The sequence below is a fragment of the Chelonoidis abingdonii genome, chromosome 15, assembly GCF_003597395.2.
Source record: "Chelonoidis abingdonii isolate Lonesome George chromosome 15, CheloAbing_2.0, whole genome shotgun sequence".
Classification (NCBI taxonomy): Eukaryota; Metazoa; Chordata; order Testudines; family Testudinidae; genus Chelonoidis; species Chelonoidis abingdonii.
Window position 1 is genome coordinate 31657938 of NC_133783.1, and position 67137 is coordinate 31725074.

The 67137-nt window shown below is 42.7% G+C and overlaps 3 protein-coding genes across 4 annotated transcripts in view; 1 reads left to right on the forward strand and 2 right to left on the reverse strand.

Annotated features, from left to right (window-relative positions):
* Positions 1–26389: 26389 nt before the first annotated feature.
* CH25H (cholesterol 25-hydroxylase) lies at positions 26390–27931 on the reverse strand. Its single transcript, XM_032770300.2, has one exon. The coding sequence runs from the start codon at positions 27891–27893 to the stop codon at positions 27066–27068; it is 828 nt and encodes a 275-aa protein (XP_032626191.1). The 5' UTR covers positions 27894–27931; the 3' UTR covers positions 26390–27065.
* Positions 27932–33638: 5707 nt separating this feature from the next.
* LOC116818983 (putative lysosomal acid lipase/cholesteryl ester hydrolase) lies at positions 33639–57106 on the reverse strand. 2 transcript variants are annotated; one of them, XM_075072687.1, is made up of 11 exons: positions 55203–56863; positions 54758–54908; positions 53991–54105; positions 50999–51119; positions 48439–48637; positions 46528–46637; positions 45871–46007; positions 43426–43572; positions 40917–40988; positions 39476–39547; positions 33639–37826 (listed from the first exon to the last, which is right to left on the reverse strand). In XM_075072687.1, the coding sequence occupies exons 3-11, from the start codon at positions 54102–54104 to the stop codon at positions 37593–37595; spliced, it is 1206 nt and encodes a 401-aa protein (XP_074928788.1). In that variant the 5' UTR covers position 54105; positions 54758–54908; positions 55203–56863; the 3' UTR covers positions 33639–37592. The 2 variants fall into 2 exon arrangements, with proteins under 2 accessions (XP_074928788.1, XP_032626179.2); XM_032770288.2 differs by lacking the exon at positions 54758–54908 and having other exon boundaries at positions 56795–57106.
* A 6814-nt stretch (positions 57107–63920) lies between these two features.
* The window catches only part of IFIT5 (interferon induced protein with tetratricopeptide repeats 5), a 16463-nt gene continuing 13246 nt past the window's right edge, over positions 63921–67137 (forward strand). The window contains exon 1 of the mRNA XM_032770309.2: positions 63921–64051. Within this exon, the coding sequence (XP_032626200.1) occupies positions 64047–64051 (5 nt within the window). The 5' untranslated portion in view covers positions 63921–64046. The remainder of the gene's footprint in view (positions 64052–67137) is intronic.

Consider the following 67137-nt stretch of genomic DNA (forward strand, 5'->3'; position numbering starts at 1 on the left):
CCAAACAGGCTGATATATAAAATGTCTCTGTGGAAACAGCGAACTTGTTAATTCTGTGCCTGTCCAGTGACAGGGACTACATGCTACAAGGGAACACTCTTCAAGGAGGCCCAGGGAGTGGGGTGTACCTTCAATTAACCTGCAGGGCAAAGTAAAGGCTGGCAGAACTTCTAAGGAGATTGTTTGGGCGGCTAGCAAACTGGACTGACAGGGAGATGACAGCCAGTTTAGCACAAGAAGCTCTCTCTTACTGAGGTATGAGAGTAACAGGTAATTCACAGTCCTGTGAGGAAGCTTCACAACTACACTGCAGATTTCTGTACATACACAGTTCATAATTCCATTGTAGGAACTGTCAGGGAGGCAGGAGGGATTTGAACATGTGGGCAGCTGGATAAGGGACATTTGGACACCAGGAAAGGCATTGGCAACTGTTTTGGAGTCAGATACAAGCCCATTAGTGAACATTTATGTTACAAAGATTAGCAGTGAAATAGTGAATGTTGACATTTAAATTAATCTCAATACATTTCTGAGTTAGCAGCCCATTGATATTATAAGAGGAGTTCTCGTATTTCTTACAGCTGTAGTTTTAGGCTCTCTGCAGACTCAGGAAAAAACTGCAATGGTTTACACTTGGCTTGTATTTTGAAGGATTTTGTTTTGTTATTTGTATCTATAAGAGCTAGAAACATATTGTGTTTTAAATTAATCCTTAGATACAGGACTCAGTTATACAGAAAAATATAGAGTCCACTGCTATGGAATACATGGGGTCCTTATGACACCTAACTAAAGGCAGAACTATTACCTCTTTGGGGCAAGGACTATCTTTTTATTCCATCTTTGTACAGCACCTAACACAATGGCTTCCTGGTCCATGACTGGAACTCTTGGGCAATACATTAATATAAATAATAATATTAGTACCTTACCTTCATTAGCACTAATTACTGTGTCCACAATTATTAGTTTAACTATCATCTATTAATTACAACATGTGGCCTTCTTTTATTAAGAGATACTTAGGATTATTTCCTGAATGCGCTGCATTCCATTTTATTCCATCACATTTCAGAATGATGTTATTTTTCAGCAAACTTCCTGAAGGAATACAACTAAATTTAGTTACTTAAGAGTCCACCTCTGCACATTCTATTCTTGCCATTACCTGCCGATTTACTCAGTAAGGATTATTTTTGGACATGATCCTGATACTGGTTTAGGAGAACAAGAAAGTATCCATTAATGTAACCCCAAAAGTCTTTAAAACTAACATGTTTAGAAACATACCAGTGTCTGTTGCTCAATATGCGGAGAAATAAAATGGGAAGTACAGGTTAAATTTAGACTGGGTTTTACATGCTCTGCTCTTTTAGTTATGATGATAAACTGAATAAATACTTGCATAAACTGTTAAAGACAAATCTGCTTTTTGTACCAAGTGTGGGATGATTATGAAATACCCTTTAGTGAAAGGAGGGGAAGATTTCCTCTATGACAAGACAATGAAGTCTGAATCATAGAGGAAAGTCCAACGAGTGGGTACAGGAAACAGAAATTCAGGTGAAGTTCCATTAAACGAAAGAGATGCATGCAGAATATTAACTTTATTGCAGAAAACAAGAAACAGGATGGGAATAGGTGAATGTAGTTGCTGGCTTTAGATCACTGCCAGCATGTGGTAAGGTTAGAAACCTAATGTGTTACATAATATTAAACCTCAAGAGAAAACAGAGCCAGTACATCATAAACAAAAAAATTCCACCCCGGAAACCACAAGAAGGACAAAACAGTCTGGTGAAAACAGAACAAGTTACGTTGATGCTACTCCTGTCCAGGAAGATGAAGTACTTTGGGTCTGCTCCTGCACTCACTGAAATCAATAGCAACTAGCTATTAACAAGGCACTGTGTACCTGCTTGTTTGAAGTTTATAGTGTAGTCTGTTGGGGGGCTGTGCACCAAGCTAGGTAGGGCTGACAACTTTCTATCTGCAGAAAACTAAAAACCCCTGTCCTGTCCCCTTCCCCCTTCTCCAAAGCCACACCTCCGCTCACCCCATTCCTCCTTCCTTCCATCGCTGGCTCTCCCCGATCCTCACTCACTTTCACTGGGCTGGGGCAGGGTGCACGAGGGGGTGAGGGCTCTGGCTGCATGTTCTGGGGTGGGGCCAGGGATGATGAGTTTGGGGTGTAGGAGAGGGCTCTGGGATGGGGGTTGAGGTGTGGGAGGGGCTGAGGGTTCTGGCTAGGGATGTGGGCTCTGGGGTCGGGCCAGAAATGAGGGGTTCAGGGTGTGGAAGAGGGATCCAAGCTGGAGCAGGGGGAGGTGAGAGCTCTGGCTGTGGGCTCTAGGGTGGGTCAGGGGTTTGGTGTGCAGGAGGGGGCTCATGGGTGAGGCAGGGTATTTGGGCATGGGAGGGGGTGAGAGGTGCAAACTCCAGGCGGTGCTTACCTCAGGCAGCTCCTGGGAAGCAGTGACATCTCCCTCCAGTTCCTAGGCAGAGTTGCAACCACGTGGCTCTGCATGCTACCTGCGCCTGCAGGCACCATCCCCTCAGCTCCCATTGACTGCATTCCTGGCCAATGGAAGCTGCTGAGCTGGTGCTAGGGGTGGGAGCTGTGCATAGATCCCTCATAGTTGTCCCTCCACCCAGGAGCCAGAAGGAGATACTGGAAGCTTCCCAGGAGTCTCGCAGAACCAGGTAGGGAGCTTGCCTGTGCCGCAAACTGGACTTTTAACAAGTCCCTTTTCGACCAAGCATTCCGGTCGAAAACTGGACACCTGGCAACCCTACTGTTAGGAAAAGCTGAGAGTTTCCTAATGAGGCTCTAGCCTGCTATGCTTTGAGCCGTCTCCTTAGAATCCCTTAACAAGAAGGCAGGGCTACTCAGGAAGAACAGGGGGTTAAAAAAGCCAGCCACTAAGCAACCAGAGCAACTAGTGAATAGGAGCAGAAAACAGGGAGTTTAGAGAAGGAGCATGAGAGCCAGCTACACCTAACATTCTCTAAAGTTAGGTCAATAAACTCCATGTCCTCTCCAACCCCCTCGCCCCCACCCCCGCAAGAATAAAAACAATGCAGGCAGAAATCCAGGAGCAGAGTGGAGGCTAACCACTTTATTGCATTGACTGCAGCATGTTTGATATACATGCCTTGTAGGCAGGTGGCATGTGTGCCCATTCAGTGCAAGCAGAATCCAAGTGCGGGTTCTTGAGACTAAACGGGGTGAACTGGAGTTGCTAACGAGGCAGAGAAGTAGAGAGAACACTTTATGGGACATAGTAGGACGGTCTCATCCCCAGTTTGACGGCCTCTGTGCTTCTGAGGAGGATGAGTCTTAGGGAAGGAGAACATCTCAAACTGGAGCAGAGGGAAATAATCCCATAGTTGGGACCCACCTTCCAGATGTCGTCATGGTATACGCTTGCACTGAGGATACCCCTCCAGGGGAGGGGACCCCAGGTATTAAGAAGAGACCAGCAATAGTACTGGGGGATTTGATTATTAGAAATACAGATAGTTGGGTTTGTTAAAACCTCAAGAACCGCATAGTGAATTGCCTGCTGGGTGCGAATGTTTCAGATCTCCCAAGACATTTATACAGACTTATGTGCAGTGCTGGGGAGGAGCTGATGGTCATGGTATGTGTAGGAAATTTGACAAAGTCAGACCTGACAACTATAAGAGAATGGAGGAAGGTCAGTTTATCAGCCCTAGAATGGTAAAGGCCCTTTCCCCCCTGAGATGAACTAGAGATACCAATTAAAGACCTTTAAAACCCCCTTTTCTGGTGAGAGAAAGGGAGCAGGGATGAGAGACAAGCTGCAGCAGGATAGTGACAGTGGGGAGAAAAGGCACCTCCTGAGTGGAAAGCTGCTCTCCTCACTATAGAAATCCTCTGTCACAGGCAATAACACTTGTATTTCCCCTCCAGGGTCCACAAAGGGCACCTACTTTAGGCTTCCAGCTCTCAGCTATCATCTCTCTTGGGTGGAGACCCATGTCTCACTTCCTCCTGACTAGGAATTTTAAGGATACACAGTTCCTTGCCTTACACTATGATATTCCCTGCAAGCCAGACTGCCTAACAAGGCCAGCGCCTGTGTTTTGCTTTCTCTCTGAGAGCGATGGCCAGTGTATTGCCCATAGTTACAAGTTACCTCACAGCTCTTTCTAAGCAAGTACATTTATTCTTAAGGTAAACACATTATTGATTTTAATATGTTGTCTCTGTAAACATTCCTTTGCATATAGGTCTGATCCTTCTCTCATGAAATCAAAAGCAACTTAATACACTAAGGTCTCCCTAAGCATATTAATTCTTCTAGGCTGCAAAATACAACCACAGCAAATGTTTCAGACATCAGAAAGCAATTATCCTATTGCTCAGATATAAACAGTGCAGAAGTTGGCAAACTCATTCTTTGAGTTACAGCCAACTTTCTTTGGAGGAAGTTTTCAACAACAGCTGAAGGGTTTATTTAGGCTCAAAGAAACAAGAGTGTGCTGTGGGAGAGTTATATAAGAGAAGGGAGGAGAGCTGGACAAGATTTGTTCCATCAATAAGTTCAATTAAACAGACTACCCCGGAGCTTGCAAACTTTCTCAATTTCACAAATGGAGTGTGAGATGGTCAAAATAAAAACAGCTCCTTAGTGAACTGGAAAAACTTTTAACTACAGTGGGCCTTGGATCAGGCCCTACATTATTGGTTGGTTAACCTTCACAAGGAAAGGTGGTTTACTCCTGGAACTTCCCTAGCAGCATTACTTTCTTGAAAAGAGTTGGTTTACCTGTGCCAACAGCATAAGCGCCAACTCTGTGGGTGCTCTGGGGCTGGAGCACCCATGGAAAAAATTTGTGGTGCTCAGCACCTACTGGCAGCTCCCTACCCCCCCTGCTCCAGCTTACCTCTGCCTCCTCCATGAGTGTGCCACTGTGCCCTATTTCTCCCCGCTCCCTCCCAGAGCTTGCGCCAAGAAACAGCTGATTCGTGGGGCAGGGAGAGAGGCGGGAGGAGGGGGAATGTGGCACACTAGGGGGAAGAAGCGGGGCTGGAGCAGGGATTTGGGGAAGGGAACCATAGGGACAGGGAGGGAGTGGAGTTAGGGTGGGGACTTTTGGGGTGGGGTTGGAATGGGGATGGGGGCAGGGAAAGGGGTGGGGGGGCATGGGCACCCACTAGCCCTGAAGTAAGTTGGCACCTATGGTCAAGATCCTGGGGGAAAGTAGGCAGGACTAGTGGCAGCAGCTTGGCATCTGAGCCAGTGGTCAGAGCCAGTATCAGGGTCAAGAGCAGAGCTGAGGGTTAAGCCAGACTCAGAGTCAGGAGTGAAGCAGAGGGCCAAAGCCAGAGATAAAGTCAGGAATCAGCCGAGGATCAATACCAGGTATCAAGGTCTGTGTTGGGGTTGCAGAGGTCAATGGGGAGTCAGAATCCAAGTCAGAGTCTAGGTCAGTACCAGGAGTTCAGAAGCAGGGGAGTCATGACAGCTAATTAGGGATCCATATTGTTTCCTAGACACTTCCTACTATGCCCCATGGGCTTATTTAGGATCAAGGAGCCAATCAGGGATTGCTAAAACCGTTGTCAGGCAGATCACTCAAGACAGAACTTCCTGTGGTGTAAAACCTTTGTGGATTGCAGAGAGTAGTCAGGTTACAGCTGCAGACAGGTGGCACAGGGGGAATCATTGCCTTGTATTTCTGCAGGCCCAGGTTCAAATCCTTAAAATCTGCAACATTCATATTAGCTATGAATTTCTTTTTCTGAATTGATTCATTTTTCTATCCAGATATTTGGTTTGATTCTTCTCTATAAAACTATAATTCACAAAATCCACGATATTCATAACAGCTGTGACATAGCTAAATCTAAGGAGATTTTCATAAAATAAATTAAAAGATTTGACCTTATGAGCTGCTTTTACACAGATCCTCTATCACAGAAATCTTAGGCTCTGCCACTTCAAGTTTAAAGTCCATGAGAACATATGTAATCAATTTCAGAAATGTTAAAGCCTTTATATGATGTTTTAATACAGTTCTTGAACCTATGCCAAAAGAGTTGCTCATCTAGCAAGCATTGGATAAAAACAGTCTCTTTGTTACAGCTGGGAGTATTTGCAAAGCTTTAGTACTTAATTACTATCATACTGCGCAGACTCCAAAGTTGTTAAAGATTTGGGATAACATTTTTCAAAAGCACCTAAGTGACTTAGGAGCCTGTCTCATTGAAAGTCAGTGGAATTTAGGCCCTTATGGGTATGTTTACACTGCAATTAAAAACTCGCAGCTGGCCCATGCCAGCTGACTCAGATTCGTGGGGCTCAGGATAAGGGGCTGTTTAATTGCTGTGTAGATATTTGGGGTCAGACTGGAGCCTCGGCTATAGGACTCTGTGAGGTGAGAGGGTCCCAGAGCTCGAGCTGCAATCCAAACCCGAACACCTACACCACAATTAAATAGCCTGAGCCCTGTGAGCCCAAGTCAGCTGGCACAGGCCAGCCATGGGTGTATAACTGCAGTTTAGACATCCCTTAGTGACTAAGTCAGTTTTGAAAATGGGATTTAGGCTCCTAAGTTTCTAAGGCACTTTTTAAATTAGAACTTAGGCACATTTGAAAAATGTTAACCTTTGTCCATATCTGATTTTCTATCATAGCTTTATAAAAATTTCAAATTAAAATAAAATAATAATCCTCCCAAGAAATAGAAACAAAACAAGAAAACCCCTCAAGTGTAAAACCTTCAAAAAAGCAGGCTTTGAAATTTCAGTTGTAAATCTGAATGGGTATATATTTGTACATGCAGTTTTTGCAGTGCTAAGAATTTGCATATGCAAAAACTCAGTTGTGAATGTAAATCAGTAATGTAGCTATCTGACTAGCTGCTCTGTGGGAGCAAACGGTGTGCGTACACAAGTGAGATTTTGCATGTGCAAAGTTGAAAAGCATATGTGCAATAAAGTATACACATACTCAACATTGTGTTGGCTATTTTAGAGGCTAAGTTGAGGCCCTCTCCCTTTGAAAATTTTACCAACAGGATTTAAACTAGTGTCTAATCACTAGTGGTGGAATCAGACTCCAATTTTAAAGTGTTGTTATTTCTATGTTGCATTTGCTATTCTGATAGTAGATTTGCAGAGATGGGCCTAAACAGCAAATTTCAGATTTTGAACTCCCAAAGTGCAGATGTGTTCAGATCAAGCCTTTGGCCCAGTATAGAGGTGGGACCAAGTCATTAAATTTGGTACTGGATTGAGGTTAGCACTGTTATGAAGACATGGAAATTGACCATATCCTAAACAACAAATGCTTGGGCTTAATAGGACCACATTAAACGAGCTTCAGACTGGCTATAAAAATATTAAAAGACTCTGCTGGCCTTCTACGCCACAAAGTAACGGGTGGATAACTACAGTACATATAGTTATATCTCCACAGTATATTACCTATACCGGCAATAAAACCTCTGTTAACACTATCTGACAGTATAATTCAATCCACTCTGTTATACAGAAGTGAGGTCTAGGTCCAAACTCCAACAACACGCACCACCAACATTAGAGTTACAATATTTGAACATTCAAAAAAGAGGACACTCCACGGGGGGTATCAGCCCTGTCCAGTCCACCTCTGCTCCTCCCATGCTCCGCCCCAGGTCCTGCCCCCTCCTCACTCAGCCCCACCACCGCACCTTTCCTCACCCCCGGGCCACCGCTGGCTTGCTGCTTCCCTCCTCAGTCCCCCACCCACCACTCGCCTCCTCCCACCTGCCACTAACCTCCTCACTCCCCTGCCAGAAACCCCCATGCGCACCCCGAGAACCCCCACCTGCTGCTGGCTAACTGCTTCTTGTCTCCCCACCCCTGCCTGCCCACCCGCCGCTGGCTCCCTCGCCGCTCGCCTCTTCAATTCCCACTGCCCGCTGCTGGTTTTTTCACCCCCCCCGTCCCCGCTCACCTACTCAACCCCCGCTGCTCACCACTTGCCTCTTCACCCCGCCCCACTCGCCTACTCATCCCTCCTGCCACAGGTCACTCTGGCTCCTAGGATCAGAGGCAACTGAGGGGTGTCCACGTGCTGTGCCCACCAAAATGCGCAAGCTCCATGGCTCCCATTGGCTGGGAAAAAGTGCCAATGAGAGCTGCTGGAGTTGCGGAGCGGGGCTTGCAGGCACTGGCAGCACACAGAGAGCCCTCCATCCACCTGACCCAACCTGACCCCAAGAGCCAGAGGGACCTGCTGGGGGGCGAGGTTGGGAGTCCTGGCGGTGCTTACCTGGGGCAGCTCCCGGGAAGCATTCGGTAGGTCCCTCTGACTCCTAGGGTAAGGTCAGGTCAGGGGCAGAAGGCTCTCTACCTGCTGCCGGTGTCTGCAAGCCCCGCTCCCGCAGCTCTGATTGGGCAGGAGGGAGTCGGTGCAGCACACGGAGACCCCCCCTCCACTTCTGTGCCTACAGGCCACCCACACTGCAGGGTCCTGCCGGTGGGCAGGCATTGGGAACTGCCCCAGGAAGCGCCACCAGCCCTAGGACTTTGGACTTAGGGTTACCATACATCTGTATTTTCCTAGACGTTTTTAGATATTTAAAAATTCCTCCCAGATGGCGATTTAAGAACTAAAAAGCCGGACATGTCCGGGAAACTACAGACGTATGGTAACCATAACCAACATACCCCAAAGAAACCCTAGAGTGCTGCCTCCAAATGTCACAGGAACTCCAGCAATAATGCTTACAGTGCAGAAAGGGGTCAATTCCCCCTCCTAAGAAAGAACAAGAAATTTTTGCTTCTATCTCAACAATAGCATCAAATACTCCCTTTACCACAAAATCACAGAGGATTAAAAAAGTAAATGCTAACGAAATCATGATCCACTCTTGCAGATCACCACTTCCAGATCTCAACGATAATAACTCCCAATTAGCCCCTCCCAAAGCTAGAAAAAACAGTCAGAATACTTAACTATTGTTTGTGTATTATTTGTGTTGAGGTAGCACCACAAGCGACTTCAGACAGGAGGGAGGGATCTCTTCTAGTAGGCTCTGTACAGGCAAACACCACAAAGAGTCCCTCCAATCTAATATTTAGGGCTTGTCTACACTGGCATGTTACAGCATTGCAACTTTCTCTCTCAGGAGTGTGAAAAAAACACACCCCAAGCGCTGCAAGTTTTAGTGCCAGTATAGACAGTACACCAGTGCTGGGAGCTACGCCCCTTGTGGAGGTGGGTTTTTTATAGCTCTCCAGCACTGTGCTGCGACTACAAAAGCCACGGTAACGTTGCCAGTGAAGCCGTGCCCTTAGACAATACACAACAGTAGAGCAGGTTGAAAAAATGCAGAAACATTTTTTGTAAAAATGTTCATTTTTGAGAAACATTGGCCACTGTAAAGACAGGAAAAATGGTGTGTGTGTGGGGGGGCGCATCTGTGTTAGAGAAAGAGGGAAAATGAGTGTTTGAGTGGACTCTCCATTCTCTCCTTTTCTACATTTACATTGAGAGGGGCAAAGGAACAAAAAGTGAAATGGTGTCAGCTTTGTAAAAATGAAATAAAAATATCAATTTGAAATTAAACACATTTTCATTTCAATTATTTCATCAAAAATGGAAGTTTCTAAAAAATGAAAGTCAAAATAGAACTGTTTGCGCAAAGTATTTTTATTTTGATGAAACTTTTTTATTTAAAAAAAATTGATCAGCTTTACATTTTCCCAACTCAATGACTAACAGAAGGAGCTTGAAAATACAAATCCAGTTACTGCAAAATGATTTCACATGTACAGAAACTCTGTAACTGGCTAAGTTTTGTTCACTGCTCCCTTGATCCGGAACTTCTGCCCAAACTTGAGATGTTTCCTGAGGTCCTTATATGGAATGTGGGACTTGAAGAAAAAATGCATAGACCAGAATTTGTGTATATACACTGTACACTTAGAAGAATTCTCAGCACGTGACAGAAAGATCTTTTGGGGAAGTCTTTGGAGACAAAGGCAGTGAAATACGTTTATGGAAACTGGATTTCCTGCATACGTAGCTAGCTGTACAAGTCTGAAGCTTGGCACACATCTAATTTTGGCTTAGTAAAATGAATACTTCCTCCACATTTATTATTATAATTGTAAGGATGGTGACTCACACAAATGACATAACAAGCAGTTAAGGGGACAATGTACATGTCATCGGTTGAGCAGGATTTTCACAAATTCTCTTAGGATTCTCTTCAGTCAGAATTCTGACCGAAACCCAGTTTAGGAGCCTTAAAATGCAAAGGCAGCAAAACGAGTGGACATTTTGTACGTACATTGTGGTGTTAGATACTGCATGATATGTCAGCATTTTTATTCAGCATCCACATTCCATGTAAGGATCTCAGGAAACATCTCAAAATTTGGGGAGAAGTTCCAGATCAAGGAAGTAGTGACTGACACTGAAAACACAGCATGTGTTGTACTGAGCAAAAAGTACCCAGGTGCAGGTGAAATCATGTTGCATTAATTGGATTTGCTTTTTGTAAGTGAAAATAAACAGCTTTTTCCATTAATCAGAGGATGGAAAATGTAGACCTAAGCAAATTTTCGTTAAATAAAAATGCAGTTTCATCCAAATCAAAATATTCTGTAAACAATTCCATTTAGAAGCTTCCATTTTGATTAAAAAAATTCAAATGAAAATACGTGTTTAATTTCAATTTGACATTTCATTTCAGTTTTCAAAAGCTGACCACATTTAATATTTTATTTTTTGTTCCTTTTCCCACCTCTCCCGCCCCCGCTACTTTTTTTCCTCTTTGTAAAAGAGAATTAAAATAGAGAGAGAGAGTGAAGGGGGGGAGGAAGTTTTCTTCATTTCCCTCCCTGCACCCCTCCACACATTTTCTCCCATTTTAATTTTCTTCCACCTTTTCCAGCGACTTCCACCATATATCACCAAAGTCATCAATATTTTTCTGCTAGCTGATTTATGGTGCTGGGACAGTGACCCCAAACTAGGCTATGCTAGATGTGAGGAGAGGCAGAGGCAAACCAAGACAAAAGGGATCATTTTAAATTTTTTGATCTCTACAAGGGAAACCCAAAATTGGACCAGAGCATAATAATAATAATAAACTGTACGTTACCAGCACATTAACCTTCACAAGTGTGTACAAACAACTGCACAAAGTAAGGAAGAGTAAACACCAAAGGCATCATTACTAACAAGAACAAAAGAAATTACTCAAGTTATCCACTATTGTTTCAGAGAAGAATCAACTCTTAGTCTCCTTGGTTGTAAGTCCAGCTCCATTCTTGCTGTTCTGTTCTTTGCTTCTGTTTGACTTGATGTGATCCTTAGATTCAATGTTCCTGTGTCTCTCTCTTTTTTCAGCAAGTTTCTCTACAAGCAGAGTTAAGAACATAAGAATTGCGATATGAGGTCAGACCAATAGTTCATCTAGCCCAGTAACCCATCTTCTGACGGTGGCCAATGCCAACTTCAGAGGCAATGAACAGAGAACAGGCAATCAAGTGATCCATCCTCAATCATCCACTCCCAGCTTCTAGCAAACAGAGGCTAAGAACACTCAGAGCATAGTGTTGCATACCTGCCCACCCTGATTAAGCCATTGACAGACCAGAAACTTATCTAGTCTTTTTTTGAACCCGGTTATAGTTTTGGCCTTCACAACATCCTCTGGCAAAGAGGTCCACAAGTTGACTGTGCATTGTGTGAAGAAGTACACCCTTTTGTTTATTTTAAACCTGCTGCCTATTAATTTAATTGGGTGACCCCTAGTTGTCATGTTATGTGAAGGAGTAAATAACACTTCCTTATTTACTTTCTCCACACCAGTCAAGATTTTATAAACCTCTATCCTATCCCATTAGTCGTCTCTTTTCCAAGCTGAACAGTCCCAGTCTTTTTACTCTCTCCTCATATGGAAGCTGTTCTATACCCCTAATTATTTTTGTTGCCCCTCTCTGTACCTTTTCCAATTCCAATATAATATTTTGAAATGGGGTAACCAGATCTGAACCCAAAATGTGGGCATACCTTGGATTTATAAAGAAGCATTATGATATTTTCTGTCTTATCTATTCCTTTCCTAATGGTTCCTAACATTCTGTTAATTTCTTCGCCTTGTAATTCCCATTTGGCTATAAGGCACTTTAGAACAGTTCTAAAGTGCCATATAGCCAAGTGGGAATTACAAGACGAATTCACAAGGGAATTACAAGGGGAATTACAAGGGAATTCACTCTACTACTTCCCGTCTCCAATACTGTCTGTTCACATGCCCGATTCTATTTTTTTACTGCTTCTTCTTTCCTCCTTCTCACTTCCCAGTCCCCTCCTCTTATTCTCCTCTTCCATTTTTCACCTCAGCTTTTACCTCAGCTCTGGTTCATCCACTAGCTCAGCATCTAAGTCCTTCTTCTCTCACAGCTTCTTCCAACTGCCTCTCCTCTGCTTCAGAGATGCTCCCTTTTACTTTATACTTTTACTGAAGGTGTATTAAATCTCTGAAATATGTTGCATGAACTGAACTTTGAAAAGACTAAACCAGCAGACAAAGGGGGTGGCATCGTACTTCTCAACCATGATGCCTATGTTTGTAGAACTGATAAATGAAATTGTTTTTAATTGTTCACTTTATTAATGTAAGTTCTGTTCACCATTCACTATACTTGCCTGCATTGTAACTTCTGTTCACTGTTTGATTTTGTATTTCATATGACCTGGCATTGTGCCTCTCTCATACAACTTTGTATTAGAAAATTGGTAGAAAACTTTGTATCAAATGTTATAGCCCCTAAAAATAGTATAGTTAAAGTGAAAGAAACATGTGCCTTTTTGCTAGAAGTAGAATAAGATCTTCCCCCCACTCTGTAATCAATTGCCCCATTGACTGAATGAGGTGTGAATGAGTGAGGCTTGGAAGACACCCATCTCCAGACAGCTACAACAGTTGAAGAGGGAATGGAAGCCAGAGCAAAGGACAATACAACTTGTCAAGTGGGCCCAATAAAGAAAAGCAGACATATTGACGACCTCAGGGATTAGAAGCAAGCACCTTCTTTAGAAAACGCCCTCTTTGAGCAGCATTGGGACAACACCCAGAAAAAAAGCAGCACAAAGACCAACGGACACAGACCCAGATTTTGAATCTGGTCTGGATTTGCATAAGAGGGAAGCTGCTATAAATACAAGGTGTCTTGCAGAAGGACCCTGGGTCTCGTCTTGTCACCATCGGAGCATCGATCCGGATCGGCAGAAGCCCGGCTCCACCCCTCCCCCATCTAACTCACCTGGCCAGTGCAGTTAAGGGGAGCAACTAGTTGGTAACAACAGCAAGACGGAGTGTGTTTGTGTCTGTGTGTGTGTGTGTGTGAATGCATGACTGTAATGTATCATATGCATGTGATAGAGTATTAATTAATACCTATATTACTAATAAATGTGGCGTTTTGCCTTAATCCCCCTGAAAAGATCCCGTATAGTACTTTGAGTACAACATGTTAATGAGGCCAACCAACAACTTTCCAACACTTCCTATTATAAAGAACTCAGAGATGACGCCACATGCCAGTTCATCCAAGAATTTAAGGATATCATCAAACCCTTCCTCAAACAACCCCAAGAAAAACTCTACATTATCCCCCACAAGCCCGCTCCAGGGACCTTCTACATGCTTCCCAAGATATGCAAACAAGGAAACCCAGGCAGCCCCATCATATTTGGCCATAGCATTCTTACTGAAGGAACAGCAGGACTCACAGAAGCCATCCTCAAACCACTCACCACATAAAGGGCCAACTTTCTTCAGGACACAACCAACTTCCTCCAGAAACTCCTCAACATTAACAAGCTCCCTATATATCAGCATTCCTCAGAATGACTGCATTGTTCCCTGCCTCAAACATCTACAAGACAATTGACAGCACTCAGATATCCACTCCAAACACTTCACCAAAATCATCCATTTCATCCTCACCCATACAAATTTTACATTCAGCAACAAATACTTTGTACAAATTATGGGAACAGCCAGAGATACTATGATGGTTCCCCAGTATGCCAACTTCTTCATGTGCCATCTTGAGGAAGAATTTCTGGACAAAAACACCATAAAACCAATGATAAACCTGAGAAACATCAATGATATATTCGTCCTCTAGAGAGACAATGCAAATTCCTCAGATTTCCACCACAACTTCAACAATCAGCACTCATCCATCAAACTCTCTTTAGAACACTGCCACTCCGGCATCAACCTCCTAGATCAGCGTTAACAATGGTACCCTACAGACAATTATATAGAAGAAATGCACAAATCACCACCTTTACCTTCACAAATCTAAACACACTAAGAAATCTGTTATCCACAGTCAGTCACTCAGATACCACAAAATATGTTCAGAGGAAAAAGTCTGGGATATACACCTTAACACACTTACAACCACTTTTACCAAACAAGGACACTCCACCAGAGAAGTAGATTGTATCATGGAATGGGCCCAGATACCCCAAGAGAACCTGCTTCAATACAGAAAAAAAAGCCCACCAATCACACACCCTTAGCTGATACTTACCACCTCACACAGGAACCAGGACAAGGTTTCATTAAGCAACTACAACCCATACTTGATGGGGACCACATCCTGAAAGAACTTTCCTGAATCCCTTGTTTTGGTGTTCAAACACCCACACCTTGACAAGCTCATCATCAGAAGCAAGGTCCCCACAGACCAGACCCTGCCATAACAGACGCAAAACTTGCAGAAATATCTCCATTGCTACGATATTCACCCTTCCCCCCTCAAAACACACCTTTCAAGATTAATGCATCCTACATCACTTGTTGTGATAGGCATGAGGACCTCATCTAGTGCACTAAGTACCCCAATATCAACTGTGTGGGTGAAACCAAGCAATTTCTATGTTCTTGAATAAACTCACATAGAAAAATGATAAGGGTAAAACACAATATCACCTGCGGGTTAATATTTTTCACAGAACAATCACTCTATATTTGACCTCTCAGTTGTCATCCTCAAAGGAAGTCTGCACAAAACCCTCAAAAGATGAGCCTAGGAGCTTAAATTCATAGCTTTGCTAGACACTAAAAATCATGGTTTTAAAAAAGACACTGGATTTATGGCTTATTACAACAATCTGTAACTCATTAACCCACCTTCTTTGTCCATGACTGCAAAGATGTTAACTGGGCATTTCACCTTGAATGGTCTCTTGCAATATGTGTTTATTTATGCTAAACAATTTGTTCCACCTTGTAGTTAATGGTGACACTAAGTACTTTTCCCAGACCTGGAGATCTCGGCGAAGCTCAAAAGCATGTCTTTCATCAACAGAAGTAGGGCCACTAAAAGATATTACTTCTCCCACATTGTCTCTTTAATATGTATACATCTATTTTTAGCAAAGGTCTAGCTTTTACCCTGTTTATTCAGTGTCTTCATTTTTGTAAGTGTCCTGTGTTGGGACAGAGGAAGCATGCCCAGATGTCTCCCATGTTGTCATAGGATAATTCAGAGTTCTAGGTTCTGACACTAAGTGTTTATGGTCATTGTAGATTGGTATATCAGCTAATAGACACCTTAGCATGGCTTTAGGCAAAGGAAGGTTGAATCCAAACTGCTATTTCTGCCCTTGCTTTGTCTGGTATTATTAATATAACAACAGGCGTGTAGGAAACCAAAATGTAATCAATCCTTGTGTAATAGGAAAACCCAATGGACATAAAAGATAAACATGCAACCAAATGCATTCTTTTTTCTCCATATACACATTCAGTGAATTAGTGAATGATTCTTCTCCATTTCCATCTTTTACATTTTGGGTTTATACAACTGGGGTCAGGTTGTCCCACCTACCATTTATGTGGCAACTGAAATTGACCCACACCTGAAAAGGTGGCTATTTTCTAAAGGTAAGTGTTCCTTTCTATAAATTGTGTGCTTAATATATACTTAAAGACGTGCTGGCCAGAATAAGGCCTCGTCTACACTATGTGTTTACCCGTCCACACTACAACGCTCTTTATATCGATATAAAGAGCACTTTATATTGATTTCTGTACTCCTCCCAGACGAGAGAAGTAGCGCTAAAATCGATATAAACATATCGGATTTCCCAATGTCTGTAGGTTCAAACACAGTGTCTGGCGTGGTTCAGGGAATAGCTCCTCAGTTTCTTCCCCCCCCCCCCCCCCACGTGAAAGAAAAGGGAAAGAAATCATTTCTTGACTTCTTTCAATGTCACCCTATGTGTACTGAATGCTGCTGGTAGACGCGATGCTGCAGCAGTGAAGAGCAGTATTCGCTCCCTCCCCCTCTGGTGGTAGACGGTGCAATAGGACTGTAACTGTCCTCATGAACCCCTGAGTGCTCCAATGCCTTTTAGGTGAGGCTGGGGGGCGCCTGGGTAAAAATGGGAATGATTCCCAGTCACTCCCAGTAGATAGGACAGAACGGCTAGTAACCGTCTTCATCATAGCAACTGGGGCTGAGCGGCTGAGCTTCAATCAGCCCCCTCCCTTTCCTGTGTAAAGAAAAGATTCTGTACTGCCTGGACTGTCATAGCAGCAGCATGCTGGGCTCCTCTCCCCCGCACCGCTTATTGTCCTGCCTGGACTGTCATAGCCCGGGAGGCTGCCTCCCCTCATTTTATCTCACTAACAAGTCTCTGTTTCTTATTCCTGCATTCTTTATAACTTCATGACACAAATGGGGGGGGGGGACACTGCCATGGTAGCCCAGGAAGGTTGGGGGGAAGGAGGGAAGCAACGGGTGGGTTGTTGCAGGGGCACCCCCTGTGAATACTGACACGGAGCAGCTGTGCTCTGATACACTGGTCCTCTAGTACACTTGCCCCTTATTCTAGGCAGGACTGACTCTATTTTTAGAAACCATAAAGGAGGGATTGACTCGGGGAGTCATTCCCAATTTTGCTTTTGCGCCCCCGGCCGATCTCAGCCAGGGCACTCATGATAGCAGTGGACAGTACAGAGGGGGAGAGATAACCGTCATCTCATTGCCAGTTTACTCCGGCAGTAGACGGTACAGAACGACTGGTAACCATCTCTGCTATCATGCAAAAGCAAATGAATGCTGCTGTGTAGCGCTGGAGTATCGCCTCTGTCCGCGGCATCCAGTACACATACGGTGCCGGAAAAAAAAAAAGCTGAACGGGCTCCATGGTTGCCGTGCTATGGCGTCTGCCAGGGCAATCCAGGGAAAAACGGCGCGAAAGGATTGTCAGCTGTTGTTTTCCCGGAGGAAGGAATGACTGACGACATTTACCCAGAACCACCCGCGACAATGATTCAACCCAGAATTCCAAGGGGCGGGGGAGACTGCGGGAACTATGGGATAGCTACGGAATAGCTACCCACAATGCAACGCTTCAGAAATCGACGCTAGCCTCAGACCATGGATGCACAACGCTGAATTACTGTGCCTAGTGTGGCCGCGTGAAATTGAATTTATAATATCAGTTTTATGAAACCGATTTTAGCTAATTCGATATTATCGCGTAGTGTAGACATGGCCTAAGTGTACCTCAGGGAACTAGATTGGGACTTTGATCCTAGCCCCATTGAAGTCAGCTGGAGTTTTGCCATTGACCAGCAAGCCAGGACTTCACCTGGGAATTCTGGAGACTCGAGTTATATTTTTAATCAATATCACCAATATCCACTGTGACCTTGGGCAAATACTTTAATTTCTCCCCACCTTGAAAGATGATGATGATACTTATGCACCCTGGTATAGGTTTTGAAATCTATTTAATAAAAGCAATACAACTAAACAGAATTCCATGAGCCTACTCTGTGCATGTGTTCTGTGTCACCCATGCAGCTTCTTAAGAATTAATATATTTCTTTCTCTTCCCATTTAATGAGTAACAATTTTCTCCACATCTCTGTTTATAATTTATTGTGTTCTTTTGCAGTTAAGTGAGTTTCCTGTAGGAAATCTATAAAACTTCTTTGTCAGCATTTATTCTGGCTATTAATACTGAACCCTTGAATATTTCAAGACCACTTTAAAAATGTCTCTGACTATCCTTATTATCTACCATTATTGGGTAACAGAGTTCCTCTCAAACCAAGTGAAGCTGGTGCATCTACCTCAGCATACATCATTTTGGACTGCTCCAATACAGCAGACTTAGGAAATCAGGATCTCACTAGTCAGGGCTGCAAGGTCTTCTTTCTCTTGCCTTGTACAAGTAGTTTTTTTTTGTTTGTTTGTTTGTTTTTTAGAAGGATAGGTCTTGAAGGCATTCACCTTGCCCAACCAGGCGAGAAGAACAGGCACTAGGACCTATCCGCTGCTACTGTCTTTAGTACCCCAGAGAGACGTAGGAATACAGCTTTGGATGGGGGCTCTGACTATATTTTTATTTATTGTAGTAAAAGGACATCTACCCAGATGGAATCTAGGCCTTGTTGCTGCCATTGGCACTTGGCAGAGGGGTTACTTAAGGAAAAGGAAAGCAGGCAAAAGCATTAACTTCTAGAAATGCAAGGCACTGCTTTTTAATTTGACACTGCAGGAATCTGTATTTCACTTGGGGCAAAAGTACAACTTTAGTTTGTATTCTTACCCAATCTCAGAGACTAGGACTGGGATTGATTAGTGGATGTAAGAAATTCGAACAACTGTTACAGGAAATGGTGCTGACTATTCAGGATGTGGCACTTTTCCGTCTCAGGGGATGTCTGCAATGCAATCAAGGATTGCCGTTCCTTAGGCACACTGAAGTCAGCTTTAATCTAGCTAGAGCAAAACTAGCTTGAGTAACTGCAGTACAGCTGCAACAGCAGGACAGCAGCATGGGCTAACCTTCCAAGTATGCACCCTGGGCAGGATTATACTTGGGAGGTTAGTGGGTGATGTTGCCCCTGCTGCCAGTACTAGGGCTAGTGCTCTCTTTGGGGTGCCTAAGGAGCAGCAATCCTTGATTTCATTGTAGATGTACCCTGAGAGGGAAGAGTACAATATTCTCAATAGTCAGCACGTGCTGCAATCACACCTCTTGACTACAGTGTAGACATACCTTGAGTCTGTGACAATACCTTGGAGTTGCCTTCAGCATTATGCCAACAGCATAGTGCCCTCTTTTGGGAGAGAGATTTAAAAGCCTGACAGCTGTAGCTATTAAATATTCCATGACACATTTTTCTAGTGTTAGGAGGGTTAGTCCCATGGTCCTGGACAAATTTCCGTTGAGGTAAGACACTTGACTTACATGAGATTCCTCCTGTAATTCCAATTGTTTGTGTATTCTTCACTGTCTGGGCTGCACTCTGTGTAATGCTGCCATTAGCTGCTTGGTTCTGGGATGGAGAGAGTGATTACTGTTTGATTGCTTAATTGATCTGTGAATGGGGCAACAGACCCTTTGTGTTTTAAGGGGCAAGTCATCTGAGATCAAGTCACCTCTCCCTGATGTTCATGTGAGGAAAAAACATTAACCCTGTAAAAACAATGGAGGTGACCGGTGGCACCTTAAAGGCTAACAGATTTATTGGGGCATAAGCTTTCGTGGGTAAAAAACCCACTTCTTCAGATGCATGGAGTGAAAATTACAGAAACAGGCATAAATATATATTGGCACATGAAGAGAAGGGAGTTACCTTACAAATGGAGAACCAATGTTGAAGGCCAGTTTAGTCAGGGTGGATGTAGTCCACTCCCAATTACTGACAAGGTGTCAATACCAAGAGAGGGGAAATTGCTTTTGTAGTAAGCCAGCCACTACCAGTCCCTATTCAAGCTCAAATTAACAGTGTTAAGTTTGCAAATGAATTGTTGCTCTGCAGTGTCTCTTTGAAGTCTGTTTTTGAAGTGTTTTTATTAATTATTATTATTGACGAATGGCTACTTTTAAATCTGTTGAGTGTCCAGGGAGACTGAAGTGTTCTCCTATTGGCTTTTGTAGGATATCATTCCTGATGTCTGATTTGTGTCCATTTATCCTTTTACATAGAGACTGTCTGGTATGGCCAATGTACATGGCAGAGGGGCATTGCTGGTACATGAAGGCATATATCACATTGGTAGATGTGCAGATGAATGAGCCTCTGATGGTGCTGCTGGATCCTATGATGGTGTCACTAGAGAAGATATGGGGACAGAGAGGGCAATGGGGTTTGTTACAGGGATTGGTTGCTGGGTTAGCATTTCTGTGGTTGTGTTGTATTTGCTGGTGAGTATTTGCTTCAGGTTGGGAGACTGTAAGCGAGGATTGGCTGCCCCCCCTCCCCCAGGCTTGTGAGAGTGGGGGACCATTTTCCAGGATAGACTGTAGATCATTGATGCGGAGAGGTTTTAGCTGGGGGTTGTATGTGATGGCCAGTGGTGTTATATAAATTTTCCTTGTTGGGCCTGTCATGCAGCAGATAATTTCTGGGTACCCGTCTCACTCTGTCAATCTGTTTCTTCACTTCCCTGGGAGGCTGTTGTAGTTTTAAGAATGCTTGATAGAAATCTTGTAGGTGTTTGTCTCTGTCTGAGGGATTGGAGCAAGTGCAGTTGTATCTTAAGAGTTGGCTGTAGACAATGGATCATGTGATGTGTCCTGGATGGAAGCTGGAAGCATGTAGGTAAGTATAGCGGTCAGTAGGTTTCCAGTATAGGGTGGTGTTTATGTGATCACCACTGATTTACACTGTAGTGTTCAGGAAGTGGATCTCTTGTGTGGACTGGTCCAGACTGAGGTGGAGTGGAAATTGAAGAATTGCACCTGGCTTTCAACAAGGGCCTCCTTCCCAGGGGTCCATATGATGAAGATGTCATCAATGTAGCGCACATCAGAGATACCGTTCCTGACAGCTTGTAGTCGATCCTCGTGTGGAATATTATTGTAAAAAGCATCCACATCTATGGTGGCCAGGATGGTGTTTTCAGGAAGATCACCAATCCATTGTAGTGTCCTCAGGAAGTAAGTGGTGTCTCAAAGATAGCTAGGAGTTATTTCAGAAACCATTTCAGATTTGGGGACAACCTATACCTACAAGTCAGCAGTACTGCTATGGATACCTGCATGGCCTTACAGTATGCCAACATTTTTATGGCTAACTTAGAACAATGCTTCCTCAGCTCTCATCCTCTAGTGCCCCTCTGTTTTTATAGTTGGTGGGGAAATTCTGTCTGCAAGTGCCCTTCCCATTTCTGGGCCTGCTGCCCAAATAAATCTATTAGTCTTTAAGGTGCCACTGGACTCCTTGTTGTTTTTGTGGATACAGACTAACATGGCTACCCCTCTGGTACTATTGGCCCTGTAAACACTGAAAAGTATGTACAGTAGCTCCTCACTTAACATTCTAGTTATGTTCCTGAAAAATGCAACTTTACGTAAGATGTTAAGCCACTCCGATTTCCCCATAAGAGTTAATGTAAATGAGGGGGTTAGGTTCCAGGGAACATTTTTTTCCACCAGACAAAATACATTATATATACACACACACACACACTCGTGGGAATTAGCTTATTTCAGCTCTGGAGCACCCTCTGCAAGCTGGTGATCTGCTTGTCCTCTGGCCCCTGTGTCCCTCCCTGGACATGGTGCCCTTTTGCCCGGGGTGCTGCCCCCTGGTAGTAACCCTTCAGTCTTAGGGTCTCCCCTCCCCAGGGAACCCCCACCCACTATTCCCACCTCACCTCAGTATCAGGTTATGCCAGCCATTGTCTAGCCCCCACACCCTGGGGCAGACTGCAGTATCAGCTACTCATCACAGGCAAGGAGGGTTTGGACCTGCTTCCTTAGCCTACCCCTGGGCTGCCCCCTGCAACCCTCAGTACCTGTTGGCCTTATGCCAGGCTAGAGCACCTCAGCCTGTTTCCCCAGTCCTGCTCCACTCAGGCACCCTGTCTCTAGCTCCCTACAGCCAGACCCTTCTCCCTTTACAGGGCCAGCTGAGTCTGTTTGGGGTGTGGCCCCAGCTACAGCCACTTCCTCCAATCAGCCCAGCCTTTTTACCTTGCCCAGGCCTAGCCCTCTGCAGGGCTTTTCAACTTTTAATACTGGTACACAGTGATGATGATTGTGTAGCTTGGTTGAGGTGGAGGAGTCAGAAGGAGCGATATTTCCCAAGGAAAGCCTTACTGCTAAATGAGGAACTAACAATTGGCTGAGCCCTTAAGGGTTAACTCTCACACTCTACAAGGCAGCAGGAATGGAGGGAGGGGAGACAGCATCAGAGACAGAGACATACACTGTGTGTGCGCGTGAGAGAGAGAGATGCACATTTCCCCCCTAAGTACACTGCCTTGTTAATTAGATCAGCTTGCTGAGACCACAGCTGCTGCCAGAAAGCTCCCTCTGTCCTGAGCTCTGTTGTATGTCCCCCTGCTCTATGGAAGATGGGGTAAGAGGAGTGCAGGAGCAGGGGGAGAGGGACACCCTGACACCCCCTCTCTTTCTCCCATCCCCTCCGCACAGAAAGCAGGAGTCTCAGGGAGCAGCTCCAAAGCAGAGGGCAGGAGCAGCACATGGCAGTAGAGGGAGGGACAGCTGCAATTGATAGCCTGCTGGGCAGCTGCAGCACAGGGAACTTAGGGGAGCAGGGAGCTGATGGGGGGCTGCCAGTCCACCCTGGTTCCAAGCCCCCACCAGTTAGCTGCAATGGGCTGTTCTTCCTACAGTGGACAAAGCAGGCAGCTGCCAAACGACGTTAGAAGGGAACATTGCACAACTTTAAACGAGCATGTTCCCTAATTGATCAGCAACGAAACAACCTAAACCTGGATGACTTTAAATGAGGAGTTACTGTACTGAGGCCAATGGTAATTTTGACAGCATAGGGTCCCTAGGTGAGACCCGTGAGAACATTAAACTGATTGCTGTACTCTGCCACAAGTTGATCATGTATCTCAAGCCCCTTCAGGGCAAGAAGAGTGTTCTATGTGTCAGGCCACGTCTATACGACGCGCCGTATCGGCGCGTTACAATCGATTGCTCGGGGATCAATATATCGCGTCTCATCTAGACGCGATATATCGATCCCTGAGCGCGCTTACATCGATTCCGGAACTCCACCAAAACCAACGGAGTTCCGGAATCGACATGGCGAGCCGCGCACATCGATCCCGCGCGGTGAAGATGGGTGAGTAGATCGATTTTAGATAATCGATTTCAGCTACGCTATTCTTGTAGCTGAAATTGCGTATCTAAAATCGATTTTCGCGCGTCGTGTAGACACGGCCTCAGATCTGCAGTGAGGAACTCTCCCTTTTCCAATAGTACAAAACTTCTAGCCTTGCAAGCTCATGCAATACCATGCCTTATCCTGCCTCATGTTCCAGACCTGATTGCCTAACACTAGCTTCACAACAGTGTAATTTTGGAAGAAGTTCCATAAATGAGTAAGGGAGGAAATATTTTTATTTTAATTTTTAAAAATTAAATATGGAAGCTATTTGAAGTTGCTCTGAGCTTTGGAATAGTGGAGATGGCTTAATAGACAGAGGCCCAGTGGGGTGTGAGAAATAACTATCCCATGGCCATCTTCTCCTCTCGTGGTAGCCGAAAGGCTGAGTGAAACCAACTCACTTAGCATTTGCCTAGAATACTTGGCCTTACACTCCTCCTCTTGCAGCTCATTAACAGGATTGCTTTATAATCTCTGAATCCCTGCTCCACCAGTCTTCCCACTCCATTGCTCGCTTTCTACCTCCATCCCTCAGGATTCACCTGCTGCCTGCAGAGCTGGACTGGGAGGAGCTGATGCGGAGCCTGCCTGTCCGCCCAATTGGGGCACAGCAGGAGTCAGTCCCCAGAGCGAAGGGCTGAGGAAATCAGGGCACAGTGGGGTGGCGAGGGGTTGGAGTGGGGAAATCAAGGGACAGCAGGCCAGGGAGGCAGACAGGATTCCCCCCTTGTGCCCCTCCAGATAGCACCAGTACTGACTTTGGAGCCTGGTCTGGGAGCCAGTCAGTTCTCTTCATCAGGCTGGGGGGCAGGAAGAGCAGCAGCTGCTAAGCAAAGCCGCTCCTCCAGGCTCAAGCAGCAACTGCTGCTCTTCCTGCCCCCCTGGGAGCAGAGGCTGGTTACTGCAGGTAACCAGACCTTTAGCAGCTGACCAGATGCTGCCAGGTTCCCTTTTTGACCAGACATTCCGCTCAAAAACCAGACACCTGGCAACCCTAGCCAAGTAGGCAGGTGCTCAAAACATAGCACCTCCACTAGCAGAGTCTTCACTGTACTCTAGTATTAACTCAGTATCACTTCAAAGAGAGCACTTACTGGATTACCAGTCTCATTTCCTGTAGCATCTGTTCATAGGTTTTTGTTTTTATTTTTAAACAGAGATAATATCCATGTATTGGCTTGGCTTAACCTTGTTTAGCATGGAGATCTGACAAGATCACAATGTCACATGTCCAGTATAATACGAAACTCCCATTGAAGACACTGAACATCATCACTAGAAGTTAAGAATTTAGCCTTCTGAAGTCAGTGGAAATTTTTCTTGAGTTTAAGAGTAGAGCTTTGAGCCTTGGGTTACTTCAAAGCTGATATATTGGTTAAAGAGAAATTAGAGTTTGTAATTTGTTTCTCATTTGCCATAAAAGAGAACACTTCCTTTCCTTGCGCTGCACCCCACAATATTTCAGATTATTATAATCAGGCAGATTAGACGGGTCTTTATTTCTGCTTAGTCAGTGAACACATCAGCTGGTTATATTCTTTTAAAAAATCTAAGCTTATTTAGTCCCCTTTAAAATCAAAATGTGGTTTTAGGTAGGTAACATCTTTTCAGGGTAACAAAACTGTAATGTTTCATAGATTTTTATATGGAGATATTTCATTAATGAAACAATCACTCCAAACAGCTACTAAAACTGCCCTATAGCTTTCCTCCAAGCCTTCTGCCCCTCCCCCAAATATTTCTAAAAGTGTGCTGCCACCTTTTCCATACAACCTGACAGTCTCAAACAGCAACAAAGACCTTTATTCCAGGTTGATCAGCCTCTTAAGAGCCTGTGAAATTCTTCTGCTAAAGAAAGTTAAATACAAGTGCATTTTGGAATGATGCAATATGTATACAGAATTATCATCCTGCTCCGTAAAACCATACCTTCACCTGTGTCTGTGTGGGGTTTACCAGAAATCCAAAGCAGGAGCTTTTCAGGATTTGCAGTCAGAGGACAATGCTGTACTACTTCACTAATAGAACTCCCAGAGAAATCACTAGGGATTTTGCTGAGAGAGGAGCATGGGATTTGTCTCTAGACTTGTATGTTTACATTCTTCTATGAGCCTTGTATTTTTGGACTATCCAGACAATAACTATGCTCTGTGAGCAGGCCAGACTGCTACAGGAGAGTACCCAAAGGAAAGAATATTAGCCTCAGGATAAGCAGCAGTCCCTCTTTACCTGGTAACTGAGCACGGGTTACTCCAGGTTAACACCTGGAGCCAATTAAGAATCTGACAGAACAGGTTAAAAGACTTCCCCAGGCAGTCAGAGGCATGATCGGTGTTGTGGGAGAAGAGGTGAGCTGTTGGAGAATTGTGTGGTGTGGTAGCTGACAAGGACCAGGGAAGAACCCCACAGGTATAGAGATTGGGGAGAAACTCTACCCTAAACAGGAGCTAAGGACTGTTCCAGGTCCAAAGACCTGAAGAAAAAGACCCTTCTAGAGAGGAGAGATTGAGCCATGTGTTTGCTGTGGTGCTGTCATGCCCAGAAGGGCTACCAGAGACTAGGGGTTCTCCCTCCTCTGCCAGGAGGGTTAGGAGGAATCCTGCCCAAGCAAAGTGGAGGCAATAAGCCAAGGGGCATGGGGAAGTAGCCCAGGGAAGCTAGCAGCTTTTCCTGGAACAGGTAGTGTGAGGCTTCTACTTGTAGGGTCCCTGGGCTAGGGCCCAGAGTAGAGGATGGGATTAGACCCTCCCACCTCCTTTTCCTGGATGTCCACTGAGGCCAGAAGCCCCCCAGTGAAGTAGTAAGGGCCTAGGAGGCCCAGAAACAAGAAGGTTGCTGGGAGACAGAATTTCCCCACCAACTATAAACAGGCAGGAAATTCTGAGAGATGAGACTCGATCCTGACCCACCCCTAGAAGGGAGCATGGGACCCACTGAGGTGGAGAAGAAGCCCTGTTACAGCTCTTACCAGCCTTAAAGTTGCTTGTTCTTCAACCAATGTTCTTCAAGATTCATGAAAATTAATGGAAAAATTCCTCTGTTTTGTGGGCATTCGAGTCAGATTCCTAGTCAGGTTTTTGCAAGTCAAAAGCAAATAATTTGGTTGGAGGACAGCTTCAGGCATTTCCAATCAGAATCATTTTCTGAGGACCAAATATAAGGAAGCAAAACACAGTTTTAAACAAACAAAGATTTATTTCCCACTTAAAAAAAAATAGAGCATATATGGGGGTATGCAATATAAAGATCCAAATTCTTGCAAAGAAAAACAATCAGATTAGACATTTAATGCCATCCAGCAGCAACCTTTTTTAAATAAGTGTACATTAAGAAGTCTAAGAAACTATGTGTGTTGTTTCTATTCATATCACAAGTCCTCTTATAACAGCAAGAAAATATTTGTTTCTGTATGTATAAAATACAGTAGCACAATATGCTTTATAAAAGCTAGCATATTCAAAGGAAAGAAGACAGCAATTGTCTCTTATGCTTTCCTTATAATGTGACATTGTTTCCAAACAAGTAGTAACAGACATTACGTATGCAATTCCATAAATATATATAGACATTAAATTAGATTTGTTATAAATGTTTTCACACTATACACCTCTACCTCAGTATAATGCTGTCCTCGGGAGCCAAAAAATCTTACCGTGTTATAGGTAAAACCGTGTTATATCGAACTTGCTTTGACCCACCCGACTGCACAGCCCCGCCCCCTGAGCACTGCTTTACCACAGTATATCCAAATTTGTGTTTTATCGGGTCATGTTACATCGAGGTAGAAGTGTACTTATATTCCATAACTATATATTTCTGTGGCTCTGAAAAAAATATAATCTTAATTTATTAGCTGTACAAAATTAGCTAGGTAACAGACAAATTCCCTGTTATCGTTGTGAATGTGCCTGAGCAAGTGTTCCAAATAGTCTGTCCCAGTGGGTGAAGTAAGGAGCATAGTTACATTTGAACTTCAGGTGATGGAGATCGTGATGCGGAGCTCCTCCATACAAGCCAAATGGCATCAGTCTGTTTGTTGACCATGGAAATTCATAGCCTGAATGATCCTCCACTGACAGCCAGATATTAACAAGGAAGAAAATCATTTCTGTCAAAGGATGGCAGTTCAGCAACACCGGATTTATGGCAGCAAAAAATCCCAGTGAAAGTAACTCCCAAACACTTGAGTACTGTGTGGTAAGAGCAAACGTAGATACATGCTTATGATGAACCTTGTGAAAAGTCTTGTAGAGCCAAGGCACCTTATGATGAAGCAAATGCCACAAAAAATACTGGAAGTCAAAGAGAAGCAGGCAAACAGTTACATCCAACAGGACCCTCGGCAGCTCTGGAGCCATTACTGGTAAATCCACTGGTCTCCAGTACCAATGAGCAAGTGTCACTGGGAAGATAAAGACAATGTGATGATAGACACATTGAACCATACAAGGTACCATCATTCCTAGAGTTGGATAACTCAGAGACTGGATTTTGTATTTTCTCACAGCTGGTACTTTAGTGCTTAAGAAGTCCAGTGCAACGTAAGGAAGACAGAAAGTCATGTAAACTGTAAAAGAAAACAGCACCGGAAAGTAAGGTGACTTCAGCAATTGCTCCTTTGCTTTGACAAAGTCCCAGAAGAGCTGCAGAGTGACTGGCTCTAGCCTCTTCTCCATTCCGTAACTAAGCAGCACTCTGTGGTGCACGCTGCAGTTCATGTTGATGCTGTCTGAGGCTGCTGTGATTGTGCTGCTTTTGTAAGACTTTACCCCACCCAGTTAGTGACATCATACAAAATGTGGTCGCAAGCACTCCAGAAGGAACTCTCTCTCTCTCTCTCAGTCCAAAAACAACAAAGTGCATTACAGTGTCAGAGCTGGTAGATGTGTCTCATTAGCCCATCTATACTGGAGACTAATTTTGTAAATTGATGAATAGTTACAGGACAAGGCAATCATTAATATACCAAAACCCCCTCACTGATTATATGAATGGTAACTAGAAACAAACGAGTGTGCTATCCCTGAACACTACAAACAGGAGAAAAGGTTGGAGTAGGATTTTCTGTGCCACTTTACCCCATACATTTTAAAGAACTGTCATTGTATCATTTTGTAAATTAAAGCAGTGGCAGCTCTGCCTCAACACCCATAGCTACACATTAATCAGGTCAAAATGTTGTATTTTTTTCTATAATTCATACTAAAAGATTTACCCAATTTAAACCCCACATTTGACCCCCCAAACTTGAGGTGAGAAGGATAGAAATTGGAACCCAGGTCCACACATATCTTGCAAACAGCCGTTCTAGGGCAGGGTTCCCTCACCCCGGATTCCTCTCTGTAAAAAGTCCTGACACACTCCCCTTCCAAGTACACCACCATGTGCTTTAGTTACCATATGCTAGACAAGTGCTTGTCCCTAACAGCATAAGGCTTTTACCTTCTGCCCAGACACGGGGCTTGCTTTCCCTGGCTTTTTCTTCCAGCCTTCCCTACCCTCTCCCCTCTCTTTTCACTGTCCTCTGCTGATGAGCTGAATCACTTTAACTGGTTAATCACCTGGTGCTCAATCAATTATCTTTTCAATTTGTCCAGTGTGGGGATGTTTAAAAAGTGCACAAAGCAGTGAGTCTGGTTTAGGCTACTCGCTCCTAATCTCCATAATGGGCACAATCAACCCCCTAAATCAAGCTGTGGAGCTGAATTTGTGCCTTTGGCCCACATCTGTCTAGTTCACAGCATATATTCAGGTTGTGATCCTGCACCCACTAAAGGAAGTGACATTGACTTAAGCTGGGTGCAAAACTGAGCCATTGGTTATTTTATTTTATTTAAATACATCATCTCACACCAAACTGAGGTGTTTTTCTCAGTCCACATCAAATAGTACATTAACGCACAGTAGGGAGCTTTTAGTATGCACCAGCAGGGTCCACGCGGGCCAGTTAGCACAAAACACATTAGTGCACACTAGAATTTACACCTCTCTGGTGCAGACTAATGCACTACATGGACAAGCCCCAAGGTTTCTGTGTCAGTGTAAAACAAACTGAAAAGCATTTGTTACTGAGCAACTATTGAAATAGGTACTTTCATAGCCTCTCTGTATTTAACTCATCATCATACACCTAGCTTTTTTCACTCAGTTCATGATGCTGCCAAAGTGTCCATATGCTACAGGATTGCAAATTGTTACCTCACAAAAATCAGAGAGTCTTGCTAAAGAGATTAGGTTGAACAACCCATCTATTGGAATGAGGGCCTGCAGCTGAATACCCACAGAATGCATATGAGTGCATGACTCCAAAACTCCCTCCTACTCCCAGCTGCCAGGGGTGAGGCTCACAATGTGAAGCTCCTCTGCACAAGCCTAACAGCTTGATGAGGGAAATGTTGGCAATGAAGAAAATTCTGTATTTGTTTTCCCAGAATATTTTGATAGGGACCCAAGATCAGCGCTCAGAGCAGTGTGTGGTGGGGAGGGGTGTCAAATTCCATCCTACTGTCCACAGTTACGGGGATAGATCAGAGGGCAGGTCCCACTGCACATTAAGCCCCTTACCGGAAAAGGGAGTTGGGGAGCAGGGTAGGCAAGCTCTGTAGGACAGCAGCTGGAGAAGAGTGTCATTCAAGCCTTGCCTAAGCTACAGATACTACAGCAAAGGAGGGCAAATGCTTCCCTGTTGCTTTTATTATAGAACATGCCACAAAGCATGATACAAAAAGAAAAGATAACTTGGGTCCTTACATAAAGACTCACCTCCAAGAAGCTGTGTGAAACAAGTCGTATAATCCCTGTGGTTGAGGTCTGTAAAAACAGCGTGTGCTAATAGCTAATGGGTTTGTTCTGAGGTTGTTCAGAAAGCCCCTTTGAAAAAACAGGAACTAGATACAGAGGATTATTCATAAGTGCATCTGCACCACCTTGTGGCCAAAACCAGATTTCAAATGGCTTTATCAATGACATAAGATTAAGTGGTTTTAAGATAAAAGTTTGTGTCAGAAAGACTTAGTTATAATGGCTATTTTGGAAGTAAATATTTGCTTTATGCTTTTATCAGTGTATAATAAACCATTAAAAGCAGTTTCTAATTCAGATGAATTTTCATGAGCTGCTGAGACTCAAAGCTGCCATCAAAATAAATTGTGTCCTCAAAATTTAACTTAATCCCAATAACTAATTTAAAAACAAAAACAAACCCCCACACATTGATGTAACTTTGATCACAATCCAAGATTTACTTAGTCCTTCAATTCAGTAATGGCAAAATTGTTTGTGCTGTCTATATGCTAACTAACATAGCTTTAATATCAGAAAAATATTTGTTTTGCAAGATGCTGAGTATAGGACATGCCTTTTTTATTTCTGGTTTTTTTTTAAATAAACTCCTACATGCCTTCAGAGGACGAGAAGAAGAAGATAAATCCAAATTCATCTTGCAGACAGCTTCATTGAAAGCTTTAGCCCACAATTCTAATCAGAAACTTTTTGGCCCAAATGTTTTAAAGTGTGTAGACAAAACACACATCCTTTTGTATACACAAAACACTTGATGTGTGCACACATTGGAGTCTGCAAATACTGGGCTTATGCATATGCTTCACATGTTGCTTGTCTTTTTTAAAATGTAAGCCTGTGTATGTATTGATTGATTAACTGTCTCTCTAGTCTCTTGCTTTCTTGATCCTGATTACCTTGTTGGAGTAGAAGCCTAACTCAGACCTAACTCTACACTTAAAAGTTTTACAAGTATGATGACTATTTCAGTTGTGGGAGGGGGGAGGAGTTGACTTTTACTAAAATAGGTACACTCATACAAGTCCTAATGTGGATGCACTTATACTAGCTGAGTTAATTTCCTGCACATACAGGAATCACCTTTATACAGATATTACTGCATCCACATTAGGAGGGACTGTACCACTTCAACTATACTAAGTATAGCTGAAATGGCACAACTTTCTACTGTCTTCAAGTCCACAATAGACAGAATACTGTGTTCCCTTTGTTCCCATACTGATGCATTTTTATGTAGTTCCAAGTTTTTACACCCCCAACCCTCAAGTGTCATAATATTATACAAGTAGTACATGGAAAAAAAACCAAACCTTCCATTTCCAGTGGAAAGTTTCTTGCAACATCAGAAATTCTTTGTCAAGAAAACTCACTTAAAGCATCAAACATGGTAAGATGACACTGATGGACATATCTTTATAGATGCCATTAACACAACTTCTGCTGCAAGTGATAATGTGGACACTACCTGGAAAGTGAAAAGGAGGACGACCCAGAGAAACATCATGCAGAACAACAGAGAAAAGTAAAATCCATCAACATGACACTCAGAAGCCTGAACATATCAGCACAGGGCAGAAATAAATGGTGGAAACTGGTGGATGCCTTATGCACCTCAGGGTGCAGGATGCTAAAGAAAGAAAAGTGTAATAAGCCAGCAGATGGCAGCTATGAGAATCAACAGTTGGGAGGAGCACCATCTTGGCAGCAATGTGTGCAGGGGCAGCGGGGAAGCCTTAGTGGAAGGAGGAAGGGATGGTGGTGTTCTGGCTGCGAGTGTGTGTGAACGCAAGGAACAGGACTGTGATGGACACTGCAAGACTGGGGCTGGCGGTGAACACCAGGCCCGCTGATGAGGGAGGGGGGACAAACGGGGCAATTGCCCAGGCCAAGGGGCCCCCAGCCACCACTCTGCAGCAGCAGCCAGGAGCCCCAGCCCCTTTCAAATCATGTGGGGGGGGGCACAGGTCTCCTAGGTGCACACGACTGCTCTAAACCCTGTGGGCTGGTGCAATTGGTCCCAGAAGTAATGGCATCTCAGAAGTGACAAATTGTCACTTCCACCCCCACCCTCACCTGGGACAGCCCTGGCCCTGGAATTTCTAGCCATGAGCCTGGTAAACACTTTGGACTTAGGCTTGCCTGTGTCCTGAGGGAAGGTGAAGGCTTAGCAGTCGAGGAGCAACATACCCCACCAGGCCTTTGGTCCAAACTAAGTAGCAATCGAACCACTCATCTCAAAAGGCTAGTGCATCTCAGTTTTATGTGCACCACCGATGGGATTAGAAGCATCAGGTGAAGGGTAAAGATTTTGACACCTCCAGAGGTGGAGAAAGGAATTATGCCACTGGGATTTTTTTCTTTTACTATTTCACTGTTGCTGTCAAATTCTCTTAAGATCCCCCATACCCTTTCAGTCTGTTGTTCTGAACCTATTTCTGTGGCTAATAGTCTTATATAAATGGTTTTAGAACTTGTGTCTGTCCAATTAGGTTTTTGTGTCATGGAGCTTCAGACTCTAGGTAAGCAAAGGGGGTCTCTGCACAACCAAAAGAGAAATAGTTGCAGGCACGTGCTACCTTAGGACAGGCATTCCCAAATATTTGCTTTATCTAAAGGGGCAATAAAGTAGTGATCCACTGTAGAGGAATTGCCAAGGTGTTACCAGGGGGCTTGTCTCCTATCTGATGAGGGCTCCCCAAAGCAAGCTAACCCTTGGAAGGACACTGTCACAACCCAATGGCTCCCTCCCTCAGGTCCCTGGGAAGCCAGATCAGCACTACATGTTGCTAACGTGGTTGCAAGCATCGCAAGGCATTTCAATGGAGGGTCAAAAGGTGTGAATGTGGAATGGAGGATTCCTTTGCAGGTTGCGAGAGGCCAAAAGGGGGAGGAAGGAAGAGAGCAGAGAACAGATTAACTCAACACTTTAGCTAGCTCAATCCAAAGATAAGACGCAGACTCCCACCAGCTCAAGGCCACAGCACATATCTGACTCTTGGATGCCTGCCAACAAAGATGGGGGCCTGGATTCCACCCTGACCAGCTGTGAGAAAGGAGGATTCAGGTGAACAGACTTGCAGGGGATTGCAATACTGGCAAGATGGTGAAGGCCAGCGAGAGGGAAAACGGTCTCACGTCTATGAAGCCAGTATGTTTTGGGAATGCTGAGGAAGCCACAGAAAGCTGGTTTGGACTGGTACAAAGATCAAGGGGGACAGAGGTCCCTGAACGAGATGCCCCCAAAAGAACCCAGGACTTAAAAACCGTCCTGAGAGCCAAAGCAAACTGGAGATCAACAGCGGACCCCGGATGACCCGTACATGGGACAAGAACTCCCATCCACCCTTCCCTTTTGTTGTCTTATGTTACACCCAGGCTTGGCCAGCCTCGTGTCACGCATGTGTGAGTATGAAAGTGGGTTAGGGCTGGGGTACTAACATGTTCTTCCTTCCTCTGAGTGATGTGGGAGCATTCCCAGCACTCTCTGCTGTTATTTTATTAATAAAGCTTTAAAATTTAGTCACTTGGTGTGCTCCTCCATCTCCTCCCCTAAAGATCCTGCAGCCTCAGCCTGATCACCTGATGCCCCGGGCAGATTGGTAACAGATCTGTCACAACACAGATATAGCCTTCTGCTCAAGGATGGACAACACAAGCAGTTATTCTTTAAAAACAAAATATTTATTTAGAAGAAATGAGTAGTTAATGTATCTAATAAAGCAAGAAAGAGAACATAAAACATAGTCAAACACAACAGAATTACATTTGAAGAATCATAACGAAGAATCAAAACAAAATAAAAAACCCCACCATCACAGAATACAGAGCATATAGCAGTTACACTGTAATAGGCATATACAGACCCTGCATACGCAAAGGCCTTAGTGTTAATGTTATTATCTAATACTATTATTTAATGTACTATGCTGCAAGGTTTTTCAAAACAGCTAAAAGCAAAATCTCTTTACAAGACCAGATTAGGAGTGTCAAAAATTACACAGAAAATGTAATGATGCCTTTTCAGCCATCAGGAAAATGCCTAAAGTGCTATTTGAGCCATCTCCAGAGCTGGATGAACAATCTTTTGTGGTATACTACAACTAGCTGAAGCCCTTTGTTATTTCCCAGTACCCAGACACTGATCCTACACTGGAACCCTGGGTAACCACCCAGTCTCAGCTGAGATACTCACAAGGATCTTGTATTATAGTCTGCCCCTGTTCAAACACACAACCTCTAAACCATGTTCCTTGGTCAGAAAGCTCAGCAAAGATAGGGATAGTGAGAGTGAGTAAATGCTTGATGTGGCATCAGGGAGGGCTCAGCAGGAGAGCATTGCCGTGAATCACATCTGGCTCCAGTCTCAACCCTAAGGGCAGATCACAGCAGGTGCAGACTGAATGGATGCCTTAAAGACTATTTGAAAAAGCTGCAGCAGGATGCAGGGATGCATCCTTTTAAGGGGGTGAGGGGATGGAATAATGTAAACCAGCAGATAGCACCTAAGGACATTCAGCCAAGTCCTGGAGGGACAACAGCCTAGAGGGGAAAGCTGGAGGATTTCAGGACAGTCGAGAGCAGCTGAGGGTGTACCATGTTAGCAGGATTGTATGCATGGGCAGACATCAGTGAAGAGGAAGATGGACTGTGTTGCCCTGGATGAGGGTGTGTGTAAGCCCAGGGAAAAGGATAGTGATAGATACTGCTAGACTGGGGCTGGTGATAAACATTTTGGCCATAGGCTTCCTGAGGGAAGGTGAAGGTTGAGTAACTGAGCAGTGCACCCCACCAGGCCACTGGTCCAAACTGAAGAGCAACCTCACCAGGCTAGCATCTCTCAATTCTATGTGCACCACTGGTGGGATTAGAGGCTTCAGGTGGGGAGGTTTTGGGCACCTCTGGAGATGGGTGAAGGGACTGTGCTATTGTTTCACTATTGCTGTTAAATTCCTCTAAGTCCCCCATCCCCTTTTGGCCCATTGATTTGTACCCATTCCCTTGCCTAGTATTCTTTTTGTCTCAGAACTCCTGTATGAGCTATTGGGTTTTTGTGTCAGGGGCTGCCAGCAGGACAGAGCCAGCTGTGGAGTTTATAATCCCTATCCTAGTCCTGGAAAGAACAGAAACGTTGCAGAGGCTCCTGTGGAACATGGGATGATGCTTTTGTGCTGCCTCCACTCATGTTGGGACTCCCCCAGGGCAGCAGCCTGGGAAAAGTTGATAGTTTGTGGACCCAGCTACGCAAATGCACATCCTCTACTGTACTGGAAATCACAACATGAATTTAATAAATTTAAATATCAGACATGTTCCAAAGGGGGAAACACTAATGTACAAATGAAATTTACAGCTCGTGTTCAGTGTATGGAGACAGTAAATGAAATTTGTGTTCTCCATCACAGAGAGAGTCTTGAGATTAGGTCCCTGCATAGCAACGGTGTTATTCACTGTATATCAGATTAATGGACAAAATACTGGGTAACGGGATTGTGTACGAGACTAGGAGTGTGAAGCAGGAAGCTTTTTCCAAGATCACTGGTGTGAGGAGAAGTCATAACCCACTGTATGAAGGCTTATAAGCAATGTGTTGGGTTCTCGGTCCAATTACTGTGAACACATTACCAAAATTGGCACCCTTCTTGAAAGTCTCACAAGAGAAGCTAGAGACTAAATGAATGATCTATTAGTTCTAGAGAATGACCCTTTCAGGACTCGGGTAAAGTGTACCCTGGGCGTTTAGTCTGCTACCTTATCCCTACGTTGTATCTGTCCTGGACACCTATGTCAATGAAGTATCTTTGATAAACATTATATATGCATATGTAAAACTACATGCAACATAACAGAACATGCCACCATTCCAAGCTATGACAGATCATCCTGATTTATTGAAAAATATTGAAAGCATTAATGAACATCATGCACTGTGACCACTTCACACACTTTGAGACTTCATTTTTAAAGAAATTTAAAGCAAATGCCAATACCAGGAGTGTAGAGCACAGAGCTCTGCTAGAAGCCACAACTAGAATATTAATCAAAAGCAATTTTTTTAAAAAAAATAAAAGTATCAGAACTTATAAATGCAAGGGACTCCCTGAGTCTCAATAAGGAGTAAAAAAAAACAAAACCCAAAATATGGCTTTTTTCTAGTTTATTTACAAATAATTCTCCACCAAGAGTTTAACATCTAATATTATCTATATTAAATAGAGGAGGAAGCCAAAGGAGAAAGGATGGCTTTGTGGTTAGGATTACAAAATGGGACTCTGGAGACCTTGGGTTTAATTTCTGCTCTGCCACAGAAATCCTGTGATCTCCTAACTCTTCAATGAAGCGGCTGATTATGGACAGAGTTCTAGTGAAAGTGTAGGCACAGTATACTTGAATTACAGAATTGTTACCTCTGGCCCCTTCTCTGCCAGTACTACGTATTTAAGCCTTGTTTTCCAGTAGTTATCAGAGCAAAAATAAATTACATACATCTTCCACCTTTTCACTGCAATTCATAACAAGTAACAGTTACTGAACACATTGTTTTCTTTTAACCTGTTTGCTTCTCCCAGCAATTTGCAAGTAATAATTCTCATCAGTACTTTGTATTTTAGACATAAAGGGCCTTAGTGTAATTTTACATCAGTGCAACTCCACTGAAGTCCAGAATAATGCAACAGTGAATCAGACCCAGAATGTGAGACTCCCCAACTGGCGCTGAAAGCGTGCAATGTCAGCAGAATTCTTCTTGGAGTAACATTAGGAAGAAAGTAAACTGGGCGTTTAGTTCTTAAAAATATGGCTAACTTATGATTAAAGCACAAGAGAAAATAGGTAGGTATCTTTGGTTCCTGTGCTGCCAGTTTTAAACTGTCATTGTAGTAGCAAGAGCACCACTAAAGGTCTGGAAAGATCTACAGTAGAACCTAAGAGTTATGAACAGATCAGTCAACCACACCCCTCATTTGGAACCAGAAGTACACAATCAGGCAGCAGCAAAGGCAAAAAAAAAAAGCAAATACAGTACAGTTCTGTGTTAAACTACTAAAAACAATAAAGGGAAAGCAGCATTTTTCTTCTGCATAGTAAAGTTTCAAAGCTGTATTAAGTCAATGTTCAGTTATAAACTTTTGAAAGAACCACCATAATGTTTTGTTAAGAGTTATAAACATTTCAAAGTTACGAACAACCTCCAATCCCAAGTGTTTGTAACTCTGAGGTTCAACTGTATTTGATTTTCAAATCAATGTTAATATTTTATTCAGGGGCAAGTGCTTATCTTTTGAACTTTCAGGCTCCTGACATGCAAAGTGGGTTAATTTGTCTTTTAAACGTATCAATAAATCTACATGGATTTAAAATATTTCCTCTAGGCAAAGGCACATTACTGTTTTCTGACAGTATTACCACATTGCATGAAGCCAGCAGGATAGCAAAGGGAATGTAAGGGTGAAAGAAATAACACTGTTTACATCAAAAATAGATATTAATCCAAACCAGTAGCCATTATTGGCATTTTTAAAGGCATTATAAATAAAGATGTGGTGCTATTTCCAAGACAACACCACACATTCCAAGAGAGGCATTTAGCAAGATTTTAACCCCACACCGCCCAGGCAGCTTTACAGATGTGCGCTCATCTCTTTAATGATTTCTTTATACATGCGATGAGGTGCGTCGAGACCCCAGATGAAATCCAGATGTTCCCATTCAGGAATGTGTTTGTGGTAAATCAGATTAGTTACTTGAGTGAGCAATATGCCAATATCCTTCCAGTCTGCAAGCCAGTCATGTCCACCAGTCCACAGTGCAGTTGGCACAGTCATATCTTTTACTTTGTAGAATGGAGGGGTAGACTATAAGGAGAGGGGAGAGAGAAAGATTGCAATCTTTTAAAAATGAAAGCATATTATATATATATATATATATATATATATATAAAAAGACAACTCTGGCTTTAGAAAGAGCCAATCTGCTAAGGGGGTTGTCCAGCACTACTGCAACGTACTCGCAAATGCAAGAGGATAGTTTCCTTTCTTTGCTCTGGAGTGGCAGTTGCTGGGGAGCAGCAGTCAATTCAAGAGAAGCCCTGACTAACTCCATGTTAAAGCCTGCTCAATAGGAAGCATGAGATTTTTGGACATTGGAAGGTAATGGTGGATGGGTTGTGTGTGCAGAGAGTCTACCATGTAAAATTTAAATCCCAAACCTGCTTTTACAGGTCACTATTACACTGAAAGTAAAACTACACCTACCAATAAGCACGCATGTTCCTAGCCTGTATTGCACTGCTCAGACTAGGGTTACTGCAAGCGATTACAGTCACAGTAATGCAAAAGAAGGGTAAACTGTTAACCTTATGCACAGAGATCTAGAGAAGAATTTGGTATCCAAATGAAGCTGCAGCGGGGGTTTTAAACAGGCTGAAGTTTGGCCAGGGCAGCATAATTAACCTTATACAACTCTAATGATCTCACAGCGCTTCTCACTAATGAGCTAAAGCTGAACAAATAAGTGATTTTTCAATTGAAGAGCCACACCAAAAAATCTGGGAGGAAAACTGGTTTATTTCTAACTAAAGATTTTTTTTTCCCCACGTTTTTGCTAAAGACATTTAAAAACAATTGTTTCAGACTAAAACACACCCTAAAACTAAAACACTAAAATGAAATTTTTGTATTTTTTTGTTTCGTCCTATTTTTTTAAATATGTAGATATATTTCAAAACCAAAAGAGTCAAAACAAACATTTCAGAATGGTCAAAATGAATAGCTTTGACATTTTTGAAATAAATTCTCTCCTTTTGGCTGAAAATATTTCCAAATTTGTGAATACTTTCAGTGCCCCTTACATGCATTTTTTTTTTTTTGGTGTGAATTTACTATTTACTGAAAAACCTGTACCCAGCTCAGGTCTTAACCAAGGTCTTGACTGATTTACTGCACCTCTTGCAACAAAGTATCGCCCCATGTCATATCAGAAGCACTGACTCTATACTGACTCAGAGACAACAGTGCCACCTTATGTCTAGTCCAGGGGTCAGCAACCTTTCAGAAGTGATGTGCCAAGTCTTCATTTATTCACTCTAATTTAAGGTTTCATTTTTCTGTAATACATTTTAATCTTTTTAGAATGTCTCTTTCTAGAACTCTATAAATATATAACTAAACTATTGTTGAATGTAAAGTAAATAAGGTTTCAAAATGTTAGAAGTTTCATTTAAAATTAAATTAAAATGCAGAGCCCCCCCAGACCGGTAGCCAGGACCCGGGCAGTGAGAGTGCCACTGAAAATCAGCTTGCGTGCCACCTTCGGCACACGTGCCATAGGTTGCCTACCCCTAATCATTTCTGAGCACCTATATGTTTGCATCCCGGCTGCAGGTCCCTGCTTAATTTGCAAGGCCTGACTAGATCACAGCCTGACATGGTCTCCTGGCAGTTTTTGAAGTTTTCTTTTTTTGTTTCTCAAGGATTGTAAGGACTTCCATTAAAAAGTTCTTTACCTGATTATAGTGAACCAAATTTTCAGCCTTGCTTCCCCAGTCATAAGCTTTGAGTTCCCCAGATTTAACAGCCTAAAACAAATATTCACACACAAAAACATGAAGGTCACTGTCTGCACTTAGGAATTGTAAAGAAAGAACATGAAGGTTAGGATTAAGGCACTTCTCCAGCCATGTGATTAATGTTTTAAGACAAAGATAATTGTAGCAAAGGAAAGCCAAACTGATCATAGCCTTTGTTCTTCTAAAATATTCATGCTACCATTCCCACACCCACTTCCTCTCCACAGGGTTTCTTAGATCTCATATTTTCATCTACAGATTATGGCCAGAAGCAGGAGCAGACATGTACTAAAATGGAATAATACACAGTTGGCCAGATTTTTAAAAGGTAAACATCTAAGTGTGCTGGATTTAATCCAAACTGGGAGTTGCACATACACATTGGACTGTATATTTCTGAAAATCTGGCTCAGTGCCTGCAGGTCACTATTTAAGCAGTAAAGGTTTGTTCCTCCAAAGCTGCTGTTTTGGTGCATTTGCACTGCAGCAAAGCAACAATTAATTCATGTCTCACAATGCCATCTTAGCCATTTGGGAACAAGCACGGACCATAGCAAAAAGAAAAAAAAATCATCCAGGCCAACCACTCACATTTTTTTGCCTAATATTACACAGAAACACCTGTGAAGTCTGGCAAGGTAACCCCATGCAGCTAGCCATGAGAGTTACAAAAGCAATGCTGGTGATGCAAGACACCCTTAGATATTAATACATTCTGTTGCTTTGGCCTAAGGCTCCCAGCCCAATTTAATTCCCTTGAAATTATCTCAATTATATATACTACCATCTTAAGAGCTCAATTCTGCCACACTTGCTCAGATTCAATAGTACCTTACTGCAACTCAGCCTAACCCATGGAAGCTCAAATTACACTTCCCAGACCAACACACGCTTTGTGCAGAAAACCAGGTTGACTCTAAGGTCTGGTCTACACTGGCGGGGTGGGGATTCGATCTAAGTTACGCAACTTCAGCTACGTGAATAATGTAGCTGAAGTCGACATACTAAGACCTACTCACCGTGGCGTCTTGACTGCTCCCGCTTCCCCATCAACTCTGCCTGCCCCTCTCATGACAGTGGAGCACAGGAGTCAATGGGAGAGCGCTCAGGGGTCAATCGCTGCCTGCCGATCCGGCGGGTAGTGTAGACATAACCTAACATAGTATCTCACTTTGAAGCACCTATGCAGGGACCAGCAGCTGCTGATTCCACAAGAAATTTCTTCCCGCAGCATAGGGGTACTGCACCTGCTTTACACCGAGATACAGCCACTTAAATTAACTGCTACCATAGAATCATTTTGACATTTTTATCCCTATTTCACTGGCAGCAGTATTTTATACACAAGTTAGGTTAACAGGCACTTCAGAAGCTCTACCTGGCTCCAATGGATCATGTTTTGTACAGATGTCCCAGCAGGGCAATGTGTTGAATACACGTCGACTCGGCTCTGCAACAGCAACATAATTAATTACAATTTTCATCTATTAATGTACATCAGTTCCATCTTTTATTTCTTTTTGCACAACTGAATAGAGTAAGTTTAAAAGAAATAAATTCTGATTAGAAAGTTAAGAGTAGGCTGGTATACACAAACTGGATAGGATGCTTGAGTCTTGCCATTAATTGAATAACACTCTCAACTTAGTTTAAACTAAATTTGATCTAAAGCTAATGTTTTAATTTATTGTAAAATTACACTTAAAAAACCAAGAAACAATCTGACCAGGAATGTTTCAATGTATTAGTCTGAGTTTTTTCCCCAAAAAACAACCTCCACCCCGCACCTCCACAAAAAAAGCATGGTTGTGAAGGAGAGATGTAAGCCTTCTCTGAACACATTGAGAAAAAACAAAGAACAGTATTGCTCAAGTTAATAAAAGTTACTAGATGCAAAAGTGAAACTAACCAATCTAGCTTTGTTTCCCAGGTGAACGAAATGCAAACTAAGTTTAGAAAAGACACTTCAGTTTCAATATTCTGTGGTGTCCTTAATACAAGGATTTTGTCATAAACATTAACTTTAAACTTAACAGTAATGTGCCAGAATAATTTTATATCAATTTACAAGTTTAAAAATGTTAATGTTACCAAAAGTGTTCCAAGTTCTTCTAAGTTTTAAATGCCTCCCTACACTATACTATTTTTGACCAGCTATTTAGCCTACCTATACTAACATAGGCTGTTGCTCCAAATAAGCTTCATTTATTTTCAGTTTAAAAATACTGTCTTCTGAAAGCTGAATCCTCAGGCAGAGTAAAGTATTATCCATATTTAGAACTATGCAAAATTGTGTGGGGAGAGTGGGGAATTCTGAACATAAAAATTAGCATTTTTTCTATTTCATATAACTTATGCCAAATTCACATTTTCAATCAAAATTCTGATTTATTTATTTTTTAAAATTGAGGGTGAAATCCTGGCCCTATTGAAGTTAATGACGACATCAATTGGGCCAAGTTTCAAGTTGTGATTTTGCCCAAATAGTGGAGGGGGTTTTGTTTTCTTTTCTTTTCTTGTTTTTTTTTTTTTTTGACGAAAAATAATTTTGCAGATTTTCCCACAATATTTTAGCATAGCTGCTTGGAAAAGCAAAAACTTAACACTGAAATTAAAGTTTTGTTGGGACTATTTTGCACAATCTTCCCCATATCAGAGTGTCCTCATTTCATTGCTTCTTGAGGTGGCTTGATCCCACTGGAATCCCAGTCGGATTCACGCTCTCTCTCTCCACGTGCTGACCAAACCCAAATTTCCTTGTGTCTATTAGAACATAAAAGCAGCCATACCAGGTCAGCCTAAAGGTCCATCTAGCCCAGTATCCTGTCTTCCAACAGTGGCCAATGCCAGGTGCCCGAGGGAATGAACTGAACAGGTAATCAAGTGATCTATCCCCTGTAGCCCATTCCCAGCTTCTGGCAAATAGAGGCTAGGGACACCATCCCTGCCCATTGTATTCTTACTATTGTGTCCCAACCACTGCCCCCAGCTTACAGTACTACTCCACAAACTGATTCTAAAAAGTGGCACTGTGGGATTCCATGTTTATTGTCTGTCACAGACATCCAGAGCAATGTAGAGAGATGTTCCGCTATTTGGTATTTGTTTGTTTGTTTAAACAAAAACCCAACTCTGGAAACTCAACTTTGAGACTGGAAATTTCAAGCTGGATTCTTTCCTTCTGACGTTTTATCACCAGCAACAAAAGGTTCTGCAGGCCAAATTATGCTCTCATCAAAATCCCTTCAGTCTTTAAACCTCATCTTCAGCGACACTTCTGCAACAACACTTTCTCCAATGTATTTGCACAGGTGTAATCAATTATGACTTGGTAGATGATTTTTTACATAAATCACTTTTCAGACTAGAAATGCACTTAACCAATTTGTCCACAACACACCTGCACTGTCTCTTGTGCTTCAATCTTCATTTGGAACACAGAACAGCTACAGACTTAAAAATGTACAAATTGACTCCTAGGAAATCAATTGCATATGTCCACTATGAGATCTGGAAATCTCAGCAGCTCTTGCACATGGATGCATCCCAAGCTGTGAAGTCTAATTTTTACTTCTCCCTTCTCTCCATGTTCTAAACCATTAATTCTCTTCTCCATCTATCCATCTTGCCAGTGTTTTTCCCACAGAATACAAAAAAATTGCTTCATCCTTTCAATCCATTTTTAAATTTAGTTCTGTGTATTTTATCAACTAGACTGTGCAGCTGGACTCCTGTCTATAGCAAGAAGAGATACTCATTCAAACTCTCAAGAACTAGAAGGTATTAAACTTTTTTTAAGTTACATATGGAATATAAACACTCTTAGATCATAGTCTATACTCTTAAAAGTCACAAGAAGATAATGGCTAGGTGTATACAGAACATACCATGTTTAAGTTTTTCACATCAAAGCCACATATAAGAAAGAAGAAATTGCCACAAAGGTCATCAAGTAATCGGTGGGTACAAACATGAGTGGCAAGCCACTTCAGCAATGAATTCTGGGGAAGGAATTGCTTCTTTCCAAACATATCCTGAAAAATAAGCATATTCACATAACAGAAGGCTATTTGCTTTTATTCATACTATAGGTTTCTTGAGATAACTACTTCAATTCATAAAAGAAAGATTGTTTCGTATTACACTCTCTCACCATGTGAGCCTAGACCATTTAATTTGAAGTGAAATATATAATCAGTACCTTTGCTATCAAGTTAAGAACAGAATAAATTATTCATGGTTACCCAAAGAAAATCCATGAAAATTCAAACTTTTAAAGAAGTTCTTATCAGTTTTGTATTCATTATGTCAGAGAGGGCATGTCAGATTTCTGCTAAAGGTTAAATATTTTAAGCTACATCTGCGTAAGTTGGTATGTTTGATATTTGAAGCTTCCTTAATTCAAACCATGTGAATAAAACCAAGCTTGCATTGTGATGGCAGTTTCCTCTTGCAAGATACTATTTTTAAAAAGTCCAAGGGTTTGAACATGATCTACAGAGTGCATTTTACTCACACTGACACAGCACAAAGTCTATGACCCATCCACTGGTTTGTGGTTAACTGGGTGGTTCCACAATAGCTCACTGTGCAAGTCACCGTGACTGGGTCAAGTTTCACAGGACCATGTGAACAGGTGCATTTTTTCTATAAAATAAAAGCTTCTTAACTGGGGACCCTGATCAGCCTATTATTCTAACAAAGCAGCCATTTTCACTATGAGAAGAGAGACAGAGGGAGCTGGCATATGTTATTTGGCCTCATTTCTATCTGCCTGAGAGGAGAAGGAGAGCCAGTGGCAGTTACAATACACAAAAATATCTATTCAAGACATGTCCTGTGGTTAGAAAAGGTACATTACGCCTAACAGAGATAGAGTGATACTTCCAATATCTAAAACCTTATCTGCCATAACTCACATGGCTACCCCTCCTTCTCCCGCCAAAGGATAGCTGTGAATAGAGGTGGGCAGTCCAGCCCCTGTACACAGCACACAACAGCTAGTGAACATCTTCACTGGATCCTCCTCTTCCTCTCACTCTTTGTTTGGCAACTGATGTGAAAAATTTAGAATTTCGAGTCTGAAAAAGCCCCATAGTATTTTTCACCAGCCCAACTCTCCTTAATGGGAGCAGCATTTATGCTAATACTCTCCTGCCCAAGAAGCAGACGCTAGATTAAACAGGGTCGTCTCTAGGAGACATTCCAATCTAGTGGAATAGAACATGTGAGTTTATCAATGGAAAAATCTATAAGACGACTGAAGTACACAGAGGTGATTGCTAAATAAATCTACAGAAATTGATGACAAATGAAAAATACTCTATATAAAAGGAAGAAAAGGATATCACATGACCCTACCAAAATTCACTAATGTATATATTAATCATGGCTTTTTGGCAAAACAAGTCCTAGAACCATGTGCAAATGAGTAAATATAATACTGAGATTCTTTCAGGTCAAGCCCTATTTATAAGATACAGTTTAAGTTTTAACTTCCCCCTAGCTTCTCCTGTCATGTATTTAAATTTCTCAGCCTGATAGTTCAATTTTCCCATTTTGAAGGCTCTCAACATCCTTGTGTATAGTACATCAAAGATAAATATTAAGCATTTTCAGATAGTATGTGATCCACCAACATCAAAACAAATGTTTGCTTTTACATTATTATTCACTTTTAAAAAAAAAAATGCAGAGAAGTGGGCAACATCAAATGCGTTTTGTGGTCAGTGGGCCAAATTCTACTCTCAATTACACAGTTATCAACACGGAAAACCATCAGAGAGCAACTCTGGACATATATTGATATACGGTCAAAATTTGGCTTAGAATGCATGTCATGCATGTTAATCTCCTATACAAGTGTGTACAGAGCAAGAGAGGCACATTCATATGCATTAACTCTACACATAATTTTATTTATACACCTCTACCCCGATATAATGCGGTCCTCAGAAGCCAAAAAATCTCACCGCCTTACAGGTGAGACCAGGTTATATCAGGTTCAGTCCAATATGGCATACCGGCAAGAGCCACTATGCTGTGCTGGACTGGACCAGCTTCCCCGGCAGTGATTTAAAGGGCCCAGTGCTCCAGCCGCTGCTGGAAGCCCCGGATCCTTTAAATCACCGCCGGAGCTCCGGCAGCGTGGCTTAGGCGGGGATTTAAAGGGTTCAGGGCTCCCCGCTGTTTTACCACGTTATAGCCAAATTCGTGTTATATCAGGTCACGTTCTATTGGAGTAGAGGTGTATTCTCTACTAAAACCATTTTAAATGGAAAATAAACATGCTCACTTTGTTTTAAAACAAATATCTTGACTGAAATACACACCTTGAGCAGCAGCTCTGGAAGCACTCCGAGTTTTGTCAGAGGGCTAGTGGAGAACTTGACTGTGGCTACAGGTGCCAATGCAAAAAACATTTTTATTTTCTTAGCTAGCTCTGGCATAGTTGAAAATGCGATGAAAGCTGTTAAAAAAAAAAGACTTCTTAAGATAATATTTGACAGAAATTAAATCAGAATTTTAGGTAGGCATATTTTCATTACAGAGTATAGTAAGTTTTAAGTTCTGAATTTGGAAATTGTATATGCGTTTAAAGAAGAATTTGAATTAGCATCAGTAAATACTGGTTTGGTTAAATACTGGTCTTTAAATACTGGTTTGGTTAATTAAAGGTTGACCTGAGCATCAATTTAAATTTTAGTTGGAATGATGAATCTATGATTTTCCATATACATTTTCACAACTCTTTAGAATATTTGTTTTTACAGAAATTGGATGAATAACGTAATCTATTAGCATAATTTACTGTTTTACAAGTTTTCACCTCAAATAAATAGGTGAAAGTTAGTTCTCTTGCCTTTTAGTTTTAATGAGGATACAAAATAAACTGTACTAGTAAATCTGTATTTTATCATTATTTAACCAAAAATGTGCAAATCTCTCTCTTTTAAAACAGTGTATTTAAATTAAATCTCTTAACATACCTATAGTGGTACCCTGTGAATGGCCAATGTAATAGATTTTCTCTTGTCCAGTTTTATTCACAATAAAGTTTATAGTGGCAGGAAGGTCGTATTTAGCCATTTCATCAAAACTATAACATAAAAGACAAGACGACAGCTATATAAATAAAGCTATAAAATTTCCATAGCAACATATAGAGAGAAGAATTACTGAATGGAACTTTAGTACACTGAAAATTAGTCAGCTAAGAATGAATAAAAACTTCCAAAGGCTGATTCCAAACAGCCAAACTCTGACCAAGATTCACTTAGGGCTTGATCCCGAACCCCTCAAGTCAATGGGAATTTTCTCATTGATTTCAATGAAGGCAGGATCAGGCCATTATAGCAAATTTATAGTTTCCCTTACTGTTAGCATATTAGCACATATATAACCAGGATAAACAATCGCAGTGGCACAATCATGTTTAATCTGTTACTGAAGTAGGGTAGTAGATAGAGCACACCACCACCCATACTTGGTCAGACCAAAGGTCCATTTAGCCCAGTATCCTGTCTTCCAACAATGGCCAATGCCAGGTGCCCCAGAGGGAATGAACAGAACAGGTAATCAAGTGATCTCCTGTCACCCATTCCCAGCTTCAGGCAAACAGAGGCTAGAGACACCATCCCTGCCCATCCTGACAAACAGCCATTGATGGACCTATCCTTCATGAACTTATCTAGTTCTTTTTTGAATCCTATTATAATCTTGCCAGAGGATGTTGTGAAGGCCAAGGAGTTCCACAGGTTGGCTGCACTGTGTGAAGAAATACTTCCTTTTGTTTGTTTTAAATCTGTTGCCTATTAATTTCATTTGGTGACCCCTACATCTTGTGTTATGAGAAGGAATCAATAACACTTCCTTAATTACTTTCTCCACACCAGTCATAACTTTATAGATCTCTATCATATCCTCCCTTAGTCGTCTCTTTTCTAAGCTGAAAAGTCCCAGTTTTATTCATCTCTCCGTTCCATACCCCTAATAATTTTTGTTTTCCTTTTACTTTGTTTTCAGCCCTTTCCTGAAGCTTTTCCAATTCCAATTTATCTTTTTTGAGATGAGGTGAGAACAGGGTGAAATTTTTCAGATAAACAGTTTATTTGCCCCAAAAATGCAGATTTGGCCAAAGGAATTTCCGGGGGAGGGATGGGAGGGAGTCCTCCCTCACAGTCTTTATCCCAGTGCTTAGGGCACGGTCCTGATATGTGGGAGACTCAGCTTCAAAGCTCTGCTCTGGAGCAGCAACTGGAACAATTCGCTTCCCCCGCTCTCCCCCAGGAGAGTGCCCTACCACCCGCTTATGGACTATTCTGGGGGGGTGTCTCAATCCCTCCTCTTGAAGAGGTCTCACTTTGTATAAAAGTACATGAATAGCCATTGGGCCAGACAGAGAGCGGTAGAGAGAATGATTATATCCCAGTGGTTAGGGCACTCTCCTGGGAAGGAGGAAACCTGGGTTCCAGTCCCTGCACCACAGCAGGAATTCAAACCTGAGTCTCCCACATTCCAAGACAATGCCCTGACCACTGGGCTAAGGGGGAAACCCTACTGGCTCGACTGTGAATTGAGACCTTCATTACCTTTTATTTTTTAAAAATGCCTGGAAACAAAATGTTTCATTTGACCCAAAAGGAAAATTTTCCTACTTTTTCAATTCACCAAAAATTAAAAAAAAAAAAAAAAAAAAATCGTTTCAGTTTGGCCCAAACCAACCCCCTACCCTCTCGCCTCCAAGAACGGCCAGCAAACCAAAAATTCAGTGATCAGCACAGCACTAATACTGGGGGCATGGCATCACACAGGAAATGGCAGAGGGAAAAGAGTGGTTCCTGTTGACAGCATGTATAAAATGTAATAAACAGCACTCCTCAGAAATGAGATCCAGCTACCTGAAAACCCAGAATTCTTCTTGCTTCACTGTATAGTGTTTATGCTTTCTGGACCAAGTGTTCCCCCTGCTGTTTCCCATCCAAACATCAAAGCCAGCATCTGCCAGCATGAAGCCCAGGCTGTTGTTGTCCAAATTTGTGATCCAGTTACTACCATCTGCAAGCAAACCATGCTGCAGAAAAACAGCAGGCTTGGGACCTGAAAGATAAAGCATTTTACATAGTTAAAAATCAAAGCTTCATGTTCTCCTCACACTGAAGTCCTGACAAACTCTAGTGAGTATTCAATATTTCCTTCATCTCTATATTTGAGTGGCTAACCTATACTCCTATAGGACTGTAAGATTAGCAGCCTTTATGATACTAACAATGTCTTAAATTCATGTATTGTAATCTTTCACAATAGCAGGGTTTTAAAGAGTTATTTTATTGTAGTTATGGATTTAAAAACATTACATTAGGTTCTTAACTAGAGCACCTAATATTTCTCACACAAAAAAAAGCAGGTTTGAAACAAGCAAACCCAAGAAAAGCAGGAACTACAGTAAGAACACAGAGAACTATTTGATTCCAGCGTTTATAATTTCTGGGTGATAAGAGGCCTGATCCTGGAGGCATTCTAGCTTTTCTTCATTATCCTTGCTCCCCTCCTCTTACCACAAGGCCATGGAAGGTCTTCCCATAGGTGAACTCCAAGGATCAGGCTTTTCAGGCTAAGACAATGACAAACTAAGATGGTGTACCACTGTCTTTAGCATCAGATCCCCTTTCACTATGTATCAACATTAACATCTGCTGCAGGTTCTCACAATGCACAGGAGCACGGGAATGCAAACTGGGAATGGAACGCAAACTTACTTTAATACCTTCCATTCGCCTGTTCATGTTGATTTTCAGCATTCGTTAAACTGAAAGTCATTGCCATTTTTCTTTAACATAAAAAATTTCCCTTACAGTTTTTCTAGCTGTGGAACCATAGACTGTTGTGGACTTTCGCTCCAAAAGATAATGTCATACATAACTGCAATTAATTCTATTCACATTTGTCAGATATTGCAACAGAAACATTAGGAAATATTATGCACTATAAATTCTGTCAGCAGTAAATAAACACTGTTTGGGAAAAAAAATACCAGGTCAGTAACAGCTTGAAGTCAAAATGAACTTTTATGTCTTCATTCTTCTTCTAGAGGATCATACTTGACAAAAGTTGCTCAGCCATCCTTGTTTTTAAAAATTAAAGTGCTTTACAAAACATGACCTTTGATACTGCTTCCTTCTCCACCCCCTCATCACTCTTTTGAGACAGGAAACTTCACTCTATTTGCTTACGTTACAGATGAAAGATTCAATAAAAAACCCACAGAAGCATAATCTATCTTCACTTTGTGCTTAAAAAATCCTGAGAAATCCACAAATATAAAACTAGCCAATTTGACTACCCTGCCTTGTCCACCAAACTGTCTGTTCCTTGGCTCTTTGAGACAATAGTTAGGGCAAACATGCTTAAGAGAGATCAAATCAACCATTAAGGACAGACAGATTTTTTTGCCTTTGGTAGAAGAGGGTCTTTTGCCATAGTATTTGTTCACACCTGCAATTATAGGATATTTGCTTTTTCCCCCCTTCCATAAGGTACATATGTATGCATCATACATCTTCAGCTTTTTAAGCTCCATGGGTTCAGATTCTACCCTCAGATATAAGCATATAACTCCCATTAAAATAAATGATCTGAGGCATGCATGCCTCAGAGGACAGAATTTACCCCAAGGGACATTAAACATAATTTGATTCTGACTGAATTCATCAGTTGCTATTCAGGTCTACAAGCATATTAGTTTTCACAGATTAGTATTCTTTAGAAATGATATTTTACATACTATAAATAGTTATGTACAATATGGTGCTATAGTAATTACTACTTTGCTTTATAGTTTATTATAAAGACAAGGAGAATAGCATACTAGAATCTAAAATCAACATAGTGTAATTCCTATTTCCATGCAGAAATCAGAAGAACACTGGGATTTTTCTTTGTTTTTTGTTTTGTTTTGGGGGAGGGGATGTGTCTTTCTGGTTTGTTTTTCAACAGAAGAGGAACAAGACCTGCCTCTACCTTTAGTGTTAGTCAAAGTTTTTAAAAACAAACAAACAAAAAGTTTTAAAAAATGAAATTTTTGCAACAAAACAGACTTCAGCACATTCTTACTTTAAAAAAAAATTACTATTTCTCATTTATCATAAATTGAGTTTTTTCAGTAAATGTAAAATTTCAAACACAAAAAAAAAGTGTTTCTTCTAGATCCTACAAAATACAAACCACTTACAAATTTTGAATTTGGGGAGGAAATGCCTTCCCCTCCAATAATCTACCGTTTTTCTCCAACATTACCTACTCTAACATAGTGTGCACTGTTATTTTTCTTTATAAGTAATTGTAAACCACGTAAGATACCAACATTTTATCCTGGTCAGGTTTATTACAAGAGTTAGATCTCTCCAAATCAAAGTGATCTTTTTCAAGACTTCCCTTTCTTCAGGCAGAAGTAAATCTTACCCTTCTTCGTCCCATGGCTCTTCTTCCCATGAGGAATTCGGTTAATGCTAAGGATATATCCATCTTCAGTCACTACTTCATGCTCCTCACTGGGGTAGCCTCTGTAGGTAACAATTTCACTCTGCAAAAAGAAAAACAAAAGCTTTTGATTGAAACTGTTGACATTTTTAATTCATTAAATGTCTGTAAAATGCTTGGAAGTCTTTCCACAGACGACAATATAGAAGTGTGATGTCTCCATTGTTGTGGCTATGTCTGGTAGGTGGTAGAGAGAGACCATCAGGGAAAGGTTTGTTACTAGGCGATGATGCGTTCACTCCTGCATGTGTTTCAGTCACCAATGGGAATTAGGCACCCAACTCCCATTGATTTTCAATAGGAGTTGGGCACCTAACAATTCTTGGTGCCTTTGAAATCTCTCTTATCTGTCTCAACGTCCAACCTCTACAGAGAGAGAGATCCAAGTTCTAGTGCATATCCCAGGCTAAAGCTGGTAGTCTATGTCTCCACTATAGAGAAGACACATAGATCATCCAGTTTATCACTAACCAGGTGGCAAGAGTGTTGGAAAAGGGAGCACGGGAAAGAAGACTGGGGACAACAGGATAAAGAAGGGAAAGACAGAAGTGGTAAAAAGAAGGACAGACAGACAATGCTCACTGAAAACAGCAAACGTCTGTCAATTACAGACAAGTGATGTTACCAAAAATTGTGCTATCAGTGGCAGATGAGGCGATGCATCTCTCTTCTAAAGGGTAAGATTTTTAAAACATTTAAAATATTAGAGGCATGATCCTTACTCTTATTTATCACTCATGGAACACTATCATACTTAAATACATCGTCTAAATGACCCACAACACAGCAGGTTTGAAACAATATGTTGTATAACAGTGGCTTCAATAAAGTCATTTATATTAGGACTTAACCATCACAGCAAGAACAGGAAAGTTTTACACACTGTTCATCTGCTTAGGTTACAGCTTTTAATATCTGACACAAATACTATAAAATAGGACTACTAAACACCATCTCTTCTAAAAACTCACTTCTGTTCCATCACCTGCAAGTGAGTTAGTTCACAAACCTTAACAACAACAACAACAAAGCTCATTTAGCTGAATTGTTTAGATGACGCGTAAATGCCTAACCGGTACAACTGCATGATCCCATTGGCAATAACTCTAGTTACCTTTAAAAAACAGTACTCAAAGATATGCTAGGTGTTGTATGGAAAAGGCAAATTCTCCCTTCCCTAAAAAGTTCAGAAGCTAGTTTCAGATGTGATGCAACAAGTGAAGATGAGAAAGAGGGCGGGGAAAATGAGAGGAGGGGCAAAGGTACCAATAAGATCACAAGTGATTAACAGCAAGTCCTTACCCAATGAGGGTAAAAACTTGGTTATTATGATAGAAAGAGGGGAAAGCGACAACAGTGAACAGCAAAGGGGGAGCAAAGCAATTGTCAGGAAAAACTTATTAGAAGCTTACTAGCAACAAGTGGTTTTAATAAGTACAGTTCCTTCTAGTAGTTTTAACTGGAGTGGAAGCAGGGCCACAGAAAACAAACAATCTGGAAAAAGGCCTAAACAGTGGCGTTGCAAAGTTTACAGCTGATACAAAATTACTCAAGATAGTCGGCTCTGGACCTAACTACGAAGAGTTACAAGATGATCCCACAAAACTGGGTAACAAAATGGCAGATGAAATTCAATGTCGATAAATGCAAAGTAATGCACATTAGACAACTTAATCCCAACTATACATACAAAATTATGGGGTCTAAAATTAGTAGTTACCACTCAAGAAAGATCTTGGTGTCATTGTGGATAGTTCTCTGAAAACAACTGCTCAATGTGCAGGAGCAGTCAAAAACGCGAACAGAATGTTAGGAACCATTAAGAAAAGGAAAGATAAGACAACAAAAACTATCAAAATGCCACTATATAAATCCATAGTATGCCCACACCTTGAATACTGTGTGCAGTTCTGCGCACCCCATCTCAAGAAAAAATATTAGAATTGGAAAAGCTACAGAGAAGGGAAACAAAAATCATCATGAGTGGTGGACAGCTTCCATTTGAGGAGAGATTTAAAAGGTTGGTACTGTTCATCTTGGAAAAGAGATGACTAAGGGGGAAATATGATAGAAGTCTATAAAATCATGACTGATGCATATAAAGTGAGTGTGTTATTTACCCCTTCATATAAGACATGAGACAAAATATAGGCCAGAGATATATTTTATTTATATATGCTACTTCCTCTACATCAGGGGTCAGCAACCTTTCAGGAGTGGTGTGCCGAGTCTTTATTTATTCACTCTACTTTAAGATTTCGCACGCCAGTAATACATTTTAACATTTCTAGAAGGTCTCTTTCTGTAAGTCTATAACATATAAGTAAACTATTTTATGTAAAGAAAATAAGATTTTTAAAATGTTTAAGAAGCTTCATCTAAAAATTAAATTAAAACGCAGAGTCCCCCAGACCGGTGGCCAGGACCCAGGCAGCACGAGTGCCAGTGACAAATCAGCTTGTGTGCTGCCTTTGGCACATGTGCCATAGGTTACCTACCCCTGCTCTACATCTTTCTCACACGCATTTCCATACCCTCAATCAACCCATAGCCTTTTTTTCAATTTGCAAGCAAGTAGGGAGATGGAAATAGAACTTCACTGACAAGACTCCTGTTTATTGTCAGGCATGTAAACAGGTTAAGGCAATTTAAAGAACTAGGTTAGGCAATTTCCCTCTGTTCCTTAATCTAGATCTACAACGAGAGCATTATTAATTAAAGTTTAATAGGCAAAACACCCTTCCACAGTTAAAGTAATCATCATTTTTAAAAAGTCAGCATCTTCCCACAGTAATTATACTACAATATCTGAGATAACTAGTTATTCCCTGTATATAGTAACCATATGACAGATGATAAACATCAATTTTTTTAAATGGCAGCTACTGAATGAATTTTACAATACGTAACTTACAATATTCATAGATGTTTCAGGATCCACATTTCTTCTTCTTCTTCTGACAAATGCTTCTGAACTTACAATTTCTTGGATCAAACATGCCACAATTATAAGGAGCCACATCTTCATTCTGTAGAAATACATTTCTTTATTTGTGTAAGAAAATAAGGCTTTGCAAAAGCTACACTATATAAGAAAAAAAAAGACTTATGCTGCAAAAGAAAAAAAAGTGAGACCCTGAGGTTAAGTTGTATGGCTTCTTCTGCAGAAGAAATACATGGGGGGTGGAGGGAAGACAAACGGGGTAGGAGTACTATACAAAGAGTCACTTTGTCTATTATAATTGAGAAACTTTTCTGCAGTGCTATTTCCTTTCATAAAGATTTCCAGTGGATTTAATACAAATAAATCAAATATTCTTCCCTTCCAAAAATCAAGATTTTTTTAAACGGTGATGTAGAAACAGAAACCAGAAACAAAAACACTGTAAAGGCACATTAATTTTAAACAAAGAATGGCGAAAGCTGAGCCAGCTGTATTAAGCTGTGCATGTGTTTCCCTGGATTTGCTCTTAAAAAAAAAAAAAAAAACTAAGAAAATCACTACAGTTTTCTTGTGCAAACTGCCCAAGAAGTGTAACCATCTCACAATGCTATTCACCTAGTTATGTTCAGCCCTGACTTAACCATCTCACAGCATCCAATGCTATTAAAGCTTAACATGCAAAAAAAAAAAAAAAAAAACAAAAAAACAGACTTTTGTGAGGGGAGGGAGATACGTACTCAAGGAATGTCTTTAACAAGAAAATAGCAGCTCCTGCCACTATTTATAACCTCTCTTTCCCTTTCCCCTTTACACCTCATAAGCACTGCTCACAGGAAGTAAAGGACCAAAACGCTCAGGACTCACTGATGTGATCAGATATTTTTATTACTAAAAAAAAAAGAATGGTAGCCGTTAATAGTTTATAAACTTTATTTTTCCCATCCCAATGGACCCATGTTATTTTTCCCATGGGCAGCATATAACACACAAAACCTTGTGGGAAGGAGGCAACAGCCTAAGTGTGTCCCACAACAATAACAATGAATCCAGTGGCACTTTAAAGACTAACAGATTTATTTGGGCATAAGCTTTCATGGGTAAAAAACTCACTTCTTCAGATGCACAGAGTGAAAATTACAGATGCAGGCATTATATAATGACACATGAAGAGAAGAGAATTACCTCACAAGTGGAGAACCAGTGCTGACAAGGCCAACTCAATCAGGGTGGATGTAGTCCTCTCCCAATAAAAGATGAGGAGGTGTCAATTCCAGGAGAGGCAAAGCTACTTTTGTAATGAGCCAGCCACCCCCAGTCTCTATTAAAACCATTAATATGGGCTTGAAATTTGCAAATGAATCTCTTATAGAATGTCCAGGGAGATTGACCTGTTCTCCTACTGGCTTTTGTATGTCACTATTCCTGATGTCCTATTTGTGTCCATTTATTCTTTTACATAGGGACTATCTGGTTTGGCCAATGTACATGGCAGGGGGGCATTGCTGGCACATGATGGCATATATCACATTAGTAGACATGCAGATGAATGAGCCCTTGATGGTGTGGCTGATGTGGCTGGGTCCTCTGATGGTGTCACTAGACAACAATAACTTCATTGGCAAGAAGGAATCAAGGTGACTGAGGTAATCTCTTTTATTGGACCAACTTCTGTTGGGAAGAGACAAACTTTCGAGCTTCCCAGAATTATTCTTCTGGTCTGGGAAATTTAGAGTGTCACCACTAAATACAACATGAAACAGACTGTTTAGCATAAGTAGTTAACATATTTCAAGATTAACTGTCCCATGAAATGTGTGTTAACTACTCATGCTAAAGAGTTTGCTCCCTTTAGCTGACACTCTTCTGAGAAGAGCAGCTCTGTGTAAACTCAAAAGCTTTTCTCTCTCACCAACAGAAGCTGGTGCAATAAAATTACCTACCTTGTCTTCCTAATCTCCTAGGACCAACTCAGCTACAGCAACACTACATACAAGAATCAAGACAGAATTCACTGCAACATATTTAAGAGTCTGAGATTTAGCAATATTTGTGACAACTCTAAAGGATCATAAAGGCAGCTAAATGGCTCCAGCAGTAACCGAGGACTTGGGAGATCTGGATTCAAGTTCCTGCTCCACCACAGACTTCCCATGTGACACTGGGCCACTCACTTCTCCTTGCTGTGCCTGTTCCCCCATCTGTAAAATGGGGATAAATACCTACAATAAGGGGGGATATTTAAGTACTTTAGCGAGGAGGGGGAAGCCACACAGCTGTGGCCCAAACAGGCAGCATGCTGTCAGCTATTAGTATTAATTTATTATTTGTGCTGGGGTAGCACTCGATGGTGGATCAGACACAGTTCAGGCCCCCAGTGTGCTAGGTGCGGTACAAACATTTAAACAACAATCCTACTACACAGCACAGAGAAAGAGGAAGACGCATCAGGCGCCCCTGCGCTCGGGAAGCGAGGGCACAACTAGAAATAGGCATTAAAACAACGGCAGGGGCCCGGGCCGGGGCTGCTTCCCCCCGGTGAATCAGCTCCAGGGCAGCCCCAGGCCTCACGGCGCCCTGCACCCGCCAAGTCTCTTGAGAGTGTCACCGCCCAGGCCGCGCTGCCGGTGCGGGGAACGGTCCGTGCCCACGCCCTGCTCAGGCTGAGCGGTACCCGCACGTTGGCGGGGAGCAGCAGGCGCGTCCAGCCGCTGCCGGGGCGTCCAACCGCTGCCAGAGCAGATGTGCCGGCGGAGCAGGGCAGCGACCGCACTGACCTGAAAGGAGGCTGCAGCCGAGCGCCCAGGCCGGGCTGCCGGGGACTCGCAAGGGGCCGCGCGGTCGCTGCTGACACCAGGGCGGCTACTCCCTGCTGCGGACCGGGACGCTGCGCTGGCGCCGCCCAATCCCGCTGACCTCCTCAGGCCACGGAGCGGCGCCAATCAGCGGCTTCGGGAGCAGGGGTCGCCCCGCCCGCCTGGCTCTTTCCCCTCCCCGTCTAGCCCGGGCCCCTAGGCGGCGGGCACCGGTCGTGCTGAGGGCGGGAGTGGAGCCTGCTGCAGGGACGGGGGCAGTGATAACAACCCTGCCCTCGCCACACCTGCCAAACTAATCCCCTCTCCACGTGGGCATGCCCCCATCTCCTCCCAACACACACTGCATCCGCCAATCCCATCCACTGCAATCCAACACCCCCCCCACCTCACTGTCCCCCAACCCCATCCTACTGCAACCCAACCACCCCCCCCACACACTGCATCCGCCAATCCCGTCCCTGCAACCCCAACAACACCCCCTGCTGTCCCCCAATCCCATCCCACTGCAACCCAACAACCCCACACACACTGCATCTGCCAATCCCATCCCTGCAACCCGGACAACACCCCCTGCTGTCCCCTAATCCCATCCCACTGCAACCCAACAACCCCCACACACACACACTGCATCCGCCAATCCCATCCCTGCAACCCCAACAACACCCCCCGCTGTCCCGCAATCCCATCCCACTGCAACCAACAACCCCCCCACTGCATCTGCCAATCCCATCCCTGCAACCCCAACAACACCCCCCGCTGTCCCTCAATCACATCCCACTGCAACCCACCCCCCCACCACACTATCCCCCAATCCCATTCCACTGCAACCCAACAACCCCCACACACACGCACACCATCCCCCAATCCCATCCCACTGCAACCCACCACCATACTATCCCCCAATCCCACCCCCCCAACAACCCGCCCACACATACTGCATCTGCCAGTCTCATCCCTCTGCAGCCCAGCACCCCCCTACACACACACTGCATCCTCTAATCCCATCCCACTGCAGCCCAACACTCACACACACACTGCATCCCCCAATCCCATTTCAGCCCTGCAATACCCCTCCACACATGCAAAAAACATATTGTCTCCTAACATACACCCAGAGCACTTCCCTCCAAATCAAGGCACCCTTCACATGCCAATCCTCCTTTGCCCATGTTTACTATTTTATGGCACCCCAAAATACAATGGGCTCTTCCCAGAAAGACATAGTCTTTGCCTAGCTTAGTTTAATTTAACACCATTTAAGGTGTGAAACAAGTGCAGATGACAAGCAGGGAAGCAATGATTTTTCATAGATTCCAAGGCCAGAAGGCACCACTGTGATCATCAAGCCTGATTGCACATCTGACCAATAGACCCATGTACCCTCCCCTGCTCTGGTGTTATGTTGCCAAGACATCTCTCCCCTGACCCCCTGCCATTTTAAAGCTGGTGGAGGGCCAGATTTTGCCCATTTGCTCCTGGGTTCCCATGTATCAGCATGGCTGAAACGCTACTCCAGAAGGCCCACAACAACATGCCTTACACAGCCACCTGGAGCCATGCTGAGATGGATCTCATTGCCATCTAAGGTGACCAGATGTCCCAATTTTATAGGGACAGTCCCAATTTTTGGACCTTTTATTTATATAGGCTCCTATTACCCCTCACCCCCTGTCCCGAATTTTCACATTTACTGTCTAGTCACACTATTGCCATCTGGTGAAACAACAGTGCTAGAAGCTCTTGTAGCCAGCCTCTAGAATTATGATCTGTTTGTGGACATTGCAAAGCAGATGTCCAGGATTCTGAGCAGTGCAAGATAATATTAAAACCAGGGAAGACAGGGGGTGGGGGGAAATCAGATAGAAGACACACAACCTGTCCATTTTTTGAAGAACTGGAGAGAATTTTGCACTAAACAACCACTCAAGCCGGTGAGGTTGTTGAACCTGTTGCCTGCTGTCCCCTAAGAGTCAGGGTCTCTTTGCAACTCAGGACCCTGATGCCAGCCAAGTAGAAAGCCAACCTGATTCCTGCAATGCAGCCCAAGTCCCAGCCAGACGCAGATTCTCTAGAGCAGCATTTCTTGCATGTGGTCACCTGGGGTTTTTTGTGCAGCCACAACAACCTCTTGGGTGGTAATGGGGGGGGCAAAACATTGGCCCCTCCCCCTCCTGGATGTGCTGCTCTGTACTGCCTCTGGAGACAGATGAGGCGCAACACTGCAGGAGCAAGGTGAGTTCTTGACCCACCTGGGAGGCAGAGGAGCTCAGGCATCAGCCCTATGGTGGTTGGACAGCAGGCTCCAGCAGCAAGACTTCAGGAGCCTGGCCATGCAGCCCCGGCAGGTGCTGATCCCCGTCTCCAGCCACATGGCCCTGGCCTCCAGCCATGGGGCTTCAGGCTCCAGCCCCTGGTTCCAGCCATGCAGTGGCAGGTGCTGGCCACTGACTCCATTTCAGGGCTCTGGCTGTGCAGCAGGAGGCACTAGCCCCAGACCCCAGCCCCAGTCACACAACAGTTTCCTCTGAGCATGGGGATTTGGGCACCAATCCTTAGTTCCAGCCATGTGGCCCTAGCCTCCAACTGCAGAGATTCAGATGCCAACCCCCAACTTCGGCCGTGCAGCCCCAGCCCCTGGTGCTGATCCTCAGCTGCAAGCCAGTGGGTGCTGATCCCCAGCTCTGGCCATGCAGCCCCAGGCTCCAGCATCCAGCTCCAGGATCTGGCTACATGGGGTGGGCACTGGCCCCAAGCACCGACCCACAGCCCTAGCCATGTGGCAGCAGGCTCCAACACCCAGCTCCGGCCGCACAACACGTGCCCCTAGCTCCAGACTCTGGCCATGGGCACTGACCCCCAGCCCTGGCTGCAGACAGAAACACCTTCCTTTCAATCGGCCAAATGCACGCTCCGCTACCATTCTCCTACTGAGGGAAGTAGTTAAAAAGTTTCTTCCTTTTGTCCATGCAGCCTGTGAATGTCTTCATTATTCAGGGAAGCAGAGGATAACCCAGGTCTCCCAGGATAACTGGAGCAACCTTCACACCATTAATGTCCATAGTAATCCTAGGGACAAATGGTCCTTTCTCCATTAATGTAGATAGAGCTGAGTTCCATCAGGACACATATGGCCACCAAGTAAAGGTGATATTAGACGATAATGCCTACAGACAATCATGGCCAAGTCCCTTCTTTTTTCTCCAGAGACATTGCAGCACATGTTGATGTATCTCCAGGTAGAGATCAGATATTGTCCACAATGATTACTGGTGTTAGCTGACACCCTGAGCAGGACACAGAAACCCAGTATCAGTGAGTTGGAGAAAGGGGAAGAAGATATACACCATCATGTTAATGGATTCAGTCTCCCAGTTTCAGCAGTGAAGCTGTTGAAAATCAGAGAGGCAATGGAAAAGGACATCCAACGACAGGTAGTCAAGGTAGTGATACCAGCAGAGAGGCCAAAAGACAAAAAAGTCAAGTACTGGTAGGAGCAGAAAAGGTGGCAGTTATCTAATGTATTGTTTGAAAACTGATGATGTTTGTTGTGAAGGCTTATATTTTGCTTTTATTCACCAGGATTATTTAAGGGTATTATTTGTTAGTATTGCCGTTTCGTTTGTGCAAAAATCTGTATAACTGCACTCTTCTTGCACTGAAAAAAGGTGTACCAGATCCCCAACCTACAGTAAAAAACACTGTCCATACAATACAAAGTTTCCCATCTCTGGCCTGTGTCATTGAGTATCATGTTTTCTTTAGAATGACCTAGTTGGTAAAAATATTGCTCAATGTATCATTGGACTTCGGCTTTGCTGCCAAGTTAACTGGAGGAAATATAGTGTCTCCTTTCTTATTGGTTCAGGAGCTGAATCCAGGTTACAAGTGTCACAATTGCTGCTGATAGACATGGTCATTAAATTGGTGGAACTAGTGGCTGCTAAACCAGGCTAATTGGAAGCACAAGATAGGACTTTAAAATAGTTAAAAAAACAAAAGCTATAGATAAATGATCCTGACAGGTTGAATATTTTATTGGAGTGATTCCAAATATGGAAAAGAATGTGACCTACATTTCAGGTAAGTATCTCTGAGCAGATGATGCCATGGGAAAATTTCATTGTCAGCAGATATCCGTTTCGGCTCTCAAGTACAATACAGATGTAAGCTTTATCTTGCAAATGTTTGAGGCCTTCGAAATGTCACCTGAATATGGTAGGAGAGGAGGGAGCAGAGATTTTTGCTACACACACAAGTGAGAAGATTAGTGAGGAAGCAAACCCTCCTGGCTAAAATACCAACTATATGAATATCATCTTTATTGTTCTCATCCCCTTTTCCTCTCTACTCCCTTTTCTGCCATTTCTTTTCTTTAAAAAAAATGTGTCACTGAGTGGTTTAGTGTTTAAAGTCTGCCTTTTGGTGCTACTTTCTCCAGACTTCTTGTGCTCACTTCTCTCTCAGTCCCAATAAGAACTCGCTCTTACTGCCAGGTTGCTCCAGATGCAGATGTTTCAAAAATCAACACATCACCGTGCAGCAAGTGTTGTGGACATGTCATAGGAGGGCTTTCAAAATCCTTCTCCTTCCTTCATTTGATCTGTTTTATTCATATCTACTGTGCCCATTACTGTTACATCAAGGCACATATCTGGGGCTAAATTTACTTAAATGTAGCTGTTGACATAAGTTGCTGTATTTCAGATGTAAAACTCCTTAATTCCCCCATCCCCATACAAATACGCATGGATGTTGGGGTTCCACACATGGAGAGAGAGTGGGAAGGTACCAGGGAGAGACAACAAACAAGCATTCTCCCACACACACATCTTAGTCCCAAACAAGCCACTGGGAGTTCTTCATATGCATTAATACTGATGGAGCCTCCTCTGCAGATTGGAACCCCCTCTGGGGATTGTGGGAGCAGTGGCCAATGCGGAGGCCTTGGCAGCACAACTCCAGTGGATATCTGCTGCTGTGGAAGGGAAGGGTGGGGCAGCAGGTCCTGGAGGTAATTCATGGTATGTCTACACTGCAGGGGAGTGAGGCTGCCAGCCTGCCAGACAAACTTAAGCTAGAAGGGCTCGAGTAGCACGCTAATGATAGCAGTGTGGATGTTGCAGCTCTGGCACAGACTCGAGCTAGCCACCCAAACTAGGAGAGGCCAAACTGCTGCCCAAGCTGTAACATCCACACTGAAGAACATCCACTATTTTTAGTGCACTAGCTTGAGCCCCCCAGCACAAATCTGTCACCATGGGGTGGGAGGCTTGATCCCAGCTACAATATTTAGACACTTAGAATATACACAATGTATAGACACTACAATGTATAGACATATAGGCACTTAGGAAGGAAGAATCCCATGCACTAGTACAGACTAGGGACCGAGTGGCTAGGCAGCAGTTCTGCAGAAAAGGACCTACGGGTTACAGTGGATGAGAAGCTGGATATGAGTCAACACCTTGTTGCCAAGAAACTAATGCATTTGGCTGTATAAATATGGAGCATTACAGCAGATTCAAGGAAATGTGATCAGTCCCCTCTATTCGGCATGGTGAGGCCTCATCTGGAGACTGTGTCAAGTTGAGCCCCACACTTCAAAGACAGGATGTGGAAAAACTAAAAAGTCCAGCGGAGGGTCAACAAAAATATACGATTAGTGCTGGAGCACATGACTTATAGGGGACATTGAGGGAACAGGGATATTTAGGTCTGCAGAGAGAAGAATAAGGGGGGATTTGATAGCTGCTTTCAACTACCTGAAAGGGGGTTCCAAAGAGGATGGATCTAGACTGTTCTCAGTGGTAGCAGATGACAGAACAAGAAGTAATGGTCTCAAGTTGAAGTGGGGGAGGTTTAGGTTGGATATCAGGAAAATCTTTTTCGCTAGGAGTGTGGTGAAGCATTGGAATGGGTTACCTAGGGAGGTGATGGAATTTCCTTTCTTAGAGGTTTTTAAGGTCAGGCTTGACAAAGCCCTGGTGGGGATGATTTAGTTGGGGATTGGTCCTGCTTTGTGCAGGGGGTTGGACTAGATGACCTCCTGAGGTCTCTTACAATCCTGACATTCTATGATTCTATGACATGCTCTAGCCCCACCCCCGACTCCCAAAAGGCACATGGTCTTCCTGCAGATGGTCTCAGCCTCCTGCAGATATCTGATTGCCTAGTCTGTGACAAGCAAAGCTTTCCTTTTCTTCCTCATGGTAATGACCTAGAGGGAACACAAAAATCACACCGTTTCCTGTGTCACCTGAACTGGTTAGTCCTGCATGTGGAGCAGGCTGGCTTCTTGTGTTTTAAATAATACAAATCTCACAGCGCCCAGCGTGGTTGTGCAGTAAAAGTGCACAGGAAAGGCCCAGCTTTTGAAGGTATTTAGGCATTGCTCTGCTCAGCATTGCCAGGAGCAAAGTGACGTAGATGGCTAAGTCCCATTTTCAAAAGTGACATAGCCACCTAGAAGTCTAAGTCCCATTGACTTTCAATCACACATAGACTCCTAAGTGTGGGATTCACAAATTTATGTAAGCACCTACCTCCCATTGAAATCAAAAGGCATTAAATACCTAAATATCTTTGTGAATCCTACCCTAAGTACCTCAGTCACCTGTGAAAATAGGACTTAACCACCTACATCACTTAGGATTTCCAACACTGAGCAGAGCAACACATAAATTCTTCTAAAATCTGAACCAAAGTGACTTGTCGAAAGTCACGGTTCAGGGGAAGAACCAGGGGTAGAAACTGACTCCCAGTCTCTCCACTGAGCCATGTTTCTGTTCAATCCACTAGCCACAAATCTTTCCTCTATTTCCACAAATCTTTATATTTTAAACAAAGTGGAGCCTTAAATTCTTTTCTATTAGGAGGCCTGCCTGAACACTCTGAGCTATTATTGCCTTAGTCTCTGCAGAACAGTTAAATCAATGGCCAAATTCAAACAGAAGAAACAGATCCAAGTCCCTTAAGTTTCGGTTTCCCTGGCAGCAGCTAGTTCAGCTTTTCTGTTGTGTGTTCAGAGGGCTGTGCATAGCTTTCACTTTCTAGTTTCCATTTACTTCAGGAAACTGCTGAGGAACAGCCCATGTCATATGATGCTGGGATGCATATAAAATAGAGTAGAGGAACAGCAGCCAGCCTCAACATCCCAGGTTAGTAAGAAAAGAGGCCTAGCTGTATTACAACAGCAGATCAGCAAAGCAAAGCCATGAGGTAAGTAAACAATAGAAACTCTGAACTGTGCCTATTACATAGAAATGTAGAGCTGGAAAGGATCTTAAGAGGTTGGCCAGCCATCTAGTCCAGTGGTTCTCAGCTAGGCGTACGTGTACCTCTGGGGATACACAGAGGTCTTCCCAGGGCACATCAGCTCATCTAGGTATTTGCCTAGTTTTACAACAGGCTACATAAAAAGCACTAGTGAGGTCATTACAAACTAAAATTTCATACAATGAATTATTTATATGGCACTATACACCATACACAAATATAAGTACAATATTTATTTATTTTATAATTATATGTATATAATTATATACATGTATTATAATTTTATATATATCAATTAAAATGAGAAGGAAGCAATTTTTCAGTAAGTTTGCTGTGACGCTTGTATTTTTATGTCTGATTTTGTAAGCAAGTAGTTTTTAAGTGATGTGAAACTTGGGGTACACAAGACAAATCAGACTCCTGAAAGGGGTAGTCACTGTTTTAGTCCATCCCCCTGTGCTGAGGATTTGTGGTTTTCTTTCATATGAAAATTCTAAACTATAATTTACTTGAGTTTAAGTAGTTAAGCAGGTAAGGTACCAAATGTAAGTAATTGTTTTATGCGTTAATTAAAATGAAGACTAGATTAAAGCGATGGTATTGTTAGAAATTTAATTCTGCCAGTTCCAGATGTTCAAGCCTCAAACCTCTCTCCATTTTCATTGGTGGAATTTACACCAACAAAGCTTGTGCCCACAATGCACTGTTGCCATGAGTACTATAGGGTCAAGTGGGTGGCTAAGTAGATGATTTGTGCTCTCAAATCAGAAAACTAACGTTCTATTGCGGGTGGAACCAGAAAATGTGAGTACGATTTTTGTGCTGCAAACCGATACCACAGAAAATGAGACCAACTTCTGGATACCTGGGGTACGGAGGGGCGAGTTAGGGAGCTTTTTTCACTAATATTTTAAAGGAGCAAACTCCAGACTTATGATGATTCTGAAAGTAACATCATTTAATGCTTCTGAGCTGAAGCTAAAAGATGTTTAACCTGCTGTAACCCCGTGCCTTACTGGGTCAGAACTGAGGATTCCAAATTCAGGACGAACTGCTGAGAAATAGGGGAAACAACTCAAAACTGGTGGTTATTCTTTTATAAGATATACCAAACCAGTGACAAAAGTAAACTCCTGTTTCCCCACACTGGCTAACAAGAAAACATAAAGGCAGTTTCCTCAGGCTTTCCAGTTCTTATATCGCCACCAAAAACACTGGATTCAGATGCATGGTTCTTTACAACCAGCCTCATCAAATAACAGGTTCTTCTGATCCCAAAGGACCACCCACATACCCAGGTCAATACATAACTTAGATCTTACCCCAAAATCACACTGATGCCAATCCTTTAGTATCTAAAATCTATAGGTTTATTTATAGAAAAGAAAGAAAGAACGAAAAAAAGAAAGAACGAAAGAAAGGTGAGAGTTAAAATTGGTTAAAGGAATCAATTACATACAGTAATGGCAAAAAGAACAGGAGTACTTGTGGCACTTTAGAGACTAACAAAGTTATTTGAGCATAAGCTTTCATGGGCTACAGCCCACTTCATCAGATGCATAGAATGGAACATATAGTAAGAAGATATACATACATACAGAGAACATGAAAAGGTAGAAGTTGCTGTAACAACTGTAAGAGGCTAATTAATTCAGGTGAGCTATTATCAGCAGGAGAAAAAGAACTTTTGTAGTGATAATCAAGGTAGCCCATTTCAGACAATTGACAAGAAGGTGTGAGATACTTAACATGGGGAAATGGATTCAATGTGTGTAATGACCCAGTCACTCCCAGTCTCTATTCAAACCCAAGTTAATGGTATCTAGTTTGCATATGAATTCAAGCAGAGCTGTTTCTCATTGGGGTATGTTTTTGAAGCTTTTCTGTTGCAGAATTGCCACCTTTAAGTCTGTTACTGAGTGACCAGAGAGGTTGAAGGGTTCTCCTACTGGTTTTTGAATGTTATGATTCTTGATGTCAGATTTGTGTCCATTTATTCTTTTGCGTAGAGACTGTCCAGTTTGGCCAATGTACATGGCAGAGGGGCATTGTTGGCACATGATGGCATATATCACATTGGTGGATGTGCAGGTGAATGAGCCCCAGTGGCATGGCCAATGTGATTAGGTCCTATGATGGTGTCATTTGAATAAATATGTGGACAGAATTAGCATCGGGCTTTGTTGCAAGGGTAGGTTCCTGGGTTAGTGTTTTTGTTGTTTTCTAGAAGATCACCAATGGATTGCAGTTTCCTCGGGAAGTCAGTGGTGTCTCAAAGATAGCTGGGAGTGCTGGTAGCATAGACCTGAGGAGAGACTCCACATAACCAGACAATTCTGCTGTTAGGGTGCCAATGCCTGAGATGATGGAGTGTCCAGGAATTCCAGGTTTATGGATCTTGGGTAGCAAATAGAATACCTCTGATCAGGGTTCTAGGCATGTGTCTGTACAGATCTGTTCCTGTGCTTTTTCAGGGAGTTTCTTGAGCTGATGGTGTAGTTTCTTTTGGTAATCATCAGTGGGAGCAGAGGATAATGGCCTGTAGAATGTGGAGTTAGAGAGCTGCCTAGCAGCCTCTTGTTCATATTCCAACTTATTCATGATGACAATAGCACCTCCTTTGTCAGCCTTTTTGATTATGATGTCAGAGTTGTTTCTGAGGCTGATGATGGCATCGTGTTCAGCACAGCTGAGGTTATGGGGCAAGTGATGCTGCTTTTCCACAATTTCAGCCCATGCATGTCAACGGAAACAATCAATGTAGAAGTCCAGTCTGTTGTTTTGACCTTCAGGAGGAGTCCATGCAGAATCCTTCTTTTTGTAGTGAATAAACTGCTGGCCTAAGTCAAGTCTCTGGAGTGCATCCACAGCTTGGATGGGTCATTCAGTCCTTTGTTCAGAGCTTCAGTTTGTAGCAAGGTTCCTCCAGAGGTAAGAAGCAGGACTGAAGACTACATGGAGGTGTTTCCAGGGCCTTTTATAGCTTTTGCCAAGTGGAGGGGACGCCATTGTTCTCACTATTGAAAATC

Bases quoted from the DNA above. Each gene is read 5' to 3' on its own strand.
- LOC116818983 (XM_032770288.2), bottom strand. From the start codon at position 54,104: ATGAAGATGTGGCTCCTTATAATTGTGGCATGTTTGATCCAAGAAATT. The intron at 51,120-53,990 runs GTAAGTTACGTA...TTCTTTTTGCAG, and splicing joins CTGAAACATCTATGAATATT to AGTGAAATTGTTACCTACAG. The intron at 46,638-48,438 runs GTAGCTGGATCT...TTTATGTTATAG, and splicing joins GAAGAATTCTGGGTTTTCAG to TTTTGATGAAATGGCTAAAT.
- CH25H (XM_032770300.2), bottom strand. From the start codon at position 27,893: ATGAACTGCAGCGTGCACCACAGAGTGCTGCTTAGTTACGGAATGGAG.